Consider the following 67623-nt stretch of genomic DNA (forward strand, 5'->3'; position numbering starts at 1 on the left):
GTTATAAGATTGGTATGGATTCGTTAAAGAACATGTTGCTGACCGAGGCTAATCCTTCTAAATATCTCATCTAGGCAAATAACATGCATTATCAACATTGCATTTGCTGTGGGAAAAGACAAATTTAGTGAAGATGCTGTAGAGGTTATAAAAGCTCTAAAGGACATGGAATGGATGGTTAAGATAGATAAAAGATTATATTCTTAATCTTGGAGGCATTATTGAATCTCTACATCTTAGGGGAGGGTTCTTTGGTTCATTTTCAATCTTTGATACTTATGGTGAGTGAGAGTGCATCCCAAAAAATTTTGGGAGTAGGTGATAACACAATGGGTAGACACTATGTTGGATAATGATTTAGCTTTAAAAGTCTTTGTCTACTTTACAGAAGAAAGAGATCCAGTTGTTGTTAGTCATATTGGTACTATAAATGGCCCTAAAGAAAAGGGAGAGTAGGCAGAGGTGTGAAAGTTTTAATGAATTTTCAATGGTGAACTTGACAGTGTAGTTGTATAGTTGGCTTGCTTAAATAGACATATTGTTGCTATTAATGGACTTGAAGAAAAGGGGGACTATGGGAAGATATAAAAGTTCCATACGAGTTTTGAATAGTGTAACTTGAACTATTTTTTAGCTTGTAGTTGCTCTTATTGGCTTGCTTACTAGTACCTTTTCTAAACACATGTTCTTTGTAGATGAAGAATCTAATTCTTGGACCTTAAAAAAAAAAATGAAAAAAAAAAATAACTAACCTTAGGCATTGTTTTATTGTTTGAATTGGTCTTTTGTTTCTTTGTATGTTAAGGACTAGTATTGTTTTGGTCACTCTATCTTTTCTTTTTGTGGAGTTTGGTTTCATGTCCTCTACTCGCAATTTTTTTTTCTCTTTTTCCTTTACTTTTAAATAAAATAATGTCACACCCCGATTTTCGAACATGAATAATGAACAACATAAGAATGAAAAAGTACACTAGGTCTGATGGTTCAAACAACGACCCTAGATACCAGGAATTTTTTTTCTTTTAAAACAAGCATACGATGAGTCCTAAACTCACAATGTCAATACAGACTCGTTCTTTATTGTCATATAATACATTACACAAAGTTTAAGAATTAAGTTGCATTAACAATTTAATAAGTAAACGCTCCCTTAGAGCTTACTACAAAACATAAGTCTAATAAAATCAAAGAAACAAATTATCTTCCGACATCTATAGCTGCGACTGCAAGACTTCAACTTCAGCCACGATTACCCTAACCTGCAGGATTAACCCCTACATCGTCGAATAGTACACCGAGGTTCAACAAACAAGCCTGATAAGCTTTCAAAGCTTGTATGAGTAAACTCCAACAATCAAAATAGAAGATCAGAGTAGTAAAATCAATCAATTCAACATATAATAAATCCATGCATATGATTTACATCAAGTGATTCATAAAATCAATCAATTTAAACATATAGTAATCCCTCCATATGATTTAGTTTAGGTGATTATGATAAAATCAAGAACTCATATATTAACAATAATCCAAAAATAATACATTTTAGACTTCATGTAACACAAATAACCACAGCAACAATCTCTATTATTATTAACACAACCACGCGTACCCTTCATGATGGTAACTGTGTGACTGCATCATGAGTACATAGTCTGTTGTAAGGGTACAATCATGATGGTAACTGTGTTACTGTATCATGAGTATGGTAATTGTGTTACTGCATCATGAGTACGTAGTCTGTTGTGAGCGTACCATCATGGTGGTAACCATGTTACTACATCATAAGTATGTAGTTTTCAGAGAATCTTTTTGGTGTTCTTTCTTTGGTTTATACATGAGATTTGGATTTCTATTAAAGTGGTGGTGTTGATATGATCGTTTTGATTTATCCTTGAACTGAAAAATTATTATTCATGTGGGTTGTGTCTATTGATTTGAGTTTACTCATACAAGCATCAAAAGCTTACCGGGTTTGTTGTCTCAGCCTGGTGCACTATTCCATGGTGTAGGGTTATTGTGCAGGTTAGAATCTCGAGTAACCGTCATCGATGTTGAGGTATACTTTCCATAACATAGACATAGAAGGGTACTCTTAGTTTTAATCTTCCGCTGTGTAGTGAGAGTGGTAGGTTTATTTACTTATTGAATTTGTGATGCCCCGGAAATTCGTAATTATGTTCTGAGGATTTTCCAGAATTAATTTTATAACTATTGGACGGTTTCGTGGCTCGTGGATGGAGCGGAAGTGTTTCGGGCGAATAATTAATTGAAGGATATGGTTTTAGGGGGGTTGCCAAAGGTTGACTTTTTATTCGTTGAGATTCTCCGAAAACTTCCTTCACGAAAGTTGTAGAGCGTATCGATACGAGTTCGTGGACATGCGGAATGAGTAAATCGGAGTTCATATGAGGAAGTTATGGCCATTGGAAGGAATTTCCATTTTAGTATAAATAGAAGTTTCCCGAAGGAGAAACTTACTATTTTCATTTCCTTCCATTTCCGGAAACTCATTTTTTTTCTCTCCCTTTTTCTCTCTCGGTCGATACCTTCAGTATCGAAGAAAACCGCCTGACCCGACCCGAAACCGGCCGATCCGACCCGACTTTTCCGGCCAACTGCGGCGGTCTCCGGCCTTGAAACTTGGCCAGCAGGGTCGCCTCCTCCGTCTGGTCGTTCCTCTGGTGTTCTCTTACGGCGATTCTCCGTCTCGGTGGCAGTTCAAGGCGGTGCAGACTGGAGAAATCGGACCCGACCGGAAAACACAGTTCCGACGTCGGCACGGCTTCGATTTTCTTGGGTTGAGTTCAGAACAAGCTCGCCGATCGATCCTTGATGGTTGTTTGGATCGATTCACGTGAAACTTCGATCAACTCAGTTGGGATTACTGTTCACGGCTTGTGAGGTAGTTTTCGATCCCTTAGGCTTGTTTTCTGACTTCGATCCAGTTATGAGAATTCACAAGCATGCTTAGATGAAGCTTTTTGATGTTGGGAGTTTTGTGAAATAATGTGTTTTTGGCCGGCGGCGGTGCACCACCGTCTGTGGTGGCGTTCCGGCGGTGTTCCGGCCACTTAAGGAATTGGTTTTGGTATTATATATGTTCTACTCGTTGATACGAGCGTTTCGATATATAATATGCAAATTTTGGAGTTCGTATGGAATTGTTATGATTTTTGCAGTTTCATACCGATCGATTTATTCGATCCTTGAGGATTTGAGCGTCCGATCGACTTGTGGTTTGGTCACATCGATCGTGGACGTATTCCGAGGACTTTGGGAGGTCTCGGATGTGGTTTCGCCTCATTTGGCGTCACCTTGGGAATTTTGGTTCGATTTAGGGTTTCGAACGTTATCCCTTGTGATTCGTTGACTGAATGAGAGCTGTAATTCCTTAGGTACGTGACGTAGTACTCCTCGGACGGCTATTTTGTGGATTGGCTGTCTTGTTCTGTATTGAAGACGCAGCGGGAGATTCAAGGTGAGTAATCTCACAAGGTTCATTAATGAATGAAATACCTTTATCGTTTGGTGAGTAAATCTCACGATATGTGTTATGAGTAGGATTGATATTTGTTATGAGCAGGATCGATATTTGTTATGAGCAGGATCGATATGTGTTATGAGTAGGATTGATATTTGTTATGAGCAGGATCGATATTTGTTATGAGTAGGATCGATATTTGTTATGAGCAGGATCGATATTTGTTATGAGTAGGATCGATATTTGTTATGAGCAGGATCGATATTTGTTATGAGCATGATTACCCTATTGTCTTGGAGTTATTAGGTTAACTATGACTATAGTTGGTGTTAGTGGTTTTCTGTGTGGATGGATGACTATGTGTGTATATATATATATTATGGGATGTATATATATACATATATATTCATGTATTAGTGGCTTCGTTGTAAATCTATGTGATGATCGCTATCTATGTGATGACCAGCGAAATCTATGTGATGATCGCTATCTATGTGATGACCAGCGAAATCTATGTGATGATCGCTATCTATGTGATGACCAGCGAAATCTATGTGATGATCGCTATCTATGTGATGACCAGCGAAATCTATGTGATGACCGCTATCTATGTGATGACCGCTATCTATGTGATGACCGACAGAATCTCTGTGATGATCGCTATCTGTGTGATGATTGGCGATATCTTTGTGAATCTATGTGATGATCCTTGAAATCTAAGTGATGATTAGTAGGATGATGCAAATCTAGGTGATGATCGGTGGAAATCTGTGCGATGATCAGTGTGATGACTGCTCGGTAGCGGAGCTGAATTGTTATTAAGTTAACAAAGATCGAGAGGACTGCTGTGATGGTTGGGGCTACCTACAGACGTCAGAGTGTGGGACTTCGATGACTACTTTGTCTTGAATTGTTTGACTTAATGTGACCTCCTGAACTAAATTATATGCAGGGGTTACTATGAATTGTTTTGCTTGTTTTGATATGTGATTGCCTTGATTTCTCCTTGATTGTATTGATTGATGGTTTGATTTACATTAAGAGCCATAGCGGTTATGAACTGTACTCTGTAGTGAGGATAGGAAGGTGATTCATTGTTCTTCACCTTTGATGTCATGTTGATGACAAAAACTCCTAGGGGGGGGGGAAATGGGAAATGAGTGTGAAGTTGGAATTCGCTGTAGGGCGTTAGGATGGTGTTAAACATTTCTTGAGGAAGTCTTGTTTGACCGAAATTTGTGTAATTGGATGCTAGGATTGAGGTTATGAGCAGAAGGCTTTTGTGAAATTTGTGTAATTGGTTTTGAGTTACTCATACGAGCTTCATAAGCTTACCGGGTTTGTTGTGTGGAACCCGGTGCACTATTCAATGGAATGGTGTAGGGGTTAATCCTGCAGGTCGAGGAGATCGTGGCTGAAGCTGAGGTGACGCCTGTGCAGCTTTATGGTAGGAAGCTATCTTTGTGACTTTACCGTTGATAAGGACTTCCGTTGTATAGTTACTCTGAGCTGCATTTACGTTTTATTTTGTTGTTGACAATTTATTTCGTAAGCATTGTAATATATAACTCTATGGAGCGAGTTTATATTAACTTTGAGGGTTCAGGGCATCAATATCTGTGTAAGTTAAAGGCAAAAAGATTTCAGGTATTTTGTATTGATGACTGGACGTTCACGCATATATAATTATGGGGTTATATATATAGATTTTCATGTGTGTAAAATCAGGGGCGTGACAGAATTGTTGTTCAGTTTAACTTGTAAATTCTCGGTTATGTAATATGTGACTCTAAAGAATGAGTCAGTATTGACATTGGTGAGCTTAGTTTGTTTTGTTACTTAGTTTAAATGAAAATTTGTCTAAATGTTTTCTTGTGCTTGTTAAATTATCACGTTTTGAATTCGAATTTCTTTACTCGAAATTCGGGGTGTGACAGTTTCTTATCAGAGCGTAGGGTACATATTTGGTGATAATCAATACTACTCGAGTGATGGCCTATCTGCAGCGGATCCCCATCAGACACTCTTCGGTACTGGCATAATCATTAGGAATGTCGTAGTGGGAGTGTTAGTCAGGGTGTAAGTCCTTAGAACTATAGGGTTACCCTGTAGGTTCGTCTTGGAACAAGTATAGTTTCCTTGAGTTGCAATCCTTTGAGGAATGGTAACCTCTATCTGGATTGAACTCTGATTGAGTCGGCAAGGATTGTTTCATTGAAACAATGTCCTTTTATACGATTGAAGCTGTTGGTTCTAGTCATGGTGATTGACCTATGCTTGTACCTAATGTTGGTACAAGTATTTAACTAATAGTTGTTATGCCTTCCGAAGTTGGATCGGCAGATGTTTTGGGTGGAAGGTACTTGTCGAAGGATAGTTATCTTGTTTTATAGCGTGGTACTATGTGGAGCATTTTATTCAGCATACAAGTATGTGTTTAAAGTGGCTCCGAGGTATCTATACTGACATTGTATAAGGTTGAGTTCTTAGTGTGGTTTGAGATTGCTTTGTGGTGATGCTATGTTCACTAGGTGATGAATCCTTAGAGAGGCTGGGACAGGAGTAGAGGCATAGTTTCCTCTCAGGAGGAGTTCTATCTTGTGGAGGAGGCAGTACAACTTGTTTTGTTTGTTGTTGAAGCAGTTGATGCTACTCACTTATCGAGACTAACTATGGAGGTTACTAAACTGGGAGCAGTGGCATGTTAGGATGGTACGGATTATTGTTGGCCAATCAGTGATCGAGAACATGGAGACCAACTTGATATGGTCATCTGTACTGAATAGAAAAGAAAAAGATAGCTACGTTCCTCTTCTAGGGTGAGGCATGACGGTGGTGAGATTTTGTAGTAAAGACTAGAAATTATCGACCATGACTTGGGAGGGTTTTATGGAACCCTTCTGAGACGTGTGCTTCCTGCTCCAGTGATGGAGAAGTTGGAGTTTGACTTTAGGGCTAAATACAAATTACTACCATGTGGTTTAGGTCCAAAATCAATTCAGTCCCTGAACTTCTAATTTCATCAAAAACACCCCTGCACTTTCAATTTTGATCTAATAGGTCCAATTTGTTAGTTTTTTGACAATTGAGTTATTTAACTTGTTAGTGTGGCTCATATATAGCCTATGTTTTATGATGTGGTGTCGAGGTGGTTTGCATAGTCAATTTAGGAGTGAGTCCTACTAATAAAAATAAATAATTTTTCAACAAATAATCCAACTATAACTTGAACCCATAACAGAATATTAACGAATTGGACCTATTAGATCAAAATTGAAAGTGCAGGGGTGTTTTTGATGAAATTATAAGTCCAAGGACTGAATTGATTTTGGACCTAAACCACAGGGTACTAACTAGTATTTAGCCCTTGACTTTATTACGTTAGTCTTATGGATTATGAGTGTCAAAGACTAGGAGCTCGGTTCGCACAACTGTATCAGTTTGTCTGGCTGATAAATGCAGAGAAGTTGGCTCATATGTTTCAGTAGGGGACTGAAGTATGAGATCTGAGAGGGAGTGGTTCCTTTTCAGCTGCCTCCTATGGCACTGATCCTTGCTAGTGCTTTGGAAATAAAGTGGGAACCCCAGGCCTCTCGGAGATGACAACTCTGGGAGATTCCCGAGGAAAAAGGGGAAAGACAGTGGTGAAGAGTAGTAGTGTGCTAGGTGCTCAAGGTGGGCCCTGGAAAAAGGCAGAGGACTCATCAGGAGGCTTCAACTGGGGTAGCTGCTGAATTTAGTTTAACTACACTCGTTGGGCAGGTAGCGCCCTTGAGATATTTTAGAATAGGAGGTCTTAGTAGTTATTAATCCTTGATTTTAGTGAAGCATTGTATTATGCATATTTGTTTGTGTTTGGTTTGGCTCAGATGATTCTAGCTAGATCTCTGTGTGGCTTGACTTCTTGGTTGGTTTTGAGAATGATTTGTTTTGGTGATACATCTTTATGATTATGTGGTGTTGGATTGCTTGATGTTTGTAGTTAGACTCTTACGTGTGACTTCCTGTTGTAAAGTGTTGTGGTGAGTGGTAGGTTGCATGATGTACCCTACATGGTAGTGGCAGTGGATATTCTCTTCCACTTTGATTAGACCAGTGTGTGCAATGCCATGTGATGATTTATGTGTGGGTTAGTCGAGGCTAGACCTTATCATGATTATGTTATGAGATGGTAGGACACTTGTTGAGTAGACCTTATCACAACGTGAGTGATTCATCGCGAGAGTCAGAGTGAGTTTTGAGATTGAGGTGGAACATATGCTGGTGGACCAGTGTACTTAAATTTCGAGACGAAATTTCTTTAAGGAGGGTGGAATGTAATACCCCGAAAATTCGTATTAATTTTCGATGACTTTTCGGAAATGATTTTGTAGTTGTGGGCACAAGTACGAGATCCGGAGATGATGTGAAATTACTTTCAGATGTATAATTTTCAGAAAACGTCTTTTTAGGGGCTCGCAAAAGTTGACATTTTATACATTAGGATTCTGTGAAAACTTCCTTCACAAAATTTGTAGAGCGCGTCGATACAAGTTCATGCATATGCGGAACACAAAAATCGGAATTCGTATGAAAAAGTTATGGCTTTCGGAAAAAGTTGATAATTTTTGTATAAATGACAGAATGTTGAGAAAATTGCAAAGAAGGATAGATTTCCAAAATTGGAAACCCGTCCCTCTTTCTCTTTCCCCGATCCAGAATCGACCCCCTCCTTTTGTCTAGCGATTTCTTCGCCGTCTGGCCACCATTGGCCATGCCATGAGCTGCAATCTCTTCGTCTCCCCTTCCCCTTGAAGTTTGTGGTAGCATCTGAGCACGAAATGAGCTGTGGATGGAGCAGCAAGGAAGAGAAGATCTGTGGCAGCGCTGCTATGGTGGTTCATCGGAACTGGAGATTTCGGCCAGCATAGACAACAATTCTTGAGGGCTTTTGGAGCCCAGAAGACGTAGATGCTTACCCCCAAAGTGGCTGGCAATGATTCAAAGTGTGGACATCAAATTTGGAGATTGGGATTCTAGGGTTCATTGAATTTCAGAGCTTTCGAGGTGATTGATAGTGAGTCCGGTAATTTATCTTGGCTGTTAGAGAAGATGCAGCTAGAATTAGAGGTGAGTAAATCTCACGTGGTTCATTTATGAACGGAATTACTTATTATTCGGAATTAATTGATAAATTGTAAATTATTTTCGGAAATGAATATTTGTTTTAAATGGTATGAATTAGATCGACTACGGTTCATAGGACTGCGGTTCAGAGGTATGAAAAATGAGTTTTAATTACAAAAATGATTTTCTCGAGTTTTTGTGATTGTGAACTATAGTTGGTATTAGTAGCATTCCTGAGTGGATCACTACGTGTGTGTGTGTGTGTGTGTGTGTGTATCTGGATGGTGTGGGATGGTGATGTGTAGATTTTTGGTGATTTATTTAGATTATTGAATTGATCATTTATTTATGTCGGAAATGAAATACATTTGATGATCTATATTGTTGAATGAGTGATAAGGAGTTGTGGTGTGACATCTGTGAGTCGTGGGGGATTTCTTTAAATGTCTTGTTTTGAGGGCCAAAAGGTCCAAAGTTCGAAGGTTACAGTGATAACCTGAGTGTAATAAATCTAGATACCAAGTCTTTGGTCGGGTGATTGGTTACGATTCAGTTAGAGCTATAGCATGTTGCAAGCGTATCGTCATGATGGTAACTATGTTACTGCATTATGAGTACTTAGTCTGTTGTAAGCGTACCGTCATGATGGTAATTGTGTTACTACATCATGAGTATGGTAATTGTGTTACTGCATCGTGAATATGGTAACTGTGTTACTGCATCATGAGTGCATAGTCTGTTGTAAGCGTACCGTCATGGTGGTAACGATGTTACTGCATCATGAGAACGTAGTTTTTGGAGAATCTTTCTGGTGTTCTTTCTTTGGTTTATACGTGAGATTTGGATTTCTATTAAAGTGGTGGTGTTGATATGATCGTTTTGATTTATCCTTGAACTGAATAATTATTATTCATGTCAGTTATGTCAATTGATTTGAGTTTACTCATACAAGATTCAAAAGCTTACCGGGTTTGTTGTCTTAACCCAGTGCACTATTCTATGGTGTAGGGTTATTGTGCAGGTTTGAATCTCGAGTAACCGTCATCGAAGCTGAAGGGTACTCATAGTTTTAAGGGCAAACTATTGTTTAGTCCCTGAAGTATGCATTCGTCTTTGTTTCAGTCCCTGCCTTTCTAATTTAATCCCAAAAGTCCTTCAACTCACAATTTCTGTCCAAACTAATCCATTCCCTCGGATTCTTCCGATAGCTGGATGACGTGTCAGTTTTCCTCCTCTCTTTTTTTTTTCCTTCTCTCTATGTTTATCTCTCCTTCTTCACCTCCTCAATCTTCCTCACTTCGCGTCTATCTAGTTATTTCAGTCTCTCCCACTTTTCTCTCAAACTCTCTAGTCTCCACCTGTGACAGACCCAATCAAGCCGTTTTCCGATATTACGAACTTCATCTGCGCAATCCATTTACTTCCACCCACGTCACCAGATCGTCCTTTACAATCTCGATCCAATCCTCCACAAAAAAAAAAGCCCATTTCAAGAACTAATCGATTATCTCCTCTCTTGGATTTCTTGAATTTTTATAGCCACCCTCCCCTTCCTAGTTTGGTGAACGATGGTGGTGATGATGTTGGGGCCCAGGTGATGATGTAGGGTTTGATCGAGATGGGCGGCCGTGGTGGGTTAGGGTTGAGGAGGCCATAGGTGGAGGAGGTGAGGGAGATGATGTGCTGGCTCAAGGCAGAACTGTTGAGATGGGAGAAGGAGAGAGAGAGAGAGAGAGAGAGAGAGAGAGAGAGAGAGAGAGAGAGAGAGAGAGAGAGAGAGAGAGAGAGAGAGAGAGAGAGAGAGAGAGAGACCACTCATATTTTGATTCCCTTAAAATCCCCCAAATTCGAGCACCACAATGGGCAACATGGAGAAGCTGACGAACTAGATCATGGAGCTGAAATTCACCTCCATGATGGGTGGATGTTCCGATTCTGAAACCTCAGCACAAGGTTTTGATTATGGTGAATGAACCGACCAGTTTGGGAAGCAAGGGGGCGAAGAGAAAATGGGTTCGTCGTCGGGGAGTTTCTTGGTGGAGGAATGTGGAGGAGGCCATTGGAAACAAAACCTAGATCATAAAGTTACCTCCTTGGGTTCAACCTCAACTCTCTTCTTCTCAACTTGGTGGTGCAACTGAACTACGAGCTTCTCACAGACATAGCATTTGATGGAAGAGAGATAAACAGAAATGGGGGAAGAAAAAAAAAGGAGGAAAACTGACACGTCATCCAGCTACCGGAAGAATTCGAGGGAATTGACTAGTTTGGACAAAAGTTGTGAGTTCAAGGACTTTTGGGATTAAATTAGAAAGGCAGGGACTGAAACGAGAATGAAGGCATACTTCAGGGACTAAACAGTAGTTTGTCCTAGTTTTAATCTTCCGCTGTGTAGTGAGAGTGGTGGGTGCATTTACTTATTGAATTATTGTTCAGTTTAATTTGTAAATTCTCGGTAATGTAATATGTGACTCTAAAGAATGAGTCAGTATTGACATTGGTGAGCTTAGATTGTTTTGTTGCTTAGTTTAAATGAAAATTTGTCTAAATGTTTTCTTGTGCATGTTAAGTTATCGCGTTTCGGATTCGAATTTCTTTATTCGAAATTCGGGGTGTGATAGCAAAGATCTTCAAAACCCAACCGGTTTCAAGCCGCAACATTTCCGGAAAACGAAGATCTAATCGGGTCGGCTGTCGGCTCTGCCTCAACTTTTGACAATCGATCCGCCGTATACAGTGCAAACTGGTGGATGTGAGTGGCAGGGGGAGGAAGAGGAGACAGTGATGAGTAGATTTGGGTAGGTAGCATCGCCTTTCGTTGACGGAGGTGAAAAAGTTGGGTCGGGTCAACTGGTTAGCGGGTTGGGTTAGGGTTTCTAAAGACAGAGAAAATGAAGCTCTTCGGATTTGGAAAGTTGGAATTTCTGATTTTTTTTTTTTCCCGAAATTTCTTCTATTTATAAGAAAATTTCTAAAAATAGAAAATCTTCCGCCGACCATAACTTTTCAAAACAATCTTGAAAAAATGCGTGCCGTGTGTCTAGTAACTCATATCGACATGCTCTACGACATTAGTGAATAAATCTTTCCAAGAAAATCAATGAATAAAAAGTTGACTCTTGACCCCCTCGAAAATCAAACTTCTTTTAAGTAAAGTTGTCCGAAATACATTTACTTCACCGGCAAAATCAAAGAAGGCATACCAACAAGAGTAAATGCACAAACCAACACCTAAATGATTTCAATTAAAAAATATAAATCAAAAACGAATTTTTGGGGTACTACAAGTACAATAGAGGTTTGGTCATTTCCTAGCCCATCTCTATTTATCCAAAAAAAAAAAAAAAAAAGACAAAATTTATCTGATTTTACAAAACAAACACATGTGTATGTATCGTCTTAACAATATCATTAAAAGTGGCCTTAATTAGCTACAAGAATTAAGACTTCTAGAACTATAGTGATAAAAACAATTAATTATTAGATGGGAGAAGAGACAGAAACAGTCCATCAAAATCCTTTGCAAAGTGGTTGGATTATTTTTAAGTTAGGCTGCGTTCCAAACCCCAATTCAAAAAAATAAATAAATAAATAAAGCACCATAAAATCCGCCACAATCTAGTATTTAATGAAATCCTTAACAATTCGAATATTTTTCAATATCATGAGATTTAAATGGAATCTTAATTAAATACAACAATATTTAAATGACTCTTTAAAATCTCCATTGAATACCCATTTACTTTTAAAATACAAAAAAAACCTTGTAGACTCTTAAATGAATACTTTCCCCCTAAGTTAGTTCTTAGGTCTCGTTTGGTTGATGGAAAGGAAATCAATTCCTTTGTATTTCCTATGGAAAAGGAAAGCTAGTGAGAAGTTTGTTTTCCTTTCCACTGTTTGGAAACGTTGGGAAAGCAACAAAAAAATGTATGTGTTTTTCCATTTTAGTGTTTGGTTTGTGCAAGGAAAATAAGCTAAATTATATTAAGATTCCATTTATATCTTCATGTATTAAAATATAGAATTATAGAAATCTCATAAACTTTTTGAATAAAATTGTCGATAATAATTTTCAATGAGGATATAAATGTAACTATATTATGTAATTAATGCTAGGAAAGTAGAAGGGAAAATGAATCCTTAGTAGGATGGGAGGATCCACTTTCCCCATATTTCCATTCTAAAAAAAAAGTTGTTCATTTCCTAGTGCCCACCAAACATAGGAAAGGAATTACCAAAGTCCTCAATTCCGTAAACCAAACGAGGCCTTAGAGGTCTCTAATGCATTCATGGCAAGGATATTGTATATAGTGACCTAAAGTCCAATAACATTCTTCTTGTGCATGCATGACTTCCCATGTCAATTTTATGGCTAAGATAGCAGACTTTGGATTGACAACGTACGAGTGCTCAAAAAAAGTATTCTCCCTAAGGCACCACAAGGTATTGGCGTCTTGAAATTGGTTTCAGTAACATACAGTGAAAGCCATCAGACATTTGGGCATTAGGATGTATAGTTATAGAGATGTTGACTGGAATGTTGTGGTCTTGCAAGAAAAGTAAGGGCCTACGTTGGGTTTCAAATCCAACTATTCCTTCAAACTTGTCCAAGGAGGACAAACTTGTTTTTTGGCAAAGTAAAATATACCGAGTAGCCCCATGTCATTACAAGGAAAAATATACCAAGTAAATTTTTTGGCGAGCTGTTCGGGAATTCTTGACTGGCCTGCGAGATGTACTCTCCGGTGGCAATACTTACCATATATTAGGTATAAACATGTCAATATATAGTTGTGTGAGATATTGGAAATTGGGGGGGGGGGGGGGGGGGGGTGTATTGTATATGGAATTACTGACATTTTTAAAGAAGTCTATGGAATTTAAAAGTCTAGGTGTATTGAATACAAACTTTTAACAATCCATAAAAGTCTGGGTGTATTCAATTAGGATTTTAAAAAATCTTTATGAATTCCACCAAAGTCTAGGGGTATTCAATTAGGACTTTTAAAAATGAATAGAAGTTTAGGGGTATTCAAAATATCATTCATACATATGGAATTAGAAAATCATGGACTTTATAGTCTTTAGTATAAATACCAAACTCCAATATTTTTCCAGCCATCAGAGCAAAGATTTTGAGCGTGGAAAAGTCTATCAAAGTTCTTCTCTCTACGCGCGAATAGGTTGGTCCTCCATCATCTCTCTTTCTTAAATTTTTTGTTGTCTTTTCTCTAATGTTTTGTGGTATCAACTTCTAATACCTAACATGTTCATTGTTGTTGTTGAATTTGATTTTTTTTTTTGTTTTTCAATTGTGATGCTTGGAACCCTAATAACTCAAATATTATCATCTACTCCTAAAACCCTAAAACCCAAATTTGTCATCTATACGTATACGCTTAATGCTTTTACGGTTTGATCATAGTCCTACGTCTTGCGCTATTGTTGTTATTGCAATTGTCATCCTTATTAGACTATTCTGCAAGAAGTTCCTTTTCTTCTGCTGTTTGCTGCGTCTGTTTCTTCTTCTCTCTAGGTTTTTGGTTTCTTTTATTACTTGTTGCCGTCCTATATTGGCCTGGTTCTCTTTGTTTAATTTGCTATTGGTTTGCCCTTGTGGCTATTAAGTTTGGATAGATAAGCCGAATGGTATTTATGTGTGTGTGTGGTTTTTTTTTTTTTTTTTTTGTGTGCATGCCAGACCTTCTTTTCTATAACTAAAGTGTGTGTGATTCTACTGAAAGAAAACAAAGAAGGGTGATTAAACAATGTGCGTAATTGAATGAATTATGAAAAAGAAACATTAATCAAAGAGAAGTTGTCTGGGTAATAATCAATATGAACAGCCTTTTGCTATCAATTAAAATATTAAATTACATAGCCTAAGCCCTTACTGAGTGAGGGAAGGGAATTAACTAAAGGGTAGGTGAGGTCTCCATTAATCATTAATCTCTATATCTTAAGTGAGTGGCTGTGCATTGCACAAAAACATGACTAGCACTCTCTCCCTCACTTTTACGCATTAGACAACAATAGTAGTACTTTAAGCTTGTGAATTGCAGTAAATTTCAATATAGAACATGCTAACCTGCTTGAAATTTTTTGTTTCGGGCTGGTGTTGACAAGTCAAAGATAAATAAGTTGCAGGTCCACTCTAAACTAATCTCTAGTTTGTTTTCGTTCTTATTTTTTAGATCGGACTATAGGAACATATAACTACAGATATTTTTCTTACTTCATAAGAAGCAACAATTTATTGATACAAACAGAGGACACAGAAGTGGTCTTGTAATTTTTTTCCGGTCTATACTTTTATTTTTTATTTTTTATATATTATTATTGAAGACTCATTTTCTCATGGCTTTTGATACTTCAAAGTTGTACATACATTGCTTTGAATTATAATGTTTTGATTGATAAAAGTTGCATGTATGATTACTTCTACACAATCGTATAGATGGGAGATTCACAAGGGAATGGTAAAAGAAAGGATTACAAAACTTGGAACACTGAAGAAAGCAACGTTTTGCTTCAACTTATGGTTGAAGGCGCCAAACTTGGATTTCGTGATATTAATGGTGTGATAAGCAAACAAACAGTAGAGACGAAGCTACTTCCTAAACTTAAGGAAAAACTTGGTTATGAAATAACTTTTAGTCATTACCAAAGCAGAGTGAAATGGTTTAAGAAACAATACACCAATTACTCTCAGCTTATGCGCCATAGTTCTGGATTTGGGTGGGATCCGATCACAAAAAGATTCACTACTGATGATGAAGTATGGGCAGATTATTTGAAGGTGAGCTTATTGCCTTTTCGTTTATTCTAATTTGGATTTATAATTATTTCAAATGTTTATCATCATATTGACAATTGTTTTTTTTTTTTTCCTACTAGTCACATCCAACGCATGGGCACTTTCGGTCAGAAACTTTTCCAGACTATGAGGACTTGAAAATTGCAGTTGGAAATGGAACTGCAACTGGAATGGGCTCAATCAATCTAGGTGATGATACAGATGCAACAACATTTGGAGCGGAGGAAAATGGATCTTGGGGAATTGGTGGCATAGATGGATTAGTTTTTGATCGAACTACTAACATGTTTGTACAAAGTGAAAATGAGTCATCACACCAAGAAAACTCACCATCTCTTTCACAACAACCCTCCCAAGGTACCACTATAGATGCTCCAGCTCCACCTCATAGCAGGACTCAAGGAAAACGGAGTAGAACTGACTATGAAAATAATAGTGGCTCAAAAGGGGCTACTGGTCAGGTTGAGGTTCTAGAAAACTTATCAAGTGGCATTGGTAAAATTGTCACAAGTTTTGATAAAATTTGTGGCTTAATGGAGAAGAGAGAATCAAGAGAGAGTGACCTTTTGGATGCTATGAAGGAGACTCCAGGATTAACTGATGAAGCTTGCTTTATGGCTCTTGATTTGCTTAATACTAAAGCAAAGCAAGATTTCTTCTTGAAGATGACTCCTGAATAGCGACTTAATTGGATCACCTATAAACAAATGCAATAGGTTTGGGTGAATCTCCACTAGCGACACCTAATAAGCAATAGGCTATGTTCTGTTATTAATTTTAAGTTAGGGAGTTTGATTTTATTTTGTTTGAATTGCAGCTTGTTTTGAATGATTTTAAACTTGTGCGTGATGGATTACAACTTATTTTTTTATTTGAATATTTATGATATTTGATTTGCTTTTGAATGAATGTTAATATGAATAGTGACATTTTTATGTTTAGGTGCTTTCTCTATTAGCAATGTCTGAAATGGACATGTATGGAGTTGATGAAGAGGAAGAATAGTTTTACGAGGTTGTTAAGATATTATTAATGGCAATACAAGCAGTGGTTTATGTGTTATACGACCTTGTATTCAGCATACCTGGTGAACGCATTAGACGTCCACTGACTCGGCGACCAGTGACATCAAGTGGATACATATATATGCACAAAATATTGGACAGAGACCCTCAAATATTTAGAGAGGTGTATAGAATGTATCCTGACGTTTTTCAAAAATTATGTAGCATCCTAAAAGTGAAAACACCTTTGCGGGATACAAGACACATTTGTGTTGAAGAAATGCTCGCAACCTTTCTACTTGTTGTCGGCCAAAACAATCGATACAGTGAAGCTCGGCTGATATTTGAGCGATCTCATTTCACTGTTAGCAAAAGTTTCAACAAAGTCTTGAAGGCCTTGAATATAATAGCACCGGAGTTTATGGCTAAACCTGAGTCCGTGCCACCTAACATAAGAGAAAGTACAAGGTTTTATCCTTACTTTAAGGTAAGCAATGCAACTTTTATGGATGGTTATTTATTTCATTATACAGTAATGAAGATATTATTTCATTTTTCTTTTCAACTATTTTATATCTTTTTTCATTGTTTCAGGATTGCCTCGGAGCTATAGATGGCACACATATTCCAGCAACGGTAGTTGGACGTGAGGTTAGCAGATATCGAAATCGCCATGGGAAGATATCACAAAATGTATTAGCAGCTTGTAACTTTGATTTACAGTTCATATATGTACTTAGTGGATGGGAGGGTTCCGCTCATGACTCAAAAGTGTTGAATGATGCAATTTCTAGACGAAATGGACTCAAAGTGCCACCAGGTATAGTTTTACTTGCATAAAAAAAGTTCAAAACACTTATTACAATTTATGTGATATAACATGCTAATTTCATATATATTTTTTTATTATTAGGTAAATATTACTTAGGGGACTGCGGATTTCCAAATCGACTCCGGTTTTTAGCTCCATTTCGAGGTACTCGATATCATCTCAAAGATTTTGGTGGTGAAGGAAACCATCCTGTCAATGCAATTGAGTTATTCAATCTTCGTCATGCTTCTTTGAGGAATGTAATTGAGAGAATATTTGGAATATTTAAGTCGCGTTTCACAATCTTCAAATCAACACCACCATTTTCATATAAGACACAAGCAGAGCTAGTTTTGGCTTGTGCAGGACTGCACAATTTTCTTCGACAGGAATGCCGTTCAGATGAATTTCCTCGCGAACCAGAAGGAGATCCGATAGACAATCACGAAGATAATTTTGTATGGGATGATTTTCAAACCCAAGATCAGCAGAGAGAAAATGCTAATGAATGGAGAATGAGTATTGCTACTCATATGTGGATAGATGCCCAACCAAATGCCAACAATGAAAACAATAACAATGAAGAAAGTGAAAATGAAGGAGAAGGATAAATCATATCATTGTTTCAGAGACGTCTGCTTCTTTAGCATGAAACTTTTTTTTTTCCCGTCTCTTATTTTTGGTACCTTTTGGTTGATTACATTTGGAGGTTTTTCCTTTATTTTCTTATACGTTTGTTTCATAACATTATTGGAGCTTCTCTGATTTTTACGCTAATGGACATTAGTTAACATAGCTACTACATTGTATTCTATTCTCTGACTCATAAACTAGCTTCTTTTTTTTTTTTTTTTTTTTTTTGTAAATATTGTGAAATCTATAGAAGTCATTCATATAAAGTCTGTAGATTTTTATAAATCAATAAAAAGTCTATGCTAAAAGTCAATGGTTTTAAGAAATCAATAGAAGTCTATGAACTTTTTATAGAGTCCATAGACTTTTGAAAAAGTATTTAAAAAAAATCAATATAAATCCAAATACAATACACCCCCCTGGATTTCTATTTTTCAAAGGAAAAATAATTTGTAGCTATTTTAATTTTAAAAAAAAATCTTTTTTAAAAGAGGATCAAAGGATATCACTCCTACCCCCATGGTGACTATTTTAATTTAAATTTCTATTATTTTAATAGTCTTTGTAGCTTGAAAATTATCAAAATTTTTAGTTTGTCAAAGTTTTTCTTTTGAGCCAGCAAAATTAAACTAGATTTTGCTACAAGTTCATAGAAATTTGTGGAGGATTTTTTGGACAGCCAAGCTGTTTTTATTGATTTTTGGAAGTTGGTATTATCCAATTTTTTTAAAAAATAAAATTAGAGGCAGCTACATCTGGGCCTTTCATTTTAATCACAGCTTGATCTAGACATTTAGATTCGATTATATATAAGTCGGATCAAACAGACCAAGTCTCCTCTGACCCAAATAGCTACGACGGCTGTGGGGACATGGATTTTCTCCATGCGTATATGCTCTGCAGTCATGACAGTATACTGTGAAGGGATGCCTAAACAATATCCATTGTAAAACAGTAAGCCTCGGGGGAGGCCCACTTCAAAGAATATTCTCTTAATCATCCTTAAGGGAGGCCCTTACTGGTAAATATCCTCTCATTAATAAGCCCATAACGAGGCCCACGGTCGTGATACCGTGTAAAGCATAATATCTCTACATAATATCTCTTAATGTGTCCACATCCGGAAAGGATGCCTGAACTATATGCACTGTAAAGCATAATATCTCTTACTGTGTCCACATATGCAAGGAAATCAATTATGGATACACAACCCAGATACGGTATCTAGTACGCCAGATTTAGGATATACAAGACCCCGAATAGAAAAGAGTCCTTAATGACTATATATTAATACCCCGAAAGTCATCTCCTGAATAAGGAAGGGTTGGGCGTATATATGGCTATTATCACGGCTTGTGGTATTTGAGTTAACCTTGAATAGCGTAAGTAAGGGAATATAATCCAACTCTATTTACTCAAAGGGAAAAAAAATGCAAACAGTACCTGACCTTTGGCTCATTAGTAACTTTAGTACCCGACAAAAAAAAAATATCACTTTGGTACCTGAAGTTCGGACCCCGAGCCAACTTTAGTACCTGAAACACTGTTGGCCGTTACGGAGTCAGACATGTGGCATATATTGAAGGGTAATTTCATCATTTCATGTTTTATTCATTATTTTTTTTCTTTAAACTTTTTTCCTCTCTCTCTCTCTCCCCCCTATTCTTTATTATCCATTTATCCTCTTCTTCCCTCTCTCCAGATCTTCATTTTCCTCAGCACCAACCCTATCATATCACTCATAACTGTCATATGATGGGTTTCACATCAGGCAATTGCATTATTTAAAGGCACGTGATTTTTTATGAACATCAATTCTCCATGAAGTTCCATTCTTTTACAACCCATTCTTCATCACCCTCAGATCATCATAAATCAATTCCATGTTTGTTTCAACTTCTTGTCATTTATCTCCACATTCCATCTCTCAGTCTCAGCATAACCAGTACTTTCACCTTGTGCGAGCCACCACGAGCATCAACAATGTTTCTTCAGACTTTGATTGCAATAATCAAGATCTTACTGATGCAACAGATGCATTTTTTTCGCGGCTTTTCTTTTGCTAACTAGAATGATGGCTCCTCTTTGGCTATCAAGAATCTCTATAAGGCTATGACTGCAAAAAAGGCATAAGAGATATCAGATAACAACAAAAATCATAGGGATCAAAGCGTTTTGAAGGAGAATAACCACAATTAAATCAAAATTATCAAAAATAACCCAAAATCTCAACTGCAGCCCCATCACAATTCACATGTAATAATCAAGAACAAGCAAGTAAGCATTTTGCTAAAGCAAACGAGAATTACACACAAACTCAACTACCACCAATGGTGAAAACGCATCATTAAACACCCAAAACCCAGAAACATGAGCAAATTACAGAGCTGAGCAGCTCAAATGAAGATTGAAGACGCCTTCGACAGTAACAAAAACCAATTTCAGAGTAACAAACAATAGCCCAAGAAACCCAATACAAAAAACACAGTTGCAATATCAATTCAATTCTGCTACACAATTAAGCATTCAGGAAGCAACTGATGAGGAAGGCAAGACGAAGTGCCGTCATCGTCTTGGGTCAAGGTGACGACACCTTAGACGGTTGAAGTGCCCTTAAGGACGGCGATGACCTTCTTGGTGGCAGCGACGACCGTGAGGGGCTTGGGGGAGGCGGCGGTGGCGGCGGCGAGAGACATGGAATGGGATTGGGATTTGATGGGGAGCTTGAGAGAGACGGCGTGGAAGGCGGAGTGGAGAGTTGGGCGGGGGTTAGGCGTTTGAGAAGAGAGTGGGGGATGAGTAAGCTGAGAGTATCACAGAGTAGGCTGCCATGGCTGCCAGTGCTGCTTGCATTGGTTGGTACAGAAGGGGAAATGAAGATGATGATGATGATGATGATGATGATGATGATAATCCACCCCATTCTGTGTAAATTTCAATCGACTCAAGACTAGGTAAAAATGGGAACTCACTCCAATTTGCAGGGAGGAGGAGGAAAATGAAGATCTGGAAAGAGGGAAGAAGAAGATAATAAAGAACAGGGGAGAGAGGGAGAGAAGGAGAGAAAGAGGAAAAATGCTTAAAGAAACAAAAATAATGAATAAAACATGAAATGACGAAATTACCCTTCAATATATGTCACCTGTCTGACGCCGTAACGGCTAACAGTGTTTCAAGTACTAAAGTTGGGTTGGGGTCCGAACTTCAGGTACCAAAGTGATATTTTTTTTTTTTGGTCAGGTACTAAAGTTACTAATGGGCCAAATGTTAGATACTGTTTGCATTTTTTTCCCTTACTCAAATACCCAAGGGTTTGGCTAGTCTTAGACCATTCTACCTCGACACGCCATCTCCTTATATGGCATGATCAACCATCTCTAGTAGCATATATCTTCCTCTCTTAGCCTATTTCTCTGAGTAATTTACTGGTTTGATTGTCGGAGGGTCTTTATCTGGTACCACAACAGGCACATATCTAGTTTTGCAAGTACCTACAGCTGTATACCAGAGACCAGACGCATACTAGAGAAGGGTTCCTTAGCCCACAAGACTTGCTGGCTACAGTTCCAGGAGACCATATACTGGGAAGCGAGTTCGGATCTCTTACAACGGCGACCTGACCCGTTCTCAACGTTGCCGACGTCCCCGTGGATTTGGTTTGCACAGAAATTTTTTTAAGAAGGAGAATCGAAGCCGGGAAACTTCGGTGGTTCCAACACTTTCGAAGCATTTTCCGGCTACTGTGGTCACCGTTGATGGTAAGTGAGTTATGAAATGTGATCTAATTTTCGAGCTCTACATGACTGTGTTCTTGACTTTTCGTTTTGGTTCAGATTCGAGGAATTGGAATTTTGAAGTTTTGTGTACAATTCGGGTTCACTGATTTTTAGGTAGTTTTGGTGTTCTTCGGGTAATTTCCGACCCTCTAAACTTGAGTTGATCATTTCTTGTTCCTGAAACCTGAGAACTTGTTGAGTTAGACAAAATCCAATGTTGGGCTATCGAGTTATGTTTGGTTACTGTGAAGTTGTGTTTTGGTGGATAGTCATATCATTTTTGTTTGGTTAATAATTACAAATCTTATGAACAGTATTTGGAACTGAACTGGGTTGAATTGAGACTTGATTTGATGAAGAAATGGGCACTGGATGAACCTAAGAATTGAGTTGTTCCTATTCGGGTTGTGTGAGAAGAGTAGCATAGTTGTTTTACAAAGCCAAGTACGTCAGCTACTCAAGCTTGAATCAAAATAAGAAACCAAAACAAAAATTTAGACATTATGATTTGTCTTAGGTGGTGCCCCTAATGCATTGTCACAATCTCAACAAAGGTACGGAATAATTGGGAAGAAATGATTAGGTGGTGTCCTTAGTAATTTCGAGGAAGTTGCACCCAATGAGGAAAATAACATATTTCTAAATGATCGATGGTTCTTTGGAGTTGATTGATCAGGTCAATTTGGAATGTAATGCTTTGAGTAGCGTTGCAGTTAAAGATTGAATTTCAGGTAGGGTATCTCGGGAAACCTTTTCTAATAAATTCTAAATAGTTACCAATGAAATCGGTGAATTATTTGCCATTGATTGAATTACATATTGAATGTTATTGCTTTATATAAAAGCATGTGTTGAATGTTATATTACGAGCTTTGATATTCAATTTGGCATACATCATGCATGGATTGGCATTGGGAGTATGCATTTGAAGGTAGTGCATGTGGAAGGATAAGAGCAATATTGGTATCCAGATGATGAATTGAATAGAAAAAAAAATTATTTTCTGTAGTAGAGTTTGGTGTCATGAGGCGTTCAGGATCTACGATCGGCCCACAAGTGCACAAATTGGGTAAAGTATTCCCCTTCAACCAAGAATGTTGATAAAATGATCTAATCGGGTTTCGGGTCTGAAGATCATGAGCAAACAAGATGACTAACAAAGGAGGAAACGTACTATGTGTACGAGTTGAGCTTGAGTTGGCATCGCATTCATGCATGCATTAAACATTCAACATTTGTTGGATAATTTATTTGTATTATTTACATAAGTTAAAAAGGTCTGGCCCTACTGAGTGAATGCTGACCTCTATAGATATTTACTTTGTTCAGGACGTTCAACACGTTTGTCGAGAAGACTCAGTGAGAGGACATTTACATTTGCGAGACTCAAAAAAGAATTATGCAAGATGACTGTGGAATATGCAAGATTACATTTGTTCAGGACGTTGTCTTTTTGGGTTATGTTTTCAGATGCATTTCTAATAATTGCATTTTGTGGAATATTTGACAATGAACTTTATGATACTGTCTTGGGAGTAAAAGCGGCATACAGAACTAAAGTTCTGTAGAAGCTAGACGATGAATTCATTTTGCCACTATTCTGCATTGACCACTCTAATGCTAACTGGTAATGTAGTCTTCTTTAATTGTCATCCTCGTGGCTGTCGGGGATCATTCGCTGTGATCCACATATAATCATCTATAAATGCTTCAACATTTATCTATGCTTTCGCCTCGGATACATATTCACTGAATTATCATTAGCCGCACTTGGAATGAGGCATGACCCAGAATTTTCAAATAGCATATCCCTGCAATAATCCAACAATAGCGATAAAATTTTGCTCATAGAATTGGCTTGTGAGTTTCTGCAAGTCTTCTGGTACACCTTGTGATTTCTCTATCTATATTACATATCAGACTGCTTTTTACTCTTCAGTGATTTCAATAAACTAGTGAATGTTGAATTTAGTAATGCAGCTGCATTAGATCAAAATTTCAGGTAGAATCGACGTACTCCAGCCGACCACGTTTGTCCTTTGGGCACCCATTTGCCTCAACTGTTTATAATGAAGATTCTCTATGACATGTAAGGGAAAATGAAATAAAAAAAAAAAAAAAAAAAAATTGCCTGGTAGTGTTAGTGAGTGGAGAAGAAATTTTTTTTTTTTTCAATTAGGAACAAGAAAAGAAGACAACAAGCAAACCCGCTAGGGCAGCCTGCACCTAACTGATATAACAACAAGGCATTAGAAGCAGAAGGGGAAACTTGCAAGAATCAAGCTCTTGTGGGTTGTGGCCTGTGTGTCATTGAAAATTCCTTACTAATCGTTGAGTATGCAGATGATTATAGTGATCCTATTAGTGCTGGATGGAAGTTGCACACTGAACCTTCAAACCATTTATAACACTGATGTGATTCTTCAAAGTTGGAGCAGGCTTACTTGTAAGTTTCTTTCTCTAATTCTATATCTTTGGATTTTACTAGCTGCTAATCTGAAAGCTAAAGTTCACAATTTTACATTTACTCCTTGGTTTCTCACTTTTTGTGGTCTATTTGGCAGTAGCAATGTGAAGTTGTTGTGTTCGATGCTCCTTCTATAGTTCTATCCTCCTAAATAGGCTGCAGTGCAGTATTATTGAGTATGCAAAATAATTGGTCCAAGGAAAACTGTGTGTTGGCTTAGAATGGTGCCGTCCTCCTATTCATACTTTTGAGCTCAACACTAATGGAAGTAAGAATTCAGGGAAGGATTTTTCTACTAATGTTGGAATTCCTTCTGTGCTTTAACGAGGTTTAAATTTAGCTTGGAGAATTCTATCCTCCTAAATAGGCTGCAGTGCAGTATTATTGAGTATGCAAAGTAATTGGTCCAAGGAAAACTGTGTGTTGGTTTAGAATGGTGCCCTCCTCCTTTTCATACTTTTGAGCTCAACACCAATGGAAGGAAGAATTCAGGGAAGGATTTTTCTACTAATGTTGGGATTCCTTCTGTGCTTTAACGATGTTTAAATTTAGCCTGGAGAAGTGGTATTCAAGCTCTTGATGTGGGATGTGATTTGTGCGTATGGTTGAGTTATTGAACCATCCTTTTGGGAGAGCCATGCTTATGGTGCAAAAGCTGCAAGACTTCAATTTATGGTGATTGATCTTGTAGTCTATCCCAACGAATATAGCAAGCGCAAGGTGGTGGCTGAATGCTGATTGCCTTCCCTGGTTGGGCATGATACTAATCTGGTTGTTCATGTTTGGGAATGATGCACTTGGGTTTATGTACACTGGCAATTTTGTAGATAAGTTGTAGTTTGTAGACGATGGCCTTCTTCTGTACCAAAATTAGAAAAGTCTGTATGAATTTTCTTTAATAAAGATTTCATTTTTAATACAGCGAGCAATAATTCCACTTTGATCTTTTATGTTTCTGTTTATTCCTTTTATGAGCATCAATCTCGTTTTATAATTTTCATTGGAATTAATACTGGTAAATGCAATTTTTTTTTTTTTTTTTGGGGAAACCAAAGATTTATTGAATGCATGAAAGAGAGATGACAGGTAATTGTAATTGATGACAAATATTTCTTTAATTTTTTTTTTGGGAAAATGATCATTTACCCAATTTTAGGCTAAAAATTGCCCACTTGCTCCACCAACTGTTTTTTAACCCCATTTACTAGGGCTGCACACGGATTGGGTTGGATCGGTTTTGACTCCAAACCATCTCTATGCCAAAGTGAGCGGTTTAGGCATTTTGGAAAACCGGTCATCAAAAAAAAAAATCTCAATCCGACCCAATCCAATCCAATTAAAGATGGTTTGGTTTGGTCGGTTAGGCGGTTTTCACCTACATAATATTAACATGCTATTTATATAAAAAAATTCATAGTAAAAATTCAGTCTCAAGAATTGAAATTGTGTAAATTATCTAAATTTAAAATTCAATAATTAAAATCCAAAACATATAGTCCAAAACTAAAACCTAAATTAGATTCAAAGTGATTCACTTATTTAATGACTTAGCCATCAATACTAGCTTAATATGATAGTATTAAAGGTCAAAGAATGAGAGATTGAAAGATCAGAGATGTGATATGAAATGATCAAAAAATTGTAGCGATTATATACTAAGGTTTTAGGCCTTTGAGCCTTAAATTCAATATGATAGTATATCATTTGAGAATAAAGTTATAACTGGAGATTTAGAACTTATTTAGAACAAACCGGACAAATGAATATATATTTATTATATATATATATATATATATATATAAACTTTTTCTCTTATGTTTCAAACATACCGGTCGGTTCGGGTTTCGCGGTTTAAGTACAATAGAAACCAAACCAACCCAGTTTATAAATGGTTTGGTTCGGTATTGAACCGATTTTCAATTTTTAAAGTTAAAAAACCTTAACCAAACCATATTTATCGGTCGGTTTTGACCGGTTTGGCCGGTTTGTACCATGTTTTGCACACCCCTACCATTTACCCAAAACACTCTAAGGGATTATTTCCCCTTTACCCAATTAATTCTTTTTTCTTTTTTTTTGAGACTTTTTTGCCCTCTCCTTCTTTCTCACTTAGAGAGAGAAGTCACCTTCCACCTTGCTGTGCTCCGGTGACCAGTGACCGGCGCGATCTCCGGCGACCGGTGACCGGACTCCGGTGAAAGGTGACCGGATTCCGGCGACCAATTACCAGATTCCGGGAACCGGTAACTGAAATCCGATGACCGATGACTGGAATCCGGAATCCGGCAATTATTGCCCCCCAGTAATCATATTACTACCCCCAGTAATCATATTACTGCCTCCCAAAAATCATATTATTGCCGTCCAGTGAATTGTATGAACTCCCAAAACCAAAATGAATACACTACAGGCACAATTGATCAATTTATAATCATATTATTGGCTCCCAATAATTATATTAGTGCCTCCCAATAATCATATTATTGCCCCCCAATACAAAGTCCAATGTCTCTACTGCCTCCCAATAGACCATCAAAAATGCACCATTTTGTAGGATTCACAGATAATTTGACTTTAATACACTGAAAACAACATGTAACTTATCAAAACACCACACTATAGTGATCCATGTCCCTCGTATCAAAGTCTACTGGGGGCCAATAATGTGTCTACTGCCCCCAGTAGACCATTAAACAAACCCCACAGTTACATTGCAATCTCAGGATACCGGAAAAAAATTAAAAAAAATCTCATTATACCAAAAAAAACAAAAAAAAAACATCTGGGCACCCAGGAATTGATCTGGGCACCCACCGGACTGTGAGCAGTCGTCGGAGCATGTTTCACGTTGGAGCGGAGTCGATTCGGCTTGGGTTCGGAGTCGGATCGGAGTTGGGGGCTGAGTTGTGGCTGTGGGCTTTGGATCTGTGGATCTGTGGTTTGGTTGTTGGTGACGCCGGAGGTGGATCGATCGAGGTTGGCCTGAAGCTGAAAGTGGGGTGCCGGAACAGCCATGGCAGTAAGAGAGAGAGAGAGAGAGTCTGGTTCGGTGACGGCGTCGTTTTCAGTAGGTTTCAGCTCTGGACTCGAACTCGGAATCGAAACCGGTCGAGGACGACGCTGGAGGAGGAAAGTGAGCGGCGGTCATCACTTTCAACACGCCGAGAGAATCGGAGACTGAAGACGATGGCGACCGGTCCTCGTTGCGGCAATCGGAGCCGGTGGGATCGCCGGTTGCTTGGGCCTCGCCGATAAAGGTAGCAAGTAAGAGAGGGATTTGCAGCAGGTGATCTGCAGACATGAAGAGAGATAGAGAGAGAGAGAGAGAGAGAGAGCAAAGCCGGAGGTGAGGCGCGGCAGAGAGAGAGAGTGTGAGAGAGAGTCTGAGAGGATAGAGTTTAATAGGGGGCAAAACTGTCACTATAGGTTAGATTGGGTAAATGAGGTCAAAAAACTCTTGGTGGAGTAAGTGGGCAATTTTTGGGCTAAAATGGGGTAAGTGGTCACGACCCCTTTTTTTTTTTTGGATGGTAAAAATAAAATTATAAAACAAACCACTTAAAATAACCTACTTCTTTATTTAAAAAACAACCTACTTCTTAAAAGTCAAAATTAAAAGCACTGAGAGCATGAAGAGGCAATCCTTGGTTCCAACTTGCAACATCAATCGAGTGGCATAAATTGGCAACATCCACCACAAAGTTCTCCTCCCTCCAAAATGTTTGAACTCAATATCCCGAAAAAGAAGAGCCAAGTGATTGATATCTTGAACAAGAACTTGTATATGCCAAGGCACAACAATCTTATTGTTGATACAATCAATTAGCAACTGAGTCTCCTTCCACCTTAATTCTAGAAAAACCATATAGAACAGCAGCCTGTAGACTAGCTCTGATTGTAGTTGTCTTTGACACTTAAAAAAAAAAACTAATCGTTTTGAAGAAGCTAAGATGGGAAGACCCTGATCGTTATAAATAATAAAACCAGCCGCACCTTGGTTGTTCTGATAAACTGAACAATCAAAATTTAGCTTAACAAAATCGTGAGGACGGGATGCCATTTAATCATCACTGATCTATAGGGTCTCTTTGCTTGAGGTTGTAGCAGAAGCGTAAGCACCATATTAATAGCAGCATAAGCTACATGAATGGCCTCCTTTCTAATATTTCTATAGATTAAAAGATTCCTGGTATGCCAAATATTGTAACAAATGAAAAGGATCTTAGGAAAAGGAGAATCTAAATCATGAGTAACTATTATCTAACCAATTTAAGAAAGAGTATTCCAATATGTAGGTGTAATAGGATTGATCTTAATGTTTTTCTCTCTCTTGTTTGAGAGTCTCTCGCTCTTCGTGAACTTTTCGCACTGTTCATAGTGCTCTACTCCCGCAGTTTTTGTTCTAGGTTCTTCAATCTTCTTCCTTTTTCTTAAACCCCTTGCCCCTTACCCTTTTATTTCTTTGAAATCTTGACCTTCATCATTACTTTTCCTTCTATTTCTATCCGTTTTTCTACCTGTCATCAAATCATTCCAAGAAGTAACACCTGGACTGTTCTTGGTTACACTTGCTTAAGTGTGGGTTTTTCTTAGAATACTTGTTCCTTTTTTTGTTAATTTTCTCTTCATCCCCTGTCAAAACTGTTTGCATGCAACGTCCGCGTGTCTTTCCCCTATCTTCTTGCATGCCTTTAAATCCCTAGGTTTTGTAGTAACTCTCGTTCTCATCCTTCTCACAGTCTACAAACCCTTCTCACAGACTACAACCCTAGGTTTTTGAATATGTCAGATCGTTCCACTTCCAACCATTCCCCAGATCACTTTGGTGATCTTTTCCTCAAACTCAAGCCGATTCCTCTCGAGTATCTTGATGAAACCCGCGTTGTTGGCTTTGTTATCTCTGATCGGTCCCTCAACGCTCCAACAGTGGTTCGTATCCTTCTTCAAGCTTGGTCAGTCATAGGCAGATTCCATATGGAACCGATCAGGGGAGGCTCTCTGTACACAATCACTGCTCCTTCGGCAGCTGCTGCTGATCAATTGCTGGACCGAGGACCTTGGTCACTAATGGGTTGCAGTGTTTCAATCCATCCATTGCCACCTCTGAGTCATTTGGAGGATAACTTGATAACTTTCTGGATCCAGGTATTGTTGATGTTGGCTTTCACTTGATGGGCTTGGCCCAAGTTGGTTTCTCATGTGAGCTGCATGTGCTAGGTTAATAGCACAATTATATATATATATATATATATATATATATATATATATTGTTATAAACTAGAGAATATGAGAGAGATAGAATAGAGAAACAAAATGTAGGAGGAGGTAGAAGTGTGTATTTCATTCTCATTAGACCCTTTTATATAGGGGTAGATTTTACATCATAAGGACGTAACTAATGAGTATTTACAGTAGACAGCCACATATATATAATATTTATAACACTCCCCCTTGGATGTCCACCACTAAATGATATGGTGTTGGACGCGCTTAATGTTGCCTAGTCAAAAACCTTGCCAAGTAACAAAAAATCAGTGGGATAAAAACAATCCTGGTCAAAAGAGAAAAAGAGTACAACGCGCATATGTCATTGGTAGCATAATTTTGAATGCTCCCCCTGATGAGACTCTCCCCCTGATTGTTGCAAACTTCAATCATGTATGTAATAAAATACATGTACACCATGTATATTGGATATGGTATGTCAATCACATAGGTGAGACAATGTGTGCTTTGCATAAAAGGGACTCATCATGAATTTCAATTCCTGCGAAGGTTAGGATAATACCAAGAAAACTATGATAATAAATCTTACCTCACCGATAAGAGTAAAACCAATTTCATATGCTCAAATTATAGATAAAGATATTAGTTAAAGAATAACAATATAAAGGAACAATAATTGTCACATTTACCTTTATCCAAGCACTAAAATTTAAGTATGACATCCTTGGCTATAAATTAGGGCTGGGCTCGGGTCGGGCCGGGCCCGAAAATTAGTGAGACCGAGACCGAACCCGAAAGGCCGAAACTGTTGGTTCGGGCCGGTTCGGTCTTTTTGTAAACTGAAAACCGACAGAAACCGAACCCATTCGGGCCGGTTCGGTTTTCGGGCTTTTTCGGGCCCAAACGTTTATTTCCACTGAAAAACAAATACGAAACATTTTTTTTTCCTTTTCTAATGCCCAACACCACATCATTGTATATGTTACATGTGATCAAGATAAAGATTTCATTTAGCTACAAAATCAAAGGCCACCCGCAGCCACAGGGCCCCTGGATGGGTCTCTTTCTGGCAACCTAATATAAGGTGTGTCACTGTGTTGTAATATATAAATTGTAAAGTATCACAAGAATATAACTATCCTAATGGAAACTACAAGGGAACCGTTCCAGGTTGTACATTGGAACGTTTTACAAGTCATCCTGCAAAGAAAAGAGAAAGGAAAACTTATGTAAGAAGTCATATATCTAAAACAATAAGCAAATACAGTGATTTATGGGGAGGAAACAAGCTAAGTAGGGTTAAAGATGTAGAGAACATGACATACCCGCATGATAATAGAAGACCCTACATTTTTAGGGGACTCAAAATGAATGTAAGATTTCAAACAACATTAATTTGTTGGATAAACCACTGAAAGGATAGACTTATATGAATAGGCCTCAATTTTTTTTTTTTTTTTAAAAGAAAAAATCATTTGCCCAACTCCCAAATGATCTCTTAACTTATGAGAATGTTCGAATCAAGGAACCAGCAAGTAATTAAGAATAAACACCCAAATATGAAGAACGTATCCATCCGACTCCACAATTCTTTCAAGTGAAGATGAACTATATATTATGAGTGACTAATTTTTTAAAGGAAGACGTTCACCCAATTACGAAGAACATATCATGCAACAAGATGAACCATCTATGAGTGACTGGGCACATCGACTAATGAAAATTTAAAACAAAATATTTCATAAAGAAGACATTCATCTTACATGAAGATTGATTTTATGTTGATGAACTTCTCTCAGCATCTGTAGGCTACTCTTCCTCCTGGGTGCCATTCACAAGAACAACACCATTCATGGAGTCTGAGTCCTCCTCAATGGTATGTACTTCACCTTGATCTTCTCCATTCTCCTCTAACTCCTGTAACATAGCCAAATACCTTAAAGCGCAATAAATATTAAAGAAAACTAACACAAGAAATGCTGAAACAGAAGTCATATATCTAACATGTTTAATTGAATTACTCATAAAACATCCTAATGCGGCATCTAAAACTTGAGAAAACTACAACGTGATTTTCAGAAGACAAAATGTTAACTTTGCCTTGATACTCTCCCCAAAAAGAGAGGAAAAGATAAAAGAAAAAGCCTAGGCAAGGTAAAGTTGCAGATTTGCAAGTTCTGTTACTTTGCTATTTTAGTTGTCTCTAGAGTAATTTTCATAAAGAAGTCACAAGATTTTCTCTTTACTTTTGCACTCAAAATTTAAGTCAAAAGTGACCAAAAAAAATACTCATAACTTTGTAAGCAAATAACTCAAATCAGAATCAGCTCCCCTACTCTTCAGTTCAACAATCCATCAGTTGAATAATTGTACCTCATGATCCAGATCTCCATTTTCAACTGGGGCGGCTTCTTCTTCATCAATGTGCATGCTTTTGAACAATTCAACAAGACTGCTGGCTGGCTTCTCAGAAGCATAGACTGGGTACTGCTCAGCTGGTTGATAATTGATTAATCATTATCAGAAATCGGAAAACCCACAATTTCAATAATTAATCATTATCACTAGTCTTCTTGAAGACTCAGAAAAGCAACTAGGTTGTATTCGAAACTCGAAAGAAAAGCGACAGAATGAGTATTACAGTTGAATGTGATATGCAGTTAAAATTAAGTATTACAGAAATTAATGAACCGAGAAAGATCACCAAAAAACGTAAAAAAAACCCAGAAAGATCATAACTTTATAAGAAAAAAAGGAAAAAAAACCCAAGAGGATTACTCACCGAAATTAATCCCAGCTAAGATTTGTGCCAGAGTATTCCTTTTAACCGATATTGATGCGGTAGAGTGCAGACCATCAAGGCTCATTGGAGGAGAATCGACGGCGACGACGAACTTCTAAAGCTGGAGGAGGAGTTTGATTTTCGAGACTGGAGAGAGAGGTTGAGACTGGAGATCGAGATCGAGACTGGAGAGAGAGGTTGAGACTGGAGATCGAGACTGGAAAGAGAGGTTGAGACTGAGATTTTGGGCTGAGACTGAGTCACTGAGATTTGGGGCTGAGATTGAGATGGTATCGATGGTAGGGCTGTCAATGGGTCGTGTCGGGTTGGGTTCTTGTTGGGTCAAGTTATTTATCGTGTTGCAAGATACAAACCCAAACCCAACCCATTTAATAATTGTGTCAAAAATTTAAACCCAAACCCAACCTATTTATTAAACGGGTTACCCGTTTCCAACCCGCATTTAATAAATAGGTCGTGTCGTGTTAGACCAAATGATCTACTTAAGGGTTAACAATGCGACCCATTTAACTAAAAAATACAAAAATTGATTAAATTCACTAAAAACTCCACAAGACGAAGAATATAAATAATTATATGTACTTCATAACTAATTAAATCCAATAATTATAAAGCAAAATATTTCAAATTGTCTAATCCTATGATCAAATACTCCTAACGTCCAATATTTCAAGAAGAAATATAGCATAATAGGGTTATACGGGTTCACTTCGTGTTGGTGGGTTGACCCGTGGCCGACCCATTTATTAAATGGGTCATGGCGAGTTGACCCACGGCCGACCCACTTTTTAATCGTGCGAGTTTCGAGTCGTGTTATCGGGTCGTGTCAGAATTGACAGCCCTAATCGATGGTATCGACAAGCAAAGAGAGGGAGGCTGAGGTCAAGTACTCGAGACCTCGAGTTAGTCGACTGGAGAGTGGAGACTAGGGCTAGACTAAAGGCCTTTTACCTTTAGGGTTGTTTATTTTTTATTTTTTAATATTTAACTTATTATTATAACACCCAATCATGGACTGACATGTGGCAACTGCTACAGTATTAGGGTAGGTTCAGGCTTTCGGGCCCTGAAAATATGGAACCCGAGACCGAACCGATTACATGAATTCGGGTCGGGCTTTAGACTGAACCGAAAATTTCTATTCTAAAATCGAACCGAATCGGGCTTTTTTCCTCGGTTCGGGTAGGGTCCTCGGTCTTTCGGGTCCGAACGCCCAGCCCTACTATAAATATCAATATGTGTAATTGATAATTTTATATAGGCTCAATATGAGCTCTAGATAAATTCATAACTTCACGAAGTTAGAAAATGTTGCAACATTATGAGCATGATTCGAATTCGATTTTCTTAGTCTTGTCATAGTACTCATAGTACTCATTGAGGCAATAAGTCACTTTGACCATAATTGAATGAGTATGTATGAGCTTTAGACTTTTGATTCCATGAGTGAGGTTTAAGCTCATTCATTCATGGACTTGCCTTTAGCAATATGAATCGGTCAAGGATTTGATTAAGCAATATGCTTATAATGATACATAGGATTTGGGGATTTGCTTTTAGCAATTTTCCTTTAAGATCTTCATATTAGCCAAGACAACATGCATGCCATAAGTCTCTCGTCAATATAACATTGTACCTCCTCCTTGTCGTTTTTGAAAAGTTCACATCATTATATAGCAATAGACAAGTTATATACCACTACCAGGCACATAGGTGTTTCTAGTAATCTGCAAATACAAAATTGAAAATTGATAGATTTAAAATTTACGCATGTATTTAACATGTATAAATAGGAACTCCGTTAAAAAAAGAAAAAAAAATCTCTATTGGCCTTCATTTTCATATTGGTGAAAGGGGTCAACTCAATATATACGCTCATGCTTCCCTAAAGGGAGCCGAATCACGGGGAGATAAATGTTCAGAATTTTTCACATGATCTCGTCCCCACGAGAGTGTGAGCCCTGATGGTTCCATAAAAAAAGTTGTGAGCGAGTGGTTACGAGCGTTTTAGTTTGACGTATTTAGAGTTTAAGGTTGACCATGTGGATCGAAGCCAAAACGATGACGAAAACATGTACATTTTTTACTATAGCCATATTTCCCAGTCTTGATAACATCAAACGGTCGAATTTGCCGAATTCTATTTCCTCCACCTTGTTTATTTTGGAATGCATACTTTTCCCTACAACCAATACACGTGCAAGATAATATTAGTAGGCATATTAAGATTTTGTGTAATTCAAATAATCAAAATCGAAAATTGATAAATTTGACATTATCCGTGTATTTAATTCTTATTAATAGGTGAAAAGTATAAAAATTAATCCAATCGGTTGTCGTTTTCATATTGGTCAAAGGGGTTAACCCAATACACACTTATATTTCCCTAAGAGGAGTTGAATCACGAGGAGATAAACATCCTGAAATTTTTACATGGGTTGATACAGCTCGTCCCTACGAGAGTGTGAGCGCTGACAGATCGAGAAAAGAAGTTGTGAGGGAGTGGTTATGAATGTTTTAGTTTGATGTGTATTTATAGTTTAGGGCTGACCACATGAATCGAAGCCAAAACGATAACAAAAACATGTAAATTTTTTACCTTAGCCATATTTTCTCACCTTGATCACATCCAACGGGTGAATCTGTTGAATTATATTTTCTTCACCATCTTTGATATAGAATGTATATTTTTTTTCCTACAACATTAGCAGACATATAAGAATTTTGTGTGAACCAAATAATTAAAATTGAAAATGGTTAGATTTGACTTTACTTGATGCCTTGATCTTCATAGTTAATTTTTGTAAACACTTGAATATTAAATTTAATTTAATCAAATAAAGTCTACCAAAAAATTTAATTTTTGTTTTTATTTTTATTTTTAGGTCATTAATGTCGTCGAAATGAGAACAATAACAAAAAAACTAACAAATACTGTTTATTATTATAAATTAGAAAAAAGAACAAAAAAAAAGGAATTAGATGGCTCAATCCCAGGCTGCCAGCTTATTAGTTATATAGTCTGTGCCCTTGCCAACGCACCACATGCAAATTTATTAATGCTAACTTTACTTTTATTTTTTATTTTTAACTCAATTAAACAACTGATAGCCTGATACTTCTTCGTTCTCTTCTGTTTCCTTCCTCTGTTTCTCTTTCTCACTAATCACTACCATTTCAACCTTCTACTGCCAAATACCCATCACTCTGAAATTAAATTCCAACAGCAATATCTAATTCCATAGATTACCATTCAATTTATTGATACCATGGCAGTGACAGACTCCTTCTTTACAAAGATATCTCCAACTCGTTCGACCCATCTCAGAGTCTATGGAGAAGCCTCCAGAATCACAATCTCAATTCAATCCGCTCATCTATTCGCCCGTTAAATTTTCTGCTATAAGAGCAACTCCAACCATGGAGTCAAAAGCCAAAATGGCTCCCCCAATCAAAATCCACCATCTCCAACAATAGCCAAGATAGAGTCATTTTGGCTTTTGAGCCAAAAGGGGAATCAAAATGACTACAGATTGTAGAACGAAAGCCATATGTGGTGAGCCATGAATTCAAGTGGGCCTCAGCAGCATGTGATCAATTTATGAAATGACTTTGGCTTTTGACTAAAGATGGTTGGAGATGCAAAATATGAATGAATAGGAATGACACTAGGGGAGCCAAATTTTGCAAATGACTTTGGCTTTTGACTCCATTGTTGGAGATGCTCTAAGAAATGTGGAGGAATTTTTATTTGTTAGCCGGTTAAGACCATCTCTGGTCAATGGAGAGTCAAAAGGTTTGTATGGAATTTGCGGTTGACTTGGCAATTGTTATTTTTAAGCCTGAACTCCAACAAATGAGTCAAATAGATGTGCCAAACCAATTTAAACGGATGAAGGTTGTTTTAACTGTGGCTTTTTGTGTGGAAATTTTAAAAACCCTAAGCTCTGTTACTACTGGGATGCGCCAAAACCCTAGATCGAAAGACGGCTTTTTCTAGTCTAATTCCACTGCGAAATTGCATCAGATGGCATCCATCAATAAAGACACTACATCATTTGTTGCTTCCTTGGCTCTTCAAGTCATCGATATCTCAAGATTGGCCGGTGGATCTTCACATAGAGGATTGCAATGCTAGCCAAACCTCTCGCACCAAAGCCTACTGAACTGAAAGACCTTCGACACTTTTTCAGGTGTGTATGGGTTTTGGGAGTGTTTAATAGGCGCGGCCTATCCAGTTAAGCTGAAGAAAGGGTCTCATGCTATTATGGCTGTTAAAGTTGCAACAATTTCTGAACTAAACAAAGTTGACGCTTTGTTCACTGAGGCCCAAGTTCTTTATCAATTTAGGATTGCCCTCTGTTATCAACTGTTATGGAGATCAATTGACATTTAAGTTTCATCAAAACTCGTTCTCTTCTAGTTTGTTATTAGAATTTGTGGCAGGAGGTACTATAGGAGATAGGATATTAAGAAATCCGCATCCGACTTGTCCATATATGAGATAATGGAGTTCACTAATCTGTTCTTAGAGGTGTCCAGTGCATTCACGACGAGGGTTATGTGCACTGCGACATAAAATACGATAACATTCTTCTTAATAACATGACTTCTCATATCAATTTCGTGGCTAAGATAACAGACTTCAGATTGATAATAGCGCTCAAAACAAGTATATTTTTACCATGTTTATTTTCCAGAATTTGCACCAAGTTTTTCATAGTGTTTTTCTTTCTTTTTTTTCCCTTTCCGACGATAATGTTATACCAATGTGATATGAATAATAAGATAAACATAATCATGACATGCAACAAAAGAGTTTTATACTTGAATCATGTAGAAAATACTCTATATGATAATATGCGATTAACTTTGATAACCAAACGAGTTGGTGACTCCTAATTATTAAAGAAAACCATCACTAAATGTGTAGTTTCCTAGTTCCATACTTTCATATCCCTTGTACACCTAGATAAATATAAATTAAATTCAACTTTCAAAGTGTAATTAGAAACCAAGAAAATGAGAATTAACATAGAGGTAGTAAAGTAGGCTTTTTTAATTTGGTCTTTGCAATCTTAACTATTGACTCATATTCTTCTTCAATGTCCTTAACATTTGTATAATATGTTTAATTTTCAAGTATTTATTATACAGTTCAACCTTAGGCATTACTTGACGTGGAAGACAGGATCTGACGGCTGCCGTTTTCTTTGCTTAAGAAGCTTCACAACTTGGAAACTGATAAAATCAATGCCGTCATATAGAGACTGACTCACTTTACTAAGCGGATGTTTGTCCCGAGGCTGATCAAGATGTTCGTGTCTAATGATGCGCTGACCTTTCTTGCATGATATTTTCAGCAACCTAGTTATTGTGAAGACCCGAAAATTTTTTAATTAATTTTTGTAATTCATTATTGGAACTATCTTTGAATTATGAATTTTGGATCAATTCGATTGTGATTGTACGATGGAATTAAAGTCGAAAACAATTTTAGTTCGAAAACGAATATTATTAGGGCTACGAAAAAATCGACTTTTTATGCGTAAGGAATTTGAGGAAACTTTCTTCACAAAAATGGTAGAGCTCATCGATACGAGTTCGTGCATATGCGGAACGCAAGAATCGGAGTTCGTATAAAGAAGTTATCGCATTTGGAAAAGCTTCCACTTTGGGTATAAAAGTATAAAACCCTAACTATTTTTGGAAAGTTGCCAAAAAAAGGCCAGATCTCCATTTCTGGAAATCGACCTATTCTCTCTCTCTCTCTCTCTCTCCCCCCTCTATCTCTCCCGAGCCCAGAAAAACAGAGCAACCTTCGCCGGCCGATATCTCGCTGCAACGGCCACCTCGGGAAGCTAGAAGATGTCCCTCGTGCTCTCCTTGACCTTTCGCAGCTGCCAGTGTCAGCCTTGCGCGGCGGCACGGCCTGTATTGGCGGCGGTAACCACGTTTCCATTTCCGGCCAAACCGAGATTTCTCCTAGCTCCGGCCACCAAAACCCGAGTTATTTAGCTTGTTGAACTCGTATCAAGGAGTAGAACATGCAATAAGAAGTACCGGACCCGAAGCAATCGTTTTCACGGTGAACGGAGGCTCACCGGAAAACTGCAGAAATTCTGGCCGAAACTACTATTTTAGGTATTTTCGATCACTTCCACTTGTTTTCTCACTTCGTGCTAGTTATAAAAGCTGCTCAAACTAATGAAACGAAGGGGATCAGCCCGGACCCGACACCATTGGCGGTGGTTTGCGGCGGCTCTGCCCCTAACTCCGGCAACCTTTTCCGGCCAGTTCCGGGGGTCCCAAGAGCAGTTTCTGCCCATTTTTAGATTCTACATGTCGATATGATCATTTTGATATATAGCATGTAAATTTTGGATATCGTATGATTTAGTTATGAATTTTACGATTTCGATTGATTTCGATCGTTCGATTTGTGATCTGTGAAGTTTGGACCGTCCGATAGACTTGTAGTTTTGATATAATGATCGTAGCACTGTCCAGATGACCTTGTGTGGTCACAGGTGAAAATCTAACCGTTGGATTTTCATATAAGTGCGTTCTTGAATTGTACGCTAAGTTAATTATCGTATTTGGTTAGGTGATTGACGGTTTGAGTTGGTGGACGATTGGAAACCGTATTTTAAGTTGTTGAGAAGACGCAGCGGGATTGGAGGTGAGTAAATCTCACATGGTTCATTTACGAACCGAATTTCCTTATTGCACAAATAATTGTTATGTGTCAGAAAATTGTTTTAAGAAAATGAGATTTAAAGTAGATAAGAAAATGAATTTCTTGGTTTTACTACGTGTGAACTATAGTTGGTATTAGTGGTCATTCCTGAGTGGATGATTACGTATATATATATATATATATATATTTACGTGATTTTATACGGAATGGTGTGACATTGAAATATGTGGTTTTTTTGATGATTTCGTTTTTATACTTGAATGAAGGATTTATTTGCCATGATTATTATGATAATTGGTATTGTTGTGAGTATGATTTGGGTGGAGACGTGATATTGTGAAACAGGTGGGATTATGTTTATATTTTGTTATGCGGACTGAAATGTCCAAAGTTCGATGGTTATAATAACCAGAGTGTTTTGTTCTGCGGGTAGAAATGCACAAAGTTCGACGGTTATAGTATTAACCGAAGTATATCGGATGCTTGCACCTGGGCCAAGGTGACAAGTAACGATTCAGATAGAGCTCTAGTCTGTTGTGGGAGTACGGTCATGGTGGTAACTAGGTTATTGCATTGTGAGTACTTTGTGCCACGTGAATTGGGTTGGTGATTAAATTGTTGGGGTTGTTGTGTGTGTTCGGATTGTTAGATTGTTTTACTTGAATTAAAAGAATTGTGATTTATTAAATCAACCGTTCATTTCTTATTTACTCACGAGCTTTGCAAAAAGCTTACCGGGGTGTGTGTTGTTGCAATCCCGGTACACTATTCAAAAGGTGTACCGGATAATCCTGCAGGTCAGGATAATCAGGGTGGAGAGCGAGCTGAGTAGAGCAGCGGGGTTGACGTCAGCACTTAACCTATTTTGGTGTGTTGTAGACTCTTTTGAGCGTAACTTTTATTTATGGTGGTATTGTAATATTTGACTCGAGAGATAGTTTGCTACGAGGTTTGTATTATGGTTTGCGAGACGCTGGTTAAGAAAAAAATTCAGGACGTTATTTGTTTTGGTTATTATTCATGTTTCGGATTTGAATTTGTTATTCAAAATTCGGGGCGTGACACTTATACTCTTGAAGATTGGGAGTAACAAACTAAAGGCAGTGGCTTTTTCAGCCCTTATCAATTGTTAGTTCATCCAAGGGCTGTTTCACATCATGTTATAAGATTAGTGTAGATTCGTAAAGAACATGTTGCTGACCGAGGCTAATCCGTCTATATATCTCATCTGGGCGAAATGTTTAGCATGCATTACTAACATTGCATTTGCTGTGGGAAAAGACAGATTTAGTGAAGAGGTTATAGAAGCTCTTAAGGGCATGCTATAGATGGTTAAGATAGATAAAAGATTATATTCTTTATCATGTAGGCATTATTGAACCTATGCATCTTAGGGGAGTGTTCTTTGGTTCATTTTCAATCGTTGATACCTATGGTGCGTGAGAGTGCATTCCAAAAAATTCCAGGAGTAAGTGATGAAGGGAATAGAATCTAACTCTATCTCCTTTACTCAAATACCCTAGGGTTCAGCTACACTTAGACCATTCTACCCTGACACGCCATCTCCTATGAGGCATGATCAACTATCTCTAGTAACATACATCTTAAACTCTTAGCCTATTGCTCTGAGTAGTTTACTGACTTGGTTGTCAAAGAGTCTTTGTCTAGTACCACAATAGGCATGGATCGTATTTTGGAGATACCTACAACTGTATATCGGAGACCAGGCATATACCAAATGAGGGCTCCTTAGCCAACAAGACTTGGCGGCTACAGATCCAGCCGACCGTATACTGGAAAGCGAGTTCCGATCTCTTACAACGGAGACCTAACTTGTTCTCCATCATTCCGCCACTCCTCGGAGGCATATTGGCTTTAGGCTCAGTTCAATGTCACTGACGACCCTGTGGCGTTGGTTTGAACAGAATTTTTGTAGAAGGAGAATCGAAGCTAGGAGTTTTAAAGCATTTTTCAGCTACTCTGGTCATCGTTGGTAGTAAGTGAGTTATAAAATGTGATGTACTCTTGGAGCTCTACATGAGATGTTCTTGATTTTCTGTTTTGGTTAAGATTCGAGGACTTTGAATTTTGAAGTTTTCTGTACAATTTGGGTTCACTAATTTTTCGGTAGTTTTGGTGTTCTTCGGTCAATTTCCGACCCTCTAAACTTGAGTTGATGCTTTCTTGGTCTTGAAATCTGAGAATTTGTTGAGTTAGACAAAATCCAATGTTGCGCTATCGAGTTATGTTTGGTTACTATGAAGTTGTGTTTTGGTGGATAGTTGGATCATTTTGGTTTGGTTAATAATCACAAAGCTTATGAATAGTATTTGGAACTAAACTAGGTTCTAATTGAGACTTGATGGTGAAGAAATGGGCAGAATTGGATGAACCTAAGAATTGAGTTGTTCCTGTTTAAGTTGTATGAAAAGAGTAGCATATTTGTTTTACAAAGCTAAGTACGTCAATTATACAAGCTTGAATCAAAATAAGAAACCAAAACAAGAATTTAGACATTATGATTTCTTTCCTTAGTAAGAAAAACGAAATATTTATGAAGAAATGATTAGGTGGTGTCCTTAGTAATTTTGAGGAAGTTGCACCCAATGAGGAAAATAGCATATTTTTGAATGATTGATGGTTATTTGGAGTTGATTGATCAAGTCAATTTGGAATGTAATGGGCAACATAAACGAACAAGGTTTAGCCAAAGCGAATGAGGAGTGGTGTAAGATTATTTTGGGTGTCTAAAGTAATTCCGAAGGTTTGGAGCAAATGAAGTTATGATTGATTGAATTCCGGAGGTTTAGACTAGGGATTCGATTCAAGGATTTAATGTGGTGCTAGCAGTCTCATAAGCAAAAAGATAAAGATTTCAAAAAGCATGTCGCATTGTCATTAGCCTTGAGTGGCGTTGCAGTTAAATCTTGAATTCCATGTAGGGTCTCTCGGGAAGCATTTTCTAATAAATGTTGAATAGTTATTATCGAAATCCGTAAATTGTTTGTCATTGACTGAATTCCATATTGGGTGTTATCGCTTTATATAAAAGCATGTGTTGAATATTGTATTAGGAGCATTGATATTCAAATTGGCATACATAATGCATAGAAAGGAATGGGGATTATACATTTGAAGCTAGTGTATGTGGAAGGATACACGCAACATTGGTATCCAGATGAATTGAAAAGAAGCAAATCCTTTTGTTTAGTTGAGTTTGGCGTCACGAGGCATTCATGATATATATCAGCCCACAAGTACACAAATCGGGGAAAGTATGTCGTTCAACCAAGAATGTTAATGAAATGATCTCATTGGGTTTTGGGTCTGAAAATCATGAGCAAACAAGATGACTAACAATGGAGGAAACGTATTATGAGTATGAGTTGAGCTTGAGTTGAGCTTGAGTTGGCATCAGATTCACTCATGCATTAAACATTAAACTTTTTGTTTGAGAATTTATTTGTACTAAAAAGGTTGTGTTATTCACACACCCCATTTAATTTTTTATTACTTTAATTCAATTTTCTTTTTACAAATTACCTTAACTACCCTCACTTATAATTCTGTTTCTTTTTCTTTTTTCTTTTTTCTATTTGACAATTCAATCATGAAACAAACATCATTAATTCATTATACAATAAGTCAATTTTTTTTTACTTACAAATGAAGAGTTTTTCTACAAGAACAAGGAAAAATCATACAGATAATTGCTTACTACAAAATGGTAGCAATCTTGTAAATACAAAAGGTTACAGACAAATAAACCTATAGTTCATTCCAAGGATTTTAGGAGCCTAAAGTGTGTAGCTGCTTCTCTAATTCAACTACAATATTATGCAATTTTAGGGGAGTTTATCAACTTGGTGAGAAATATGCCAAATAATTTCATTTAGAATGATGGATTCAAAGGGGCTCGAATGATCACCATACTCATATTTTTCTTCCATGTCTCCATTGCAAATTAGATGTAAAATTTTCTCCAAAAAATGGGTTTAAAGTTGCTTGTTTAGAACTTCAAAGCATCACATTAGAGAGATAGAATAACTATACTAGAAAAGTTTTTGATGGAAAATAAAAGAGGGAATCGAAAAGAGTTTTGAAGTCGTTTGTGTCTGCGGGAAAATATGGTTTAAGATTTAGTGGTGATTGACTTACCAAATAGAAAAAAGAAAAAAAAGAGAAAAAAAAAAAGAAACATAATTGTAAGGAAGGGTAGTTAGGATAATTTGTAAAATAAATTTGAATTAAAATAATAAAAAAATAGAAAGGGTGTGTGAATAAAAAAAAAAGATGTGTCAATAACAGCACCCTAACTATATAAGTTTAAAAGGTCTAGCCCTACTGAGTGAAAGCTCACCCCTATAAATTTTTACTTTGTTCAAGACGTTCGAAACGTTTATTGAGAAGACTCAGCGAGATGACATTTACATTTGCTAGACTTGAAAAAGATTACGGAAGATTAAAGAGGGAGACATTATAGATTTTTGTTATTTCAGATGTTTATTTTTAACGATTTCAAGAAATGTATTTCGTGTCATATTTAATTTTATTTTACATGTTTATGTTCATACCTCACATTCGGTGTTAGGTACTGAATCTCACATACACTAGATTCAGCACATGCTTTCCCCGATTTGTGCACTTGTGGAAGTTTGATCTTAAGATTCATTTGTTTTCAGTATCCCAATCGATCATTTCAATTCTCTCTACTCTGATCCTCCTCTTAATCTAAGAATGAAACAATCTTTTGATCATTTGAGATCATCACCATGGTGAAGTCACAGAGCAAGAAGAGCAGACAAGAGATCAAAGCGTGTCGACCCAGTTTCACAAGTCTAAAATCAACAGATAAGAGGCCCAAGAGAAATGATTATGATGATCTTGTTGATCATTTTCTGAATGGTTTTCTTGATAAGAGTTTAGAGATTTTCGAAGAAGATAAGGGTTTTCATGAGTGGACCAATGACATACATACCCACAAAATCCTCAAAGGTAGATGAGATGTTTGGGTTAATTGATGATTTGATTTGTGTTGATCCTGATGACCATTTTATCAATAATGGGTTAGGTGCTGTTCTTGGCCATTGTTCTGATATTGATCAAATTCTAAATACTCAGTGTGACCTTCCCAGAATTTCAGATATATATGGTCGCCTACTCCTGAGTCACAAGTTTCACATAGCTGTGATTATAGGGGTGATATACTCAGCAACCATAGGAGGGATGAGCACTCTCACTGGGACAGGCGTGAATCTCATTTTGATTGGAATGTGGATGTTGGTGCGAAAAATTTTGGGAGAGAGATTACCCAACATGGGTGCGGCTAATGCCACCCTACCAAATACTTAGTTCACCCTATAAAAAAATTTTAAATCAAATATTCCAATACTAACCCCAAAATTAAAATTTTTTGAGAAAAGATAAAATAAAATTAAGAAATATGCAACCACAACTGCATAAATACTCCATATCTCTCAAATGAAATTTGAATTCCTTTCCACTAGATACTAAGAGAGCCTTGACTTAGTCTCTTGTACATCTCAATTGAGTGTCCAACCAGTGCGTACAAAAAATAGAGAAAGAAAGGGACTAAGATAGTTGAGAATTGCTTCAATCTTCAATGGAGTGGTCGTACAGTGCAGTGAGATTGTTCTGCATATTTTTGTTTTGTTTTTTTTTGTTTTTGTCTTTAGGATCTATGGCTTCTAACGTATAGTCTTTCACATATATATATATATATATATATATGAAATAAACAAGGAAGAGATCGAGGAAAGCATATGATCATTTGAGAAGGGTGGAGGTCTGCATGTAATATATCGATGATGGTTTGTTTTTATTTATTTTTGAATTTATCTTTTTAGTTATTCTTCTTTCTATATTTTTAGGTTAAAAGAAAAAAAAACAGTTTTTCTAACTTTCAAGGGCAGAATTGGATTTTTAAGGGTCAAAAGTAAAACGTAGGGTGAACTGAGTATTTGATAGGGTGACAATAGCCCTACCCAACATATAATCTCCCACCTTCAATCTTCGAGAAGCCTTAGACGCATCCATCTTGCAATTGATCATGGGGAGAAGGAACCTGCCAAATAGAAAAATACTCTGATGCCCAAGTAAATATCATTTCGAGAAGATTAGAAAAAGAAATTGGATTGATACTTCTTACCATTCATTCTCCGTCTCACCCTTGATTTCTCCATAAACTTGTCAATTTATAGTCATTGATTCCTTGATCCTTACTTCATTGTTTAACGTCCCAAGGATAACCCATTTAAAGTCCGGAGACTGTCTCTTTAACGTCCTGAGGACAACCCATTTAAAGTCTGGGGACTCATTCTTTAACGTCCCGAGGACAACACATTTAAAGTCCGGAGACTCTAGCTATGCCGCCTCCGAGGAGGGCACAAAACTGAAACTCATGTTAGCGAACATATGCAATAACAAGATATTTATGACAAGCTTTATATAATGCGATAAATCTTATCTCAAGTGATTTTCGTTTTCCTCATTGTATAAACTGTTGAAGGATGTCGACATATGTGTGCCTCTTCAAACTAGGGTTTAGTACTAGAGTTGTAATAGGAGAACGTTCTAGATTTCGTAATTATGTTCGAATTCTATTACATTTCATGTACTCTGTAAATCCCTATATAAAGGGCTCATATTATCAATAATAATAGACAATTCTCCCTACAATTCCATTCTCCTACAACACGTTATCAGCACGAGCCCCAACCCTAGCCTAAAAGAAAAAGAAAAACAAAACCCTAAAAACCCTCATCACCAAAAACTGCCGCAGCTTTCCAACCCTAGCTGCAAGCTCTGCAACCCACTGCCGCAAGCTCTAGCCTCCCCACCGCGCCGCTACAGCCTTGCCCCTGCAGCCTACCCCCCCTGGCTGTGCGCTGCTGTATGCCCACGCTGCCCCTGCAGCGCATCTGCTGCCCCCGTAGCCCTGCGCCTAGCCCACGCTACCCCTGCAGCCAATGCACACTGCTAGCATCTGCCAGCCCGCCTGCACGCGCCAAACGTCTGCTACGCCCCCCTGCGATCCTGCCGCACACTTCGCGAGCCCGTGCACCTGCAGCCCTTGCGCAACACCCCACAACAACACTCCCGCAACGCACTAACAGCCCTGCATCCCCGCAGCCTCACAGCCCCGCAGCACTGCTACCTTGCATACACGCTGCCACTGCAATCCCTGCTGCTCCACGTATCCAACACCACTGCAAGCTCTACACCATCACGCCTGCATCAAAACGCGCGTGACTCAAGACCTAAATCATCAAGTAAGTTTTTAAAGATTAAAGTTCCTACTTTCTTGTCTTTTAAATTCCTTTATTTGCTACAGGATTTGTATAATATGAACATGGGTTCGATTATTTAATAAACGGAATTGTGGGGATTCACGCTAAACGAACTAAGAGTGTTCATAATATTCGGACTAAGAGCATCCACATGCATCAAATTGTGACCATATTAAAACATCAATGTTTCAGTCTAATCCAAATATTCTTGGAAATCGATTTCTTGGTAGCATAACTCGGAAATCTTATTATTTTTAGTTTTCGTGGAAGTTTAGCTCCGAAACTAATTCGTTCTTGTTTCACCCTTTTTCAGGATGTCAAACTCGAACATACTTGATTTTGTTCCATTGGATTATGCAGGCAAAAGACACCTAATGTGGGCTCAGGATGTTGAGCTCCACCTTATTGCCCGTGACTTATTGCATATAATCCAATAGCTTTGTCATAAAGGAACTGCTCCAGACCCTCAAACTGAGATCGACAATTCTAGGGTACTTGCCCTAATGATGAGTCACATGGATAGGGACCTTAGGTTTGAGTTCATGAATGAGGATAGCGCTATAAGCTATGGAAAGCGCTTTGTGAACGCAACGTTCGTGACTCCATCCCATCGAATTTAGAAGCATAATGGAATGATCTTTGCTTCTCTGACTTTGATACAGTCATACAATTTTATTCGGAAGCCCTCTGCATCACAAGAATGATGCGCTTCTGTGGCTAGACGATCACAGAAGAACATTTGATTGAGAAAACCCTCAATACCTTCCCTGTCTATGCTATGAGGTCCTGTGATTTATTTCGGACTCATATAAATGCAAGACGGATCACAAGCTTTCAACAGCTTATTGAAGATATGGAAATTGCTGAAAGGCAAGGCAACGAGCTTGTGAGAAGAGAAATTGATAGGCTTCGAGATAGCTATCCAGAGCATCATCCCATGGCTAGAAAAAGTCGCCATAGACGTCATGATCCATATGATCGAAATGCTCATGAAAGTAGTCGCCAAAGGCGACAATCACGCCACCGTAGGAGCCATGACTTTGAGGGACGAAGGGTTGGAAACCGTAGAGCCAACGTTGGCCATGGTCATTTTCCAACGCCTCCGGTCCTAGGGACCATGCACATTACGCCAATGTGCCTCAATCAAGGGAGAATCCTCTTCATGGTGTCTATTTCTGATATGGAACATCTAATCCATGGACCTGAATTTGCAATGTACCTAAGAATGTAGCCGCATCATGGTGATCAAGACATCGAGTTTAAAAAGGCTTTAAATCTGGCGATGAAGACCAAATGCCGCAGATTTTTATTTCGAATAGTCTTTTATTTTTCCAAGAATTATGTAATGGCAATTATGTCTTAATCAATAAATGACAATTTTGTATTAACTCTTTCTCAAGTGGTGCATCCAATAAAGTATGATGTCTAGGAAAGTAATTGAGATTACTGGTACTTAAGAGAGCCTCACTCCACTGACATCTCTCTCTACTTCCCTGGTCATATTTGATTGGAGTTACAAAATGGATTGAGTGACTACGATTTGTCTAAGTTTGATTTTGGATTAGACTTTGGTTAAAGAAACTTTAATGTAATCATTGGCTATTAATAAAGTGTCGATTCTTTAATGTCTTGGACATAACTTAATTTGAACTTTATTATTTTTAAAGATATAAGTGCCAATGGTTTTCATGTGGAAACACATTGTGAGAATTGACAAGAGTTCCTTTGCATCACCTCTAATGACTACGGACATAAACGAGTATTAGAGAAATTTATGTGTCGCTCTAGTGGATTGTATGCAACCACTATTCAAATCATTGAATCAAACCATGTCATGAGAGATGATTTATGGGATTCTGACACATATAGGCTTTGACATGACTGTTTGGGACTCCCAGGTCGTGATATGATGATCCGTATATTAAATACTTCACACGGACATCCATTCTTCACAACGAAGAGAAGTAAGAACCAAAAATCGGTTCGAGGAGAAGCACACATATGCCTCACGGCGCCAAGACTGTGATGACCGGCCACTTAGGGCAGGTGCTGTCTACCCCCTACGGCAACAACATGGCTTTGACGCCATGGACTCCTCTTTGACTTCTTTCTCTACTTCTAAAGTCAATTGTGACTTCGTGGCTCAACCAAATTGTACTTTGGCTTCTAAAGCCCATCTTTCGTTTTGCAAAGCCTTCTCTTTAGCAAAGTTAGGATTGAGACCATCCTATACAAAGGACACTAAGGAAATAATTTCATTCTTACAAAGAATCCAAGGGGATTCTGTGGATCAACTCAACCAACTTGCGGACTGCTTAGATGTTTTTTGTTGTTTGTTGATATGCGGACACACTGGTCACTTGTCGCACTAACATCCACTCGTAATGCTGCTTAAGATGAACTCCTAGTCGAAATCATATGGCTACGGTCTCACTACTCGGATCATCCCGTTCAGTCAATTCGACTTGAAAATGCTAGAGAGTTTACTTCGAAATTTTTGATAACTATTGCATATCATTGGGTATTGATATCAAGTATCATATTCCCATGTACACACCCAATTGGCCTCACAGAAAAGCCACCATTAAACGACTATGATGGTAGCCCGGACTTTGGTAATGCGCACCAATATTTTCGCTTGGGTTATGCAATATCACATGCAGCTATGCTAATTCGTCTATGACACATAGCAGCCACTCAACTTTTATTTGCATTACAGCTAGTGACTGGGTTCGAGTCTAATCTCGTACTTATGCATATTTGAGTGTGCGGTTTATGTGCCAATTGCGCCACCACAACGCAACAACATGAGTCAGTGCAACGAATGTTTATATATATATATATATATATATTTGTGTTGGACATAAGTCTCCAACCATAAGTCCACTATGTAAAACCCTTGACAAGCGATCTCTTTTTCACTGGATTTGCGGATTGTCACTTTGATAAGATAGTCTTCCCGTGGTTAGGGGGAGATTAGAACGTCAATGTTCAACAGGAATGACAGGAATTGTCGTGGTCTTTCCCCACTATGTCTCATCTTGATCCCCTAAAAGTGACGAGATCACATATACCTGCTGCAAACATGTCTGCAAGGATTGATGTCCCCACAAGAGGACATGGTGTCACCCAGAGGAGATGGATACGGCACTACTACCATGGAAGGTGGTATGGTGACGCCACAAAGGTGGCATAATGGCGTTATAGGCCATGGGTTCCACTAGAGAGCGTAGGAGACCCATAGGTTTGATGGATTCTCGCCCTAGGAAGAGAGCGAGTTTGGCACAACTTGATCCATTGATCATTAAAACTCAAAATCCGTCTCATGAGAGTATTCTGGATTGTGGTTATGTCCAAGAGACATCGTTGGGGGACGCCTCAATGTTAGTACAAATTCTTGAGGATATAGAGATCGCTACGTATTACACTAATGTACATGAAGACGTGGAATTATTGAGACCAATGACATCGAACCTTACTCCGTTGAAGAACGCCAACGTAGAGGAAATTGGCCTAAAAGGAAAGATGTGATCCAGGTTGAATTGGATTCACTAACGAAGAGGGGGCTTTCAGGCCTGAGATGCCAACACCTCCTAACATAAACCTGTTGACATCAATAGGTCTTCGTTAGATAGTGTGATGTGATAACGCTAAAAGCAAGCGCGCAATTTAACCCTGCATGTAGTTGTTAGTATAGAATAAGTAGGGATCGTTCTAGCCGGGGATTGAGGGTACACTTGTAATTGCAAAAACAAATAAAGAATTAATAAAAGTATAAATTAATTTACAAAAAGAATATATACAAATAACGAAATAAAAGGGGGGTTTAAGGATTATAAAATCAAAAGTTAAAATAAAGAAAACATAAAAACATATATACAAGGGTGGAATGCAAGAAACAAAGATCAAAACCAATTCCATAATCAAATTCGATTCAACCCTGCAATTGTTCTTCCAAGTCATGAGAAAGAAGTTGATTGTGTGAAACATTCGAAGCAAATGATTTCCCATATTTTACTTTCCTTTACTAATTAACCTAAGTGAAAGCACCTAGATCAATCCTATTAAACATGCAATCATAGTCTAGAAAGCTAGCTAATCAAAACACGTTCAACGCAAGAAGCATAGAGAAAGGTTATCAACTTAAGTGCACAACCTAGTTATGAATAAGTTCACCTATTTGCAATCCTCTTCAATTGAACTCGACCTTTGTCCAAAGCCTTTACTACTTGTGATTTAGGTTCACAAAACTGTTAGGTGAATTGTTTGCCTAAATCTAGCACCAATTATATGCAAATCCAATAAGTGTCGACCCAAATAAGATAAACATATAAAAGTTTTCTGTAAAGCAAATTCAATCGAACAAATTCACATAAGCAACTTAGAATCACAATCATAGAATTTGAAAACTTTATTTAAACATAGAAATTGGGCTTAAACTTTGCCCTAAACGTTATGTTAACTAGAAACAAATTCCTACGAAATCAAACAAGGAAATCAAAAGATTACAAGGAAAAAGAAAGAATTACACCGTGAGTGGAGATGGAGATGGAGAGCTTGATGGTTGGATCTTGAATCTTGGAAGCAAGCCTTCAAGGTGGATGATGGAGGATATGATCTTCACGGCTCCTTCTTCTTCTTCCTCTCCTTGCTTGAAAACGCAGAACTTTGCAACTAGAGAATGGAGAAAATTTTTCTGATGTTTATTTTTTGAGTGAGAGAGGTGTGTTGTGGTGTTGTGGTATGTCTAAAACATCTAGAGAGGAGGCTATATATAGGGGAAGACAAGGCTTCATGAATTTAATTTCCAAGGAATTTTCTGGTTGCACCACACAGCTCCAACCAATGAATTAATGCCACGTCAGCTCTGCCATGTCACTCAACCAATCAGGAAGCTCCAAAATAAGTCAATAATCTTTCCACATATATTATTGCTGATTTTCCCAAGATTTAATCTGATTTTATTCACAATTTTCGGCCAAATATCTGGGCATGAACCTAGACAATGTATCCGGACGCATTTTGGACCTTTTCTCCCTTAAATCTCTCCATGGCTTTATCCTTAACATCCTCCCCTTGATTTTCTCTTGATTTTCACATTAAAATTGCAGATTTTATTCTCTAATTTCAGCCAACATATCTTGAGGGAATTAAGGAACGAATCTGGACTTGTTTTGAGTATTTTCTTGTTGCATAATCCCTTGAAACTCTCCCTTGATATTCTCAATGTAATCTCCTTGATTTTCACATTATCTCCATCATTTCCCATGGAAAAAATCAGATTTAATCTCCCAGAATATCTCCAACATCATCTTCAAGCCATGTGGTCTCCTAGTGCCTTCAGGTTTCCTAGCCTCATCAGGATTCCTGCGTTGACTGGGATTCTTATTCGGACCGGGAAAACTTCATTTCTTCATTTCAGATTATTTCCTTGTCATTTTCTCCGGTGTACCTAGAAAATAGAAACTAAATTAAAATTTACTAAAAATAGAAACTTTCTAATAATGGAAACTTTCCTAAACAAGAAGGATTTATTTAAGGAAATAACTAAGTAAATATGAGAAAATAACAGTTAAAACGTCGCGTTAAAATGCTCCTATCATGATGAGAAAAAGAGATAATATTCTCGCCTTATGGTGCAAGGCTTCTCACAAAACGCCTTGGAATCGACTACGAGAAGACATATTCCCTCGTAATGGATGTCATTGCACTCCACTACCTTGTCAGTTTGGTAGTTTCCGAATAACTGAACATGCAACTTACGAATGTGGTCACTACGTATCTCTATGGGGATCTAGATACAGAATATAATGAAGGTTATTGTGGACTTCATTTACACAAATCAAGTGGCTCTTGACCACGGAGCGCGTTTGCAATGAGAATGAAACGCTCACTAAAGTGACTACTTGATTAGGAAGGGATATGATGAACTATGCCCTTGCGTTTTCATGACAAGTTCTGGATTTGCAATTGTCACGGTTTATGTTGATAAACATAATTGGAACCCTTGAGAGCTAAGGGAAACCGCTGAACACCTGAAATCCGAGTTTGAGATGAAGGACCTTGGGAGAACACGGTTTTGTCTAGATTTAGAACTTGTAACCGTGTCAATAAATGCTTTGCATTTTGATAAAGTCAAAGATGAACTTCCATGGTCGTCGGTAGTCTTGGCCCTAAGAGGGATCCGTTTCGTCCCAGGGATGATGACGAAAACGTGTTAATAGCAAAAGTGCTTACCTAAGTACAATAGGCACATTATTGTACTTATCACAATACAAGACTGGACACCTCATTTGTTATGAACTTGTAGGCTAGATGTAGCCCTGCGCCAACGCAACATAATTGGACTAGTATAAAGACAATCTTTTGTTACTTAAAATGTACGTTAGATATGGGCTTGTTCTATCCCTGCAGAGAGAAAAGAATGACGGAAGAATGAGAACAGATCTCATTAGCCCAAGTGGCACCGTCCAAGACGTTGTGATAGGGAAAAACCGTCGGCCACCCATCTTCCTCCCTTACATCAAAATGATGATGATGTTTTGATGGATTTTGCTGATGTAGGGTATCTCTCTGACCCTCACAAAGGTCGCTCTCAAATGGGTTATATCTTTACCATGGGAAGCATTGCGATATCTTGGAGGTCTACAAAGCAGATCCTTGTTGCTACTTCCTCAAATCATGCAGAGATTATTAATCTACATGGGGCCGTGCGAGAATGCATATGGCTGAGGTCTGTAATTAGACAGATTCGAGGAACTTGTGGTTTGAAGTCTACCACAGATGAACCTACATGCATTTATGAAGATAATGCAGCTTGTATTGAGCAAATGAAATTAGGTTTCATCATGGCCGACAACACCAAGCATATATCGCCTAAGTTCTTTTACAATCAGCAACAACATGCACCTCTAAATATTAAAGTGAATCAAATCCGATCTGAGGATAATGTAGCGGACTTATTTACTAAGTCGTTACCAAAATCCACATTTGAGAAACATGTGAAGAGCATCGGATTGAGAAAATTATCAGAACTCCCATGATTGTAGCAATCAGGAGGAGATATTGACATCAGGGGGAGGTATGATGTCTACATGTTCGATCTCGAAGAGTGAAGGACTTGTTGTGCTCTTTTTGTCCTTCGACCAGGGTTATTTTTTGTCCCATAGGGTTTTTGTTAACTGGCAAGGTTTTTAGTGAGGTAACAATCAAAGCGTCATCACCAAGTTTGAGTGGCACAAGGGGGAGTGTTAAAGGATGTCGACATATGTGTGCCTCTTCAAACTAGGGTTTAGTCTTAAAGTTGTAATAGAAGAAGGTTCTAGATTTCGTAGTTATGTTCGGATTCTATTACTTTTCAGGTACTCTGGAAATCCCTATATAAAAGGCTCCTATTATCAATAATAATAGACAATTCTCCCTGCAATTCCATTCTCCTACAACACCAAGTTTTTCTTCTTCTCATTCAACCCTATTAAATGCCTTGCTTCTCATTCAACCCTATTAAATGCCTTGCTTTGAGTTTGGCTACAACTCCATTGAAACGATGTTGCCCCCGGTCCTGACCTTCGTAGCTTTATTAAACACCATCAAGTAGAGAGCAGTAGAAAATCGAGATGACAGCACTAGACCATATAGATTTCATTAACACATAATGTCATATATATGGTCTTTAGCATGGCATAAATAATCAATAGCAGCACACAAAAGATATACCGGGCACCTCAAATTTTGTAAATACTCGCTCCAGATTAAGAATATAAGCATTGATTTGAACAGCACCTTTAAACCAATTAATCAATGAGAATCTTACATGTCATGTGACATATCTACCATACAATAAGCAAAGATCAGCTCCAAGTCACTTACTAATATTGGTTCAACTCACACACCTAGAACATATGATGTTGCAAACATGGAAATCTTTAAGACAAAGCACAAGGATAAATGAAATATATATATATATATATATATATGTACCCAACATTCGAAGCTTCCAACTTGAGAAGGTTTACTAGAAATCATTTACACAACCAAACATATGATGATAAGAAACAGAGAATATAGAAAATAAAACACGAAACAAGACGGTTGATGGAAATAAAACCTAGACATGCCTAAACTTAAATGATAGTTGATAAAACGTAAAACAAAGGTGGTAGCTATAGAACCTAAACACACATTCACATCCGAACATGGCTCATCGATAATAGTTGAGATCGAAATTTGTAGCTGGACTCGCTTCCTCAAGCACAACTTGGGAAGGACGGAAGGTTATACCATGGTTACAAGCAGTGAATTTTGATTTATATGCTTCAGAATACAAGAACACAAACCAACTAAACCTCGAGGTAGAGGAAAGGCAGTTGTTCATCTTGTTCAGAGTTTAGAGTACTTTGGAGTCGTTGGGCAAGATCATACCACAGGAAGTGATGGTCCTCCCTCAGTCTCAATGGTTGCTAGAGGTACTGGTAAGATTAGTATGGCTTTAAAAATTTCTAACTTTGTAGGTTCAGATACTTGGATTATTGATTCTGGTGCTTCAGATCATATGATCTATGATAAGAAGTATTTCATTACCTTATCCACACCTAATGTGTCATATGCTACAAATGCCAATGGTGAATCATTTCCTGTGTTAGGTATTGGGTCCATAAGAGTCACACCTACCTTAGTATTTCATGATGTATTGTATGTACCAGACTTGTCTCACCACTTAATCTCAATTCCCCAATTGAATACTCAATCCTTGTGCTCTATGACATTTTTTCCCATGTATGTGGTGTTTCAGGATCTTCTGACCAGGTAAGTCATTGGCAAGGGGTATATGAGGAGGAGACTGTTTCATCTAGATCAAGCTTATGCCGGGGAGAGACCAAGGAAGAATGCCCTAGTTGCTTTGACTTTGACTTCTAGAGAGCTTAATGAAGTCTGGTTATGGCATAGACGCTTAGGACATCCTTCATTCAGTGTAATGCGTAAAGTTATGCCCTCTTTATTTGTTGGCATTGATGAGTCATCCTTACATTGTGAAACTTGTGTTTTGGCGAAAAGCCGTAGAGTCAACTACCCATTGAGTCTTTCAAATAAAAGTTCTATGCCTTTTGAGATTATTCACTCTAATGTGTGGGGACCTTCCAGAGAACCCACTATTTCTGGAATGTGTTATTTTGTCTTGGTTATTAATGATTGCACTCGATTATCATGGGTAGCATTGCTTAAATCTAAGGATGCTGTGTTTTATGCTTTTCAAGCCTTTCAAAAATTGATTCAAACACAGTTCAATGGTCATATCAAAGTTTTTTATTCTGATAATGGGGGGGGGGAGAGTTTGTTAATCGTGATTTTCAGGAATATTTCCAAGAAAAAGGTATAATCCATCTAACCACTTGTCCTCAAACACCTTAACAAAATGGTGTGTCTGAGCGTAAAAATCGTCATCTTCTAGACATAGCACGAGCATTGCTATTTGGTGCTCACATGCCCAAGTATCTTTGGGGTGAGGCAGTTCAGACTGCCTCACATCTTATTAATTGTCTTCCTTCCAGTGTTCTTCAGGGGTGCATTCCCTTTGAAGTCCTGTCAACCCATGTCTCTATTCCTTCCTTCCATAATCTTCCTGCTTGTGTCTTTGGTTGTGTTGCCTTTGTCCATATACCAAAAAATCAGAGGTCAAAGTTGGATGTCCGATCTCTCAAATGCGTCTTTGTAGGTTATGGTTCTCATCAGAAAGGCTATAAATGCTATTACCCACCTACACGAAAGTTCTATGTCACCATGGACGTGTTATTTTATGAAGATATGTGTTATTTCTCCCCCAACAACACCACTCTTCAGGGGGAGAATGAGTTTTTTGAAAAGATGTTTGTTGGTGGAAAGTTGAAGATGAATAAAGACGCAGAAGAAGAGAGTACTGACATCCCGAAGTTGACTAGTCAAATTTCCCAAATCGACTAGTCGATAGGGGGAGTCGACCAGTCGAATGAAGAAACCGGCGAAATAGGTAGAAGTGTACTAGACCAATCGAAGGAAATTCTCGACCAGTCGATTTCTGAAGAGGACTCTATTCCAGCTTCCCCCTCATCTGATACTTCACCCCCTAATGCTGAACTTTCTGGTCAAGAAGCTCCATCTCAGGTATGTCCAGTATCTTCACCTGGTAACCCTGTAGAGTCTGTATCTTCTACATATGTGTTACCTAGTAGGACTACCCGTGGTCAACCAGCAAAAAAGTATGAACCTTCCATAACTGCTAAAGCCAAATATCCAGTAGCTAACTTTGTGTCACACCATAGGTTATCTAAACCTTATGCATCATTTGTGAATCAAATATCCTCTATATCTGTTCCTAACAAAGTGCAGGAGGCTTTGGGAGACCCAAAGCGGGCCAAGGCAATGGAGGAAGAAATGGAGGCATTAGAAAAGAATCACACCTGGGAACAGACCACTTCCTCGTGGTAAAAAGATTGTTGGGTGTAGATGGATTTTCATTGTCAAACGTAATGCAGATGGCATAGTAAGTAGGTATAAGGCGAGGTTGGTGGCTAAAGGGTTCACTCAAACATATGGGATTGACTATGATGAGACTTTTGCTCCGGTAGCCAAGATGAATATTGTTCTTGTATTGTTGTCACTTGCAGCTAATCTGAATTGGCCACTTCATCAATTTGATATAAAAAATGCTTTCCTTCATGGGGAGTTAACTGAAGAAGTATACATGGGTCTTCCTCTTGGATATGCATAAGATACACATGATGATGTTGTTTGCAAATTGAAGAAATCCCTTTATGGACTTAAACAGTCACCCCGGGCATGGTTTGGCAGATTCACTCAGTCCATGAGATGTTTTGGATACAAGCAGAGCAATTCAGACCACACTTTATTCTTAAAGCACCAAAAGGGGAAGGTAACTGTGCTTATTATATATGTGGATGATATGATAATAACAGGGGATGACTTGGTAGAAATTGAAAGTCTTCAGAAGAAGTTGGCTTCTGAGTTTGAGATGAAGAATTTGGGAGATTTGAAGTACTTCTTGGGGATTGAGGTAGCCAGGGGGAGAGATGGTATCTTCTTGTGTCAGCGAAAGTATGTGTTGGATCTCTTGGCAGAGACAAGTATGTTGGATTGTTCTCCAATTGACACTCCAATCGAGCAAAATCACAAACTAGCAGAATATTCTGATAAGGTTCCAACTGATAAGCCAAGATACCAGAGGTTAGTGGGACGCCTGATATATTTGTCACACACTAGACCTGATGTTGCTTATGCAGTTAGTGTTGTGAGTCAGTTTATGCATAATCCAAGTGAACGGCATATGGAGGCAGTGGTAAGCATCTTGAGGTACTTAAAGTCAGCACCAGGAAAAGGTTTAATGTTTTCCAAATGTCAGCACCTCGATGTTAGTGGATATACAGATGCAAATTGGGCCGGTTCTATCACAGACAGGAAGTCTACATCTGGGTACTTCACCTTTGTGGGTGGAAACCTTGTTACCTGGAGAAGTAAGAAGCAAAAGGTTGTTGCAAGGTCAAGTGTTGAAGCTGAATATAGAGGTATGGCACATGGAGTGTGTGAACTTCTGTGGCTACGAAATTTACTTCGAGATTTGGGTTTTAAGCCTAAGTCAGCAATGCAATTGTACTGTGATAACAAAGCAGCTATTGACATATCACATAATCTTGTACAACATGACCGAACGAAACATGTGGAAGTTGATCGACACTTCATTAAGAAAAAGATGGATGCAAAGTTAATCTCCTTTCCTTTTGTTCCAACCGAGGAGCAATTAGCGGATATACTTACCAAAGCTGTATCTAGCAAGTTGTTCCATGCCTCACTAGGCAAGTTGGGTCTTCGTGACATTTATGCCCCAACTTGAGGGGGAGTGTTGACTTGTGAGTCATGTTGTGTAAAACAAGTTTGCTTGCATATAATCTTGTAGAAGAAGGAAACTTGGAGATCAAGATGTGTAATGTAGTAGTGTAGGGCTTGTATATATAACCTCATTTACACCATTGAATCAATATGAGAAAATTCATCACTCACAAATATCTCTTCCTTTCCATTTCATATTTTGACTCGATTATTTAAAAAATGACACACTGCCATTCGCTCTCTCTTTTCTTACTCCCAAATCTCTCTCTCCTCTCTCTCAGCAACGGTGCGTCTCCTCTTCGAGCGACTCTGAGGAGGTCCGAACCCTGACGTCAACGACCTTTACCTCTTCGTCTTAATCCTCCGATCTCCGCCCTGCATTTGACATCTGAGACGCTGACCTTCGCGCCTTCTACGCTAGATTTATTTAGCTCCGGCGCCGACTTTGAGCTCTAGCGAGTTCGGTAACAATGACATTGATGCGTCGGTGGGTTCCTTGGTTTGGGTCCGCCACCGAAACGGGTAGCCTAATCAAAAGTTTGCTACTATTCGTAGGCAAAATTCACTTTATGATAATATTTTCTGGTGATATGTTATTGTTAATTGTTCCTTGCTTGTTGGATTTGAGCAATTTGAGTAGAATTGCATGGTTGTCATGGTGCAGACAAATTCAGATGGGTGTAGAGGCTGCAGGTTATGAGATGCCCACACTTGTCCAGATGCAAGCAATTCCGGCTGCTTTGGGTGGCAATGCTATTAATGCGTAGGTCCACCAGATTGGTAGGCATCTAAATTGGGAGAAGAGGATAGAACAATTGTGTTTCTTTGTCAACAGAATAAGAACTTGTTTCCAAAATTGATTGAAATTTTAATATTTTCTATGCAGCTATACCTAGGTAGATTGTTAGATCATGGTATACGACATGCCCATAGTTCATTGGCCGAGGCAAGAAGAAAAGAAAGTATGATTAAATGAGTAATGAACTAATGGGGTAATAGTCGTCTGTTTGTTCTGTAGCTCAATGTTTATACTTTAGTCTTTTCCCATATATTTTCCTCTTTCATCGGTGCCTAGAGGTTTATTGCCCCTCTATTGGAGGGCAATAGACTGCTATTGGGGGGCAATAGACGCTTTGAATTGATATAATCTCCTTATTTTATTTTTTTTCTGTAATCAAAGTTTTATTTGTCTAAATTTAGGGAGATTAGTTCTCACTGTGGCAATTGAAAGTCTTATTGGGGGGCAATACATGGCTGATAGTCGTCTATTGGAGGGCAATAGACGTCTATTAGGGAGCAATAGACCTCTATTGCCCCTCCATTAGAAGGCAATAGATGTCTATTGAGTAGAAAAAAACTTTCCGGTGAGATTTTCAGCAAATCCCGATGGGCGGCAGCCGGTGACCGAAATTCGGCGACCGGTGACCGGAATTTGGTGAAAGTTGATGGGACTCCAGCGGCCTGTGACCGAGCTCCAACGAAGTCTCACATGGTTTCTCTCTCTTCCATTTTCTCTCTCTCTCTCTCTCTCTCTCTCTCTCTCAGTAACAAAGGGGTAAGGGTAAAATGGTATTTAAAAAATTAAAAAACAAAAAAAAAATCTTAATGGGGTATTAGAGCAACTCCAACAGCTTCCCCATATTTTAAATTTTGGGTTAAATACTGCTTACTCCCTATACTTATAGGGTTTCATCGTTTCAATCCCTGACCTTTGAATTTCACCTAAAAAGTCCATGAACTCCCAATTTCCTCCCAATTGGTCCCTGCCATCAAGCAACCGTCAAAAACTCTGTTATCTTCCCCTAAAAATTCTATTATACCCTCATTTACTTAAAAAATATATATTTCTCTTCCTTTTTCTTTTTTTATTATTTTTCTTTTTACCTCTTCTTCTTTCAGCTCTTTCGCCTCCTTCTGTTCATCTCCTCATCAAGATGGTTACAATCCACATATCTTCAAGAGGTGAAATGAAATAAAGAAATAAAATAGAGAAAAAAATAAATTAAAAAAAAAAAGTAAGTGAGGGCATAATAGACATTTTTGGCAACTTTAACATAAAATTTTGACAGCATGGACCAATTGGGAGGAAATTGAGAGTTCATGGACTTTTTAGGTGAAATTCAAATGTTAAGGACTGAAACGATGAAACCCTATAAGTATAAGGAGTAAACAGTATTTAATCATTAAATTTTCTCTACTTTAGGGAAAAATGAGCCTCTTTTGCTCCAACAAATTCCCTATAACTATCTCTATTTAGGGAAAGTGAGGAAATTGAGAGTTCATGGACTTTTTAGGTGAAATTCAAATGTTAAGGACTGAAACGATGAAACCCTATAAGTATAAGGAGTAAACAGTATTTAATCATTAAATTTTCTCTACTTTAGGGAAAAATGAGCCTCTTTTGCTCCAACAAATTCCCTATAACTATCTCTATTTAGGGAAAGTGAGGAAAGAGAAAACCAAATTCCCTATATTTACAGCAATCTCTAAAATTTTAAGGAAGAATATGGAGATTTTAAAGATTGTTGTAAAATAGGGAATCTGTTAGAGTTGGAGAAGAAAAAGATGCTAAAGCTTTGACTTGTGCTTCCCTATTATACAGAAATTATAGGGAAGCTGTTGGAGTTGCTCTTAGGAAATACATCCTTATAGTGTTTTGGGTAAGAGGGAATTAAAAAAAATTAATGGGGTAAGTAAAAAAAAATCTCTAAAAATAGAGTAAATGGACTAAAACCCTTCTTTTTAACTTGTTGTTAGTCACTTTTGGGCTTTGATCAGTGGACTTGATCAATTGGTGGAAGCCCAAAGCCAAAATTTTACACCCCTCAGTGGAAGAGCTATTTTCCATAAGCAAAGCCGATCACATTCAGCACCTGGTTTCTTGTCGGGTTTCCTTCGGCTTTGTTGATGTTCTTTGCAATGTGGGCGATCCTTTGCGGGAGGAAATCATCTCTCCCCAATTTCTCTATCCCAATTCTGTCCCGCGAACCACATTATGCCACGTGTCTTCTCACTAACAGAATTTTAACACAGTTAACTTATATTATTTTTAATGTAAAACTAACAAATAATTCAAAATCAATTTTTTTTTTTTTTTTTTTGAAAAGTGTTGTGTTGTTGCAGACTCCTGGTTTTCTACTATGACAACTTCTGATCATGTTCTTCATAGAAAAGGAAAACTCATGGTGTTCTTCATATAAAACGAAAATTTTGAGGCTTCAATCATCGTTTTCCAAGGAATCCAGATCTATTTCGGTCCCCTATTTTTGCACTCGTCAAACAGAAGGCATCTATTCTTTACTCAATCCTTCTCCATCAGTTGTAAAATCTGGTTTTATTGGATTAATAAATTTGATAACCAAATTGCAGTGGAGTGATGATGGGATAGGGTGGTCATGGGTGATGAGAAAGATTGATGAAAGTGATATTGCAGTGGAGATCGGTGTGTGTGAGCTTGTAAGGTGGACCGAAACTAAAAAGGCAAAGGAGATGGTTAAAAGATCGGTGGACTGGAGTATTTGAGAGGAGCAGACAGTGGTGGGCGGTGGAAGATCAGGCATGGAAAATTGAATCCAAACAATCCAAACAAAATTTGATCACCTCGATCCTTCCTCACCATCAAACTCTTGTAAGGCCTCGTTTGTTTCACGGAATTAATTGGTGTGCACAAGGAAATGAACTACTTTCCTTTAAGAAGGGAAAATATGAGGGAAAGTGAATCCTCTCATCCTCTAAAGGATTCATTTTCCCTTGCACTTTCCCTACATTAATTACATGGTATAAGTACATTTATATCCTTGTTGAAAATTATTATTGACAATTTTATTTAAAAAGTTTATGACATTTTGTAATTATATATGAGGATAAAAATGGAATATTAGTATGGTTTTGTTTCCTTTCCTTACACAGACCAAACACTAAAATGAAAACAAACATGCATTTTCTCCTTACTTTCCTTACCAAACGAGGCCCTTAATTCCCTTAATTTTCATTCCGTGAAGATTTTTGAACATCTATAATTGTGTCTATCTTAAAGCGAAAGGAAGAAAGAGGATTAAGGGAGGGGAAGGATGTAGAAGAAAGAGGATGGTTTGTCTTTTTGTGTTTCTTTGCTTTTAGAGCTGGAAGAGGAGACGAAGAGATATTGAACTATTAATTGATAGATACAGTATTTGTATTTCATTTTTTCTTTTTTCATCACTTTCAATTTTAGTGTAATAATAAAACATAATAGATTTAACAGAGTTAACTTCTTTAAAGTGGGAGGACAGGTGTTAAAACGTGGAGTAGGTGACAGAATTGGAATAGACAAATTGGAGACAGGTGATCTCCTCGCATTCCTTTGCTTCTTGTAAAGTTGTATTGCTGATAATTGCTAGAGAAGCTCGGGCCAGGCTCTCTCTTCTTATTTCGACAATGACTATTTGAAGAAAGAGCTCGAGATGTTGGGTAAGACCCCTCAAACTTTTAGTCATCGGCAGATGTTTCTTGTGTCTCATTGCACTTCTTAAGTGGTTGATGTACCAGGTCCAATGGATTTTGCTGAGAAGATGGTTTTGTCTTTGTTTTCGGTGAGCATCAAGAACGTCAGTTTTTTATAGTATTGAATTCCCCTAAAGAAAATTAGAAAATTCATGTTATTCTTCTTCAGAATTTTGTGTGTGATCCACTGGCCAAATAATTGAGTTATCAACTTAAAGCAGCTCTTCCAACTTTTTCCAATTTGTTGTCGCCGTGGTGCATGATCCACTATACCACTTTCGTTAATTAAATGGATCAGCACCCTTTAATGCTTTTGGTCAGTGGGGAAGAGTAAAGATTGCAATAATTTTGGTCTTTGGACTTTGTTTCAAATTTTAGAATTTTAGAATTTTTTTTAAAGACTTGTTTTCAAATTTTAAAAGTTGGTATCCGTTAACTTTGGTGGAAAACTAAACTAGCTCTATGGTATCCACCATGTGCAAGAGTTGTTCTCATTTGCGGATTTGCGGTTGATCATCGTCAGGCCTCCTGAATTTTGATAATTCGGGTGAAGATGCTTAAGCGCGAAAGCCCAAAAACCAAACCCGCAATTTTTCCTAAATTAAGCAGAGGCTTACATGCATGACGATGGCAGGCATTGTCATTATTTGCCAGCTGCCAGATAATTGCAACTACAATCGATCGCCGGCCCAGAATTGTGATCGATCAAGATTCCGATGCCTGCTCAGAATTATTTGCCAGCTGCCAGATAATTGCAGCCAATTCAATTTGATCACCTTTTGACGTTTCAATTTGGATCTCAATAATATCGATCAGTATTTATCCTTATCAACTAGGAATCTTTCCTTTTTCATAATCCATCATCATGAACAACTAGCTACAGAAGCCTTAAAGAAACTAATAAAAATTGTACGTGCTACGTGTAAAGTTTACATGTAAATTTCAAAAGACGTCTTACTCATCGAAAACTCAAATCAACTCAATCAAATAAGAAAATATAGACATAATATGCGTGAATCATGATATAATTTAGCTTGACTACTTTTCCTTCATATAGCAAATAATAATTGATGGGACTAATTAGGAATAGAATTTTACCATGAATTTTGATATAATGAAATTTACATAATTTTGTTATTTATTATTATAACTAATAATTTTCATCGTACCCTAATTTTTGGATAAACAAAGATATTTAAGGGCGTGCAAAACACGATACGAACCGACCAAACCAGCCAATAATTATGTAACTTTAAAAATTAAAATCTGGTTCAATACTGAACCAAACCATTTATGAACCAAGTTGGTTTGGTTTCTCTTGTACTTAAACCGCGGAATCTTAACTGACCGATATGTTTGAAATATAATAGGCTAAAATTTTAAAGTTATGTACATAATAAATATATATTCATTTGCCTGGTCTGCTTTTAGTAAGTTTTAAATCTCCAATAATAACTTTATCCTTAAATGATATACTACCATATCAAATCTAAGGTCCAAAGGCCTAGAACCCTAGTATATATTCTCTACAATTTCTTTGATCTTCTCATATCACATCTCTTAATCCCTCATACTATTTAATACTATCACATTAAACTAATACTAATGAATAAGTGAATCATTTTGAATCTACTATAGATTTTAATTTTTGAATATTGGTTTTAGATTTTAATTATTGAATTTTAAATTTAAATATTGTTTATTAAAAGATAATTATTATTGAGATTGAATTTTACTATGAATTTTTTCATAAACAGCATGTTCATATTATATAGATTAAAGCTTAAAACCGCCTAACTGGCCGAACCAAACAATCTTTAATTGGATTGGATCGGATAGGATAGGATTAGTCTTTTTTTTTTTTTTTTTTGATGACCAGTTGTCCAAAATACCTAAACCCCTCAATTTGACATCTAGATGGTTTGGAGTCAAAACCAATCCAACCCAATTTGTGTACAGCCCTACAAAATATTAGGTGAGAACATTGTGATTGAACTCAATTTTTTTCAGTTTGAATGTTATGAGCTCCGGAAAAATTCAACAAGCTTAATAAGATCAGTTGAGAAATTAAATTTTCTATCTCGACAATTATTTGAATGCTCGGGAATAATTTTCAAAATTTTTCACAAGGTGAAATCTTCAAAATTTGGACTCTGTAATAAAGTACGTGACGTGACGAGTTTGAGAAAATTATTGAAAATTTTTCGCTATTAATGGTGATTTTATGAAGTTTTAGAATTATTAAAAATTATTAAAGAAAAATGAAAAATCATGCAGTGCAATTTGGACCGTTAAAACTTCCACCATTTCATCAGGGTCGTCAAAAATAATTTAAAAGGAGGCTATATAAAGAGCTTGATCAGATCGAACGCCCCAGAACATTTGAGTGATCTCAGCGTTGAATCTGAATTGCCTACCAAAATATATTCCTGATACCCGTGACCCAACCAGCTCACGGGTGCCATCTTGATTGTCTCTCCGTCGTCTTCATGCCACTAGTCAGAGTTCATCCATTCATCGAACAATGAGGGAGAATCGACGGTGAGAATGACTCGGCTGCTCTAGCGGTTTCGTGACATTTTCAAACGTCTCCAGCGGCGATTTGACTTGCATGAGATACAAAAGTTGATCTACTCGTCGTGCTCTACATGCTGTAATTAGTTTTTGGAGTAGATTAAGTTTAAAAGGAATTGTATTTTGAGTGTGCACTGCCATCGCCGAGGTTACTATTCCGGTGGTCATTTTGCCACTTTTTGGGCAATTTCAACGGAATTGACTGTACATGTTGTTTGCCATGGTGAAATTGTAATCTGAGTTTGATCCTTAATCTAAGTAAAAGCATTTGGGTTGAATGATGTATGAAATTGCAACTGTTGCATATTGTTTTCTCTCAGTTGGTGATTGAGAGAAACAATCCGCATCCAGTTAAATTGGTAGATTCTGGAATCGAGGTTCACCATGGAAATGACTCGATTAAATAATATTCGAGTAACTGTACGTTAATCAAGATTATTTCTTATTTGGTCGTAATTGATTGAAATTTGGTAAAAAGGTGATAATGGGATATTGTCGTGAAGTGAAGTAAATGTTAGTTATGGTTGGTCAAATCCTGATCAAACTAGAGCAATGTCGGACAATCATATCGACGAAGTTTAAGTATTTATTTGTCACATTATTGACGTCTATTATGTTAGAATCTAGGACTCCACTTACCAGAGAAACAAAAGGTTCGTAATTCTCGAACAACATGAAAGATAAAGCTTTGGAATTCAGGTAAGGGACTCGAGACTCACTTTTGGTTAGCGGTTTTCCATATTTGATTATATTATGATGCATGATAAAATATCAATTGTTTTATGAAATATTTAAAAATTAACATGTGTGTGAGTCTTGTTAATGGTGGTGTGTGAAAGTGGAAAGATGGCCGATGACTTCCTTGGGGATTAGCCACCCCTAAACCTCCGGAGGGTAAGCTATACCAGTCAAACAGTGCTTTTGATCGCAATGACGATCCAATTCCGTGTGTGTAGCATGTGTATGTTAAGTTTGGTGCTCTATAAATGGTAAGGTTGGTTATTGGTTATGTGAAACCAGGCCATCAGGTAAATCACACGTGTTTTTGAATTTTGAGTCATTCATCTGTTTTTGAGAAGGAAACTATTTTGATGTTCTTATATATATATATATATATATATATATATATATATATATATATAAATGAAATGGTTTAAGTACGTTTTCATATTGGCCCCACTAAATATTATAGTTCTCATCAAACCTAGCTGAGGTGAAGGCCTACTGAGCGACGAGGATAAAGGCTCACCCCTACAATAGTGTGGATGCAGGTACTGTGCATTGGTGATGGGATTAGAAGACGGAGTTGGGTTTGCCAAGATTTTTCAAACAAATTGTTGTTCAATGGAAAGTCAGGTTCTGAGGTTCTACTTTAGTTTTCTTATGTTGAGGGTTGAGTTATTGTTCGGAACCTATTGACTCTTAGTTTGTCTTTGTGCTGATAATCTACCAAGTCTAGTCTTCTTCGACTTAGTAATCAAAATGAACTTTAGATGAATAACTTAAATTGACAACAAAATGTTTTCACCTCCAAAAGTTTTAGAACATTTTTGCTGTGCGTTTTACGAAAACTAATTTAATAAAATGCCTTGCGGGCTTCTAAAATGTAATTCGAGCCTTCGATTTATGTTTTAGAAACTTGCGGCACTGTGACGAGCTCAAGCTGGTGAGATGCAGTTTGGGGCGTTACAAATATCATCTACGTACCAAATGGGGTGTGTCTATGTGTGTCTAATCATCCTTAAATTTAAGAAAGAAAAAAAAATCTAAATTTACTTCTCCATCTTCATTCAAGTTCCTCTGTTATTTCTCCCATTGATTTGTCCTTAAGAGAATTTGTTGCAGTTCCTCTGTTTTTTCAATTGATTTGTCCTCAAGAGAATTTGTTGCTCCTGTTTGATAAGTTCCTCATCTCATTCTTTATTCCACTTATTTCCTGATTTTAATTTTTAGCTAGGGTTAGGGTATATATATTTGGTTTTGGGGGTAAAGAACTTGGGTATACAAAAATTCAGTATTCTATTAACAACATATTGGTTTAGTGGAAGCATGCTAGGTTGTAAGTGGAGAGGATATTGTTGCAGGGCTTCTCTTGATAATAGGAGGTATCTTGTTCGAATCCCAGTTTTTGAAAAGCATTCCTTTAGGTGGGGTCATACTCAAGTTGCTCCAGGCTCCGAAGTGATATCTCACTCAGCCACCATTTCTATCAAAAAAAAAAAATTGAGGTCTCAATTCCCACTTAGGACTATATAATTGAATTTTAGTGTCATAGATTTTGGGTATATGAATACTAACATCGAATTTGGAGGGAGTCGTGCACCACTGATGATGAAGATGATGATGATGACGGGCTTTGGTTTGAATTGTTATAAGAAGAAATTGTGTTTTGTGAGGTGTGGCTTGGGTGGGTTATAGTATCAGTTTTGGCCTTATTTACTTTCTATATATCTTTGGTGTGTGAAAACTAGGAAGTGATCGAGATTCTTCTTGTGAAGTTTTTTTTTTTTTTTTTTTTTTTTATTTTTATGACAAAATAACCTTACAACG

General features: G+C 37.6%; 2 protein-coding genes and 1 long non-coding RNA gene across 3 annotated transcripts; 2 read left to right on the forward strand and 1 right to left on the reverse strand.

The window, feature by feature from the left end:
• Positions 1-15050: 15050 nt before the first annotated feature.
• Positions 15051-16090, forward strand: LOC112199138 (uncharacterized protein At2g29880). The gene is made up of 2 exons (XM_024340189.1): positions 15051-15392; positions 15491-16090. Exons 1-2 carry the CDS (start codon positions 15051-15053, stop codon positions 16088-16090), a joined length of 942 nt encoding a protein of 313 aa, XP_024195957.1.
• A 745-nt stretch (positions 16091-16835) lies between these two features.
• Positions 16836-17917, forward strand: LOC112196863. Its single transcript, XM_024337326.2, has 3 exons — positions 16836-16901; positions 17009-17234; positions 17628-17917. Exons 1-3 carry the CDS (start codon positions 16836-16838, stop codon positions 17834-17836), a joined length of 501 nt encoding a protein of 166 aa, XP_024193094.1. The 3' UTR covers positions 17837-17917.
• Positions 17918-30344: 12427 nt separating this feature from the next.
• LOC112195725 lies at positions 30345-31835 on the reverse strand. The gene is made up of 3 exons (XR_002934740.2): positions 31701-31835; positions 31091-31244; positions 30345-30527 (listed from the first exon to the last, which is right to left on the reverse strand). It is a non-coding gene; the product is annotated as an uncharacterized LOC112195725 (long non-coding RNA).
• Between the last annotated feature and the right edge of the window lie 35788 nt (positions 31836-67623).

Source organism: Rosa chinensis, chromosome 4 (assembly GCF_002994745.2).
Source record: "Rosa chinensis cultivar Old Blush chromosome 4, RchiOBHm-V2, whole genome shotgun sequence".
Lineage (NCBI taxonomy): Eukaryota > Viridiplantae > Streptophyta > Magnoliopsida > Rosales > Rosaceae > Rosa > Rosa chinensis.

Coding starts and splice junctions, on each gene's coding strand:
- LOC112199138 (XM_024340189.1), top strand. CDS start 15,051: ATGGGAGATTCACAAGGGAATGGTAAAAGAAAGGATTACAAAACTTGG. Junction 15,393..15,490: donor TATGGGCAGATTATTTGAAG/GTGAGCTTATTG, acceptor TTTTCCTACTAG/TCACATCCAACGCATGGGCA.
- LOC112196863 (XM_024337326.2), top strand. CDS start 16,836: ATGGCTAAACCTGAGTCCGTGCCACCTAACATAAGAGAAAGTACAAGG. Junction 16,902..17,008: donor GGTTTTATCCTTACTTTAAG/GTAAGCAATGCA, acceptor TCATTGTTTCAG/GATTGCCTCGGAGCTATAGA. Junction 17,235..17,627: donor TGGACTCAAAGTGCCACCAG/GTATAGTTTTAC, acceptor AATGCCGTTCAG/ATGAATTTCCTCGCGAACCA.